This window comes from Acinonyx jubatus, chromosome C1, assembly GCF_027475565.1.
Source record: "Acinonyx jubatus isolate Ajub_Pintada_27869175 chromosome C1, VMU_Ajub_asm_v1.0, whole genome shotgun sequence".
Classification (NCBI taxonomy): Eukaryota; Metazoa; Chordata; class Mammalia; order Carnivora; family Felidae; genus Acinonyx; species Acinonyx jubatus.
In genome coordinates, this window is record NC_069381.1 from 19542951 (window position 1) to 19606741 (window position 63791).

General features: G+C 46.8%; 2 protein-coding genes across 3 annotated transcripts; both read left to right on the top strand.

The window, feature by feature from the left end:
• Positions 1 to 10124: 10124 nt before the first annotated feature.
• Positions 10125 to 22288, top strand: LIN28A (lin-28 homolog A). The gene is made up of 4 exons (XM_027058210.2): positions 10125 to 10257; positions 10349 to 10533; positions 19921 to 20105; positions 20787 to 22288. The coding sequence occupies exons 1-4, from the start codon at positions 10125 to 10127 to the stop codon at positions 21004 to 21006; spliced, it is 723 nt and encodes a 240-aa protein (XP_026914011.1). The 3' UTR covers positions 21007 to 22288.
• A 3102-nt stretch (positions 22289 to 25390) lies between these two features.
• Positions 25391 to 59174, top strand: DHDDS (dehydrodolichyl diphosphate synthase subunit). Of its 2 annotated transcripts, none has more exons than XM_015075131.3 (14): positions 25391 to 25549; positions 26032 to 26149; positions 27836 to 27952; positions 31002 to 31144; positions 34759 to 34875; positions 35793 to 35894; positions 42028 to 42142; positions 44124 to 44231; positions 51645 to 55268; positions 56274 to 56318; positions 56516 to 56545; positions 56909 to 56959; positions 57792 to 57887; positions 58326 to 59174. In XM_015075131.3, exons 2-9 carry the CDS (start codon positions 26087 to 26089, stop codon positions 51882 to 51884), a joined length of 1005 nt encoding a protein of 334 aa, XP_014930617.2. In that variant the 5' UTR covers positions 25391 to 25549; positions 26032 to 26086; the 3' UTR covers positions 51885 to 55268; positions 56274 to 56318; positions 56516 to 56545; positions 56909 to 56959; positions 57792 to 57887; positions 58326 to 59174. The 2 variants fall into 2 exon arrangements, with proteins under 2 accessions (XP_014930617.2, XP_026915781.1); XM_027059980.2 differs by having other exon boundaries at positions 51648 to 55268.
• The last annotated feature ends 4617 nt before the right edge of the window (positions 59175 to 63791 follow it).

The window sequence follows — 63791 nt, forward strand, 5'->3', positions numbered from 1 at the left end:
CATCTTGAAAATGGAGATGATAATTCCCACACCATGGAGTTGTTGAGGGATTATATGAGCTAATGTAGGATCTTGACAGAGTGTCTGGAACATGGTAAACGTTCATACATATTAGCTATTATTTTTTATTGTTACTTGCTGGGATAATTTGAGGAAGTTATTCAAATAGTTTGAGCTCCAGTCTTCTCTTCTGTCAAATGGGGAGATGACACTTCCTCACAGGGTGGCTGGAGGGGGCTATGCCCAGAACTTAGCAGAAGTTAACAAATGTTATTTTCTTCCTTACTCCAAAGGGAGGAAAGTCAAAGACACTTAGACACCTTTTGCCCTATTCTCATTCTGTAATTATCACAAATGCAGGAAGAGACCTTAGAGATCATAAATCTACTCTCCTATTTGATATATGAGGAAACAGGCCCAGAAGAGATTTGCTCAAGGTCGGTCAGTGAATTAGTGATAGAACCCAGAACTTTCTTACCATACCATTCCATCTCTCTTACTGACAAAATCTTGAATGAATGTGTGATTGAAGGTCGAATGGAAGGAGGGCAGGTGTCTCTGTCTGTCTTCACAGGGACATAGAGGACTTGCAATGTGGTAACCAAGCTTTGTAGTTGTTCCCCAAACAAGCTGTTCACCAATCGTCCTGGCTTTCATTTTTGCTGTGCCTTTCCTCTGGAACGCACTGCCCTCTTTGGTTTTCAAATCCTTAGACAAGGTCCAATGCAATGGCACCTTCCCTGTGAAGCTTTCCATAACATATCACATGAGTTAGCTTTCGTTGTTTCCATGGTGCATCATACATGCTTCTACTACACATCCCAGCTACAATCTGATGGGACATAAATCTTTGATATCTGTCCTTTCTAATAGTTTTCTCCCCGCTAAACAACCAGGGAAACCAACTTTCAGAAATGAATCCTGAATTTGAACACTCTTTCCTTGATTGAAAGGGTGATACTAGGAAACCTGGGTTTCTAGTTCTTGTTATTAACTAGTTAAGGGACCTTGAGCAAGTCACTTAGATTTTAGGTCTTGTTTCCACATTTACAAAATGGATGGGAGGAAGACAAAGTCTGAATATACTAATCTCTAAGTCTCCTCCAATGTACGTTACTGAATCTGAACTTGGATTCCAGAGTCAACCTACCTACCAGGGTTTGAATCCTGACTCTATCACTTACTCCATGAGCTTTACCAGGTCACTTAAAGTAACCCTTCAGTGCTCAGTTTCACCTTAAAACTTTTTAAAAATTATTTCTTTATTTTGAGAGAGCGAGAGAGAGAAAGAGAGTGAGCAGGGAGGGCCAGAGAGTAAGGGAGAGACAATCTCAAACAGGCTCCACACTGTCAACATAGAGCCTGACATGGGGCTCGAACTCATGAACGGTGAGATCATGTCCTGAGATGAAATCAAGAATTGGACACTTAATTGACTGAGCCACCCAGGAGCTCCTCAGCTTCATCTTTAAATGGGAACAATAACCATGCTTATTTTTATAAATTTGGTGTGAGGATTAAATGAGATAATTTATGTAAAGCATTCAGCACAATGTCTAGCACATGGTGAACCTTCAAAAAGCATTAACTATAGTAATTTTTATTCCACTGATAACGCTGGGTTCACAACCTCAGAATCTAGAAAAGACATCTCCAACTTCAGTGACCTCAGAGTAAGCCACGTGTCTTTCTTCATTTTGCTAGGGGTCAGCATACCAGAGTGGTAAAAGGTATGGCTTTGTAATCATCAAAAAGCAAGGGTAAAGAAAACAACACACTTAGATTTGTAAGGTCCAGAATATTTCCCTCCCATGCACCCTTTCTTAGGCAGTTACCTGAGGATGTGCTCCTTAAGTGTGAACCAAGGAAGAGATTGACATGGACTTCTAGGAATCAGTGGGTCTAGCCACCGTAGTGAAGGTGACAAGGTGACAACTATGAAGCATGCTCAGAGAACAACCAGGAAGGAAGGCCTCAGGAAAGAGGCTCTGGGAAAAACAAGGGCTAAGTGGCAAAGATAATGTGATGGATCCATTGAAAATAATTGAAGATATTTCAATGGCAAATATTGTAGGAAAGACAGAAAGGTAGGGGTGCCCGGATGGCTCAGGAAGAAGAACATTTGACTTTTGATCTCGGGGTCATGAGTTCAAGCCCTATGCTGGGTGTAGAGGTTACTTAAATAAATAAAACTTAAATGAGAGAAAGAAAGAAAGAAAGAAAGAAAGAAAGAAAGAAAGAAAGAAAGAAAGAAAGAAAAAGGAAGAAAGAAAGGAGGAAATAAAGAGAGAGGAAAAATAAAACATGATAAAGAAAAGAAATTTTGTCCTACTTAGTACACAACTTGGCAATAAGGTGAACATTTCCATAATCCTAACAGTATAAACATTGGTTATCAATTTGGTTGAAAATGGTGATTTAACTGTACTAGGAAGGAAAAGGGGGAGGTAGGTCCTGTAAGAGAGATAAGTCCTCATCCACTGCAACAGGAAATCAATAGATGATATCTAAAATTGATAAATCAAGGAACAGAGGTACATGCATATAATTTAAAGATATGGAAATATCCTACGGAAAAAAATGACCCAAAGAGTCGTTGTCTCACGGGAGCAGAGGGGGTAGGGTAGTCAGAGGACTATTGTTTTTCATTATAATTCTTTCAATACTAATTGATTTTTTAAACCACATGCATTAATTACTTTAACTGTTAAAAAAAAAGTGAAGAAGAAAAATATTGGATTGAGCTAGATTTGGGTTGTACCCTTTGTGATTTGTGAGTCAGAGCAAATCACTTAACTCTACTCACTAAGTCTCAGTTTCCCCTTGAGTAAAATGGGGGTCAGATTAGGATGGTTGGGGACAGAAAGAGACAATACACACAAACACTTGGTACACACCTGGCATAATCAGCTCTCAATAAGCAGTAACTACCGAGTCAGGGAAGGGTAGGTTAAAGGTCGAGGCTGAAGTGGTATTGGGGAAATGACAGCATTTGGTTAGACACCCTGCCTCCATGGTACATGACAATCATTGGACACACACAAATGGACACCAGGTGAATGACAGTTTCATGAGTTGTGACCCATGGGCCAGGCTAGAGTCACAGCGAAGATCACTGAAAGGATCAGCGGTCGCGAAGTAAATTACGGGCATGGCAAGTTCCATGCAACAGGAAATCGGGTGAGGTACAGTCACTGGACAGTGGGCTATGGTGGGCTCATCATTTCCTCTTCTTGCTTGTACCTTGTGGGGGATGTGTCAGAAGGAAAAGATTTAGAGGCTGTCAGGGTGAGGGTCAGAGGTCAGCTGGGGTCAGGAAGTCTATTTCACTGAGGTCACTCTGGTCTCCTTTCAATGTAATGAAGCCATTATTGGTGAAAGCAAGTGCCTGGCGTCCTGCTCTGTGAAGCAAGGCCCGCATGCAGAGCAGGACTGAAAGAAGGAAAGGGACTCCCTTGGCTCATCCTCCTTCTGCCAATTCAACAGGCCTAAGAGGTGAGAGGTACACAATCCCACTTGATGTAGGAAGCCCTAGTCCCTAGAGCGGGATGAACATGACAGCATGGGTGAAAACAGATTGCTTCTCAGCGTAGTTAGGAACGGGGTCTCTCTCCCAGTCTCTGTCTCTGTTTCTCTGTCTCTGTCTGTCTGTCTCTCTTGCACACACACACCCACCCCCCCCACACACACACACTAGAATGTCAGAACTGGAAGAAACATTTGTCTAACAATGAATCCAATTCCCTCATTTTACCCTTAAAGGGTAAAACTGGGTTCCTTTCCTGAGATAACGGAGCAAATTAACAAGCTTGAACTATATATACTATACGTTTTACTTAATTACTTCTTTATTATCTGTCCCTCTCCTCTAGAATGTAAGCTCTACAAGGGTAGGAATTTAATCTGTTTTGTTCACTGACATATCATCAGTGCTTCAAACAGTGCCACCTGACACATAATAGATGCTCAATAAATATGTGTTAGGTGACTGAGTGAATGAACAGATGAATGAATGGAAACCCTGCACACATCAATATGATTCCCTCCCTGATGAATCACAGAGTGCATCACCATACTAGAGGCTTTGAAAAGTCCTGCATAGGAAATCTAGCTAATATACAATTTTCCAAATATTTCACTATAGAAACTTTAAAAAAAAATTTTTTTTACATTTATTTATTTATTTTTGAGAGACAGAGAGAGACAGAGCACAAGTGGGGGATGGGCAGAGAGAGGAGACACAGAATCCGAAGCAGGCTCCAGGCTCCGAGCTGTCAGCACAGAGCTGGACACGGGGCTCGAACCCACAAACCACGAAATCATGACCTGGGCCGAAGTCAGACGCTCGACCGACTGAGCCACCCAGGTGCCCCTAGAAACTTTTCAGTTTAGTAAGATATATTAATCATTCCATGGAACTAGTATACTGAAGGACACATTGTGGGAAATACTTTTCTCAAATGCACACTACCATTCATGTTAGATGGTAAGGGCTTTAACTCCAACCATCCTGGCGGTGTCTGGTTGTCTCAGTTGACAGAGCATGAGACTTTTGATCTCAGGGTTGTAACTTCGAGCCCCACTTTGGGTATAGAGATTACTTATAGAGATTACTTAAAATCTTAAACACACACACACGCACACACACACAACCATCCTGGACCTTACCAGAGAATTCTCAAAACACCTCCGAAGTGGGAGTTGGATGTAGATGATTGCCCTGCTCTGGTCAGCTCTTTGATTTATAAAGCCAAGGAGTTTGGGGGAGGGTGATAACTACAAATGACAGATGAGCTGTGGCTCAGGGACAAGCTTGGGTCCTATTTACTAATCATATTGAATATATAGTTTTGTTTCACAGCCTTTTTGCTTGTACATATCTTGTTCCTTATTGGTAAAATGGGGACAGTACCAGTCACAACTTTCTAGGACTGTGGAAAGAATGTGACTTTTGGAGTCACGTATGTGAATTAAATCTGCTTCTGCCATGTATTAGCTGAGCTACATTAGGCAGGTTATATTGATTCATTGAGCTTCAGTTTCCTCTCCTACAAAGTGGGAATATTAATACCTATTACTCAGAGTTATTGACAGGCTTTAATGAGATAAGAAATGTGCTTTATTCTTTTTAAAAAATATTTTTGGCTTTCCAAGTTTTTATTTTAATTCCAGTTAGTTAACATACACTGTTATATGAGTTTCAGATGTACAATATAGTAAAGAAATGTGCCTGTATTCTTGACAAATAATAGCTCTTGTTATGGTAAGGTGTCAGGATATAAGCTCCACAAAGGCAGCATTTTTGTTTGTATTGTTTACTGATGTATTTCCAACACTTAGAACAATGCCTGCCACATGGGAGTGCTCAATAAATATTTTTAAAATGTTGAATGAGTTATTACTAAGACCTATTTCGGCTCTTCCATTTATGAAGATATGTACCTACACAAGAGGAACTTGGTAAAATATTTTAAAGAGATATTCAAACAACAACAACAACATGTTTTGTGTTAATACTAGACCTTTGTCTAAAGACCCCTTTTTCTTCCCACCTAGATATTATTATTCCCAGAAATACACAAAAAATTGTAATACTTAGCTATATCAGGCCTTGTCTCCCTAACCAGACTGTAACTTTTGAGAAGGCAGGGAATCTTTCTTTCTTTCTTTCTTTCTTTCTTTCTTTCTTTCTTTCTTCTTTCTTTCTTTCTCTCTCTCTTTTTTTTAAGTAAATTCTACCCCCAGCGTGGGGCTCCAACTCATGAACCCAACATCAAGAGCCACATGCTCTACTGACTGAGTCAGCCAAGGCATGCACCTGGACATGTTTCTTCTTTACTTTTTGGGGGTACATTTTCAGTCATCATACTACCTAGTGCATAATACTTACCTGGTTCTTCCACCAAACTTGTGAGCTAACACATTGACTGGTTCGCAGTAGGAAACTAACAAGGTTTCACTGAGACAAGGACCCAGGAGAAGGTTTGGTCAGGAGTCCCCACCTCCCACATAGAATCAACCCACTGGGGATGCAGAGTCAGTTATATTGGGAGCCATATGCCCTTTCCTAAAGCAGCCTCTGTCTCTACATATGCAACTTTATGAGGTCCTGAAACCCTCCTGGGTTTGTATTGTTTAGACCTGAGAGAGGCAGTCAGGAGAATAAATATTAAGACTATTATAACATTTTTATTATTTCAGTTAAAGGTTATTCTGGAGACTCTTCTTGAGTGCCTTCTATGGGCCAGGCACTGTGCTAGGTACTGGTAAGGATGTGGGAAAAGATGCAGAAAGAAACAATACATGAATGGCCCTAGTCCTAAGAAGCAAATGATCCAGCAGGTTCTGGTTCATAGAGACAATCATATTCACAATAGCTATAATAATAGTTATAGTTTACATTATTAAAAACTATTACAGGCACTATTTCAAAGGTTTTAAGTGTGTGATCTAACTTTGTTCATAATAAAACTCTGAGAGTTAAATATCCTCATTATCCCCATTGGACAGAGGAGGAAACTGAGACATAGAGAGGTTAAAGAATTTGCCCCTCCCCGCAAAAAAAGAATGTGCCCCAGATCGCTGTGTAAGTAGACCCAATATTCAAACATGGGCAAGCTGGCTCCAACACCTATGCTCCCATTTTCCCATTAATTAGGAAAATAATTTGAAAACAAAGATTAGTCTCTCTTCTACTCTGGTTTCCTTTGTGGTTTTTGTTTTTGTTGTTGTTATTGTTGTTGTTGGAGGTGGTTGGTTGGTTTGGGTTGTTGTTGTTTTGCTTTGTTTTGTTTTGTTTCTTCTACTCTGGTTTATTTATTTATTTATTTATTTATTTATTTATTTATAAAATTTATTCATTTATTTTGAGGAGGGGGAGAGGCAGAGGGAAAATGTACCAAGCAGACTCTGCCATCAATGCAGAGCCCTACATGAGGATCGATCCCACCATTGTGAGATCATTACTTGAGCCGAAATTAAGAGTTAGAAGCTCAACTGACTGAGCCACCCAGGCGCCCCCACGTTTTTTAAGATTCTATTTTTATTTGTATTTTTTTGATATATTTAAAAATATTTGTTTATTTTTGTGAGGGGGGAGAGAGAGAGAGCGAACAAGTGAGGGAGGGGCAGAGAGGGGGACAGAAGATCTGAAGCAGGCTCTGGGTTGACAGCAGAGAGCCTGATGTGGGGCTCGAACTCACGAACTGTGAGATCATGAACTGAGCTGAAATCGGATGGTGAATTAACTTATCCACTCGGGGGCCCCTAAGATTTTCTTTTTAAGTAATCTCTACACTCAATGTAGGGTTGGAACCCACAACCCCAAGATCAAGAGTCATATGTTCTATCAACTGAGCTAGCCAGGTGCCCCTACCCTGCTTTTCTTTGAATCAGAAAATATTATGTCCTCTTTCCTCACCCTTTGTGGCCAAATGAATTCTTACATACAATTTTCTGAAGGGGAGCTTGAGATACTTGCACTGCTCTCACAGAATCATGTACTGCTGAATATTCCCTCTTTTTTTTTTTCTGGCATTCAAGAGAATCCCTTCACTTGTCTCAAGTGTGTCAGGGTCATTGACGGTTTGAGAAGAGAGGTTTTCTGGGAAGGACTTGGAGGTGGGAAATCAATAAGGCATTCTCAAAGCTGGGAGCTGGGAGCCAGGAGAGAGTGGCTTTATTCAGCACCGTGGACAGGGCTCCTGGAGTTCTCAGGACCCTGGACAGAGAGGCTGGTCACGCCTGCGGAGGGAACAACCCTTATTTGAGAGCGGACCAAGAGAGACCAAACCACTAAATTCCTTTTTCCCTCTCTTCAGCCAGACCTCAGTCACCTGCTCCTGAATCTTAAGAATAGAGATACAGGGAGTGAATATATTTTAAAGGCCCTAATACCGAGGGGAGATAAGACCTAGGTGGGGAGGATTATATAAACAAAAATGGCTTTGGCTGATGTACTTGGAAGAACTCTTGGAAGAACGAAATTAAGGTTCTCAACTGGGAGTGGGACATTACTAATGATATTTGTTTAATGATATGTATTTTTTAGGCTGAGTAGTGAAGGGCCACATTTGTCCTCTTTATCACCCAAAGTCCTACCCCCTATCCCGTACACTCAAGTTTTCGTCTTTTGGAGAGCACTCTCCATGTAGGAAAGAGAGGAAAAAAAATCTCTCCACAACCCCTTGCTCTCCCCTCTTTCCCTTCCCTACCCCCACTCATTCTCTTTCTCTCTTAAATATACACGTGGGCGGGCGGGCGCGCGCGCGCACGCACACACAGACACACACACGCTCAGGGTGAGAAGCGCGAGAGGTTCTACACACTTGGTGGAGAAGACTGAATTCAGAGCAAGCGGATGCCCCCGAAAGCAGGCTCTGTCTCTTTAAATGGGTTGTAGCAGTGGGGGAGGGGAACTGGCCGGAGCTGGCATTGTCCAGTTTGAACTGAGCACCGGAAGTGAAGGGGCAGGGCCAGGGCCGTGCACTGAGCCCCCGGCCATTGTCCATCTCCGACCAGGGCACTAGCCACCCCCCCTGACCAACCCTCTTTATCTCCCAGAAGGAGAGCTACCTCTTCAAGTAAGGAGATCGTCTACTCCAGTTCCCCCACCAACCCCACCATGGGGAGGGAAGCGCACTTTAGGATGGGACTCTGAAAGAAGGAAGGTCTGGCTACCCAAGAGTGTCCGGAGGACTAGAAGAAATGCCTCCACCCACCTACCCACTTCGTCCCTCTCCCAGCAACGGATAGGGATGGGATTGGGATAGGAACAGGATGAGGGCAGCTGGAGGAGAGAGGAACACACTTCAAGCCTCTTAGGTTTCCTTCTGCTCTCCCAGGAAGCACCACGTGGAGTCAATTTTAGACACAGATTTGGAAGGAAAAAAGGAAGGATTTTTTACACAGAATCAATTAGGAGCACTTTGAGAGATCTAAAAAACACTCGGAAACTCAGGGAGGGAGAGACATTCAGTCAGAGACAGCGTCTTGAGAGGCAGCGCCTTGGTCAGGACTGGAGATCAGCCGGGCTGGGTCTCCAGCCACCCCCCCCCCCCCCCCACTTCCCCATCCCAGGCTTCCTAGTGTCCTGAACTCCAGGTCTATCTAAGCACACGGGGGTGGGGGGTGAGAGCGGGTCAGCTCCAAGCAGCCGGGTCAGCTCAGAGGCCTGAAGGGGAAGGGAGGGGGAGGGGCGCTCAAGAGCTGGGGGAGGGGGAGGGCTCATCCATTTCTCCCTTGACAGGTGGTTTGAGTCTCTGATTGGCCAGCGCTGCCAGGCTCACACCTCCCTCCCCCAACTCTCTGGAATGTATAATTATCTGCGCGGGGGGCGGGGGTGGTGTGTGAGTGTGTGTGGGAGCAGTCACATGGTTTTAAAACTACCCCCCCCACAAGCCCCCCACCTGTATGCTGCTTTGGGAACCCCCACTAAGTCCTTAAAGTACAGGATCCCAAATTCCAGGGTCCTCAAGACTTCTAGGGCTGACGTCCCTCATCTCCAGATGTGTGTGTGGGGAGGGGGTGTCAAACCTCAAGGTTCTGAGAAGGGACACCCCAGAGGTGTCAGAGACCACAGCGATGGGGGAGGGCCGGAGCTGGAGCCAGAAGGAAAGGGAGGGGAAAGAAGAGGGAGGGGAGGGGAGGGGAGGGGAGGGGGCTGCCCGCGGGGGGTTGGGTCATTGTCTTTTAGAATTTGGGAGCCTTTGAAAAGCCGTGGGCCCTCCCACCGCTATTGTGCTGGGGAAGATGTAGCAGCCTCTTCTCCGAGCCACCCCTTTGCCTCCGGACTTCTCTGGGGCCAGCAGCCACCCGACCAGGGGCCCGGGGCCGCGGGCTCAGCCGACTACCATGGGCTCTGTGTCAAACCAGCAGTTCGCAGGTTCGAGCTCGGGACTTACTGGGGACACCTTAGGCTTCAGGGGCGCCCAGGATCCACATAAAAGGGAGGTTGGGAAATGTCCCCCAGCCTGGCCGAAGGACCCTAAGTCTGTGCGGCCTCCTGCTTCAGGGGCCATTTCTGGAGCAAGGAACCCTGGTGTCCCAGCGGTGTGCACGCCGAGGCTACGGGGGCGGGCGGACAGAAGAGGAGGGGCCTGTCCGGTCAGCTATCCCCGGGCAACATGTTGTGGGAAGAGGAGCAAAACTTTTGGGGCAACACTGGCTTCAGTGGAAGCTTGGGGAGCGCGGGAGGCGGCCAGGACAGGTCTTTGCTCGCCAGCTTCTTGGTAGCTACAGCCACCTGGGTGCACACCCGTGGGCTGGACACTTGGGTCTCCCTGCTGGGTCTCGAGAGGGCCCTCCCGATTCCGTGGCCCCCCCAGTTGAGCGCCCTCCCAACCTCCAGGTGGCTGCGCCAAGGCGCCGGAGGAGGCGCCGGAGGACGCCGCCCGGGCGGCCGAGGAGCCGCAGCTGCTGCACGGTGCCGGCATCTGTAAGTGGTTCAACGTGCGCATGGGGTTCGGCTTCCTGTCCATGACCGCCCGCGCCGGGGTCGCGCTTGACCCCCCAGTGGATGTCTTTGTGCACCAGGTGAGACCGATTCTGGCAACTTTGCCGGGGGAAGGGGATGTTGGCGCGCATATTCAAGGTTGGGGCGGACGGACTCGGCTGTTGGATTGAGGGAAACCGTGGGATCTCATTGTGCGCTGGCACCCCAGTTCTGAGTGCCCATTAATTCCAACGGGATGGGGGGCGGGCAGAGCCGATTATCAGCACGCCCACCCCCTTCCCGGAACCCCTCTGGCTTACCACGTGTCTGTTACCTCTTTCCCCTGGGAAGGGGGCAGGGGGCAGGGAGGTGACCCCATGTGGCAGAAACTAAGGTTGTATTGTGCTTGCCGGTGGGGGGAGGGCCAGCAGGCCGGCCAGGGAAGCACATGCCGGTTCTGAGCAGGGCCCTGAGCGCCCAGCGTCTTTCACTAACATGTGAATGGAGCTCCCTGGCGGGAGAGAGGCAGGCAAACCACTCTAGGATCAAACAGGGGTAAAGCTGAAAAGTCAGCTAGGTTCCAGCACCCAGGTGGTCACCCAAAACTAAAGCCCTGAGGCCTGAGTGAGTTTGGCAGATCCTTGAAGAATCTGTTTGGGGGCCTGAAACCTCTTCAGAGTACCCGCCTCTGGCACACAGTTCACCTACTGGGCTTTTGCCGTCCACTTCTTCCAGGAAGGAAAACCTAAGGAGCCCAGGCCTTAGACTCCTGGTCCAGGCTGGGAGGGAGTTAGGTCACAACCCCAAGTTCTCAGTTAAAGCAAGGCAGCCCAGTGGGGGTGAAATTCAGTGTCGCAGGGCAGGGGGTGGAGGGAGGCTAGCCTCTGGACCTATTCTCTGCTTGGCATTTATGGCCCCAGACAGCCATTGATTGCTGTCCTAACATTCCGGCCTCGAACAAGGAGCCAGAGACTTCAGGTTTCCCTCCTCCCTGGCTGCCTCTTCCTCTCACCCTCTCCTAAATATCTTAAAAGTGTCCCAGAGGTCCTGGGACACCAGCCACCCATAACAACCACATAAAGGAAGTTGCTGCTGGTGTCCCTTCCACCTTTGGAGGTTTCATGTTGGACCTGGGAAGGAGAAATTGATCTCAGGTCCAGTAGGTTGACACCCAGGCCGGGCAGGGAGGGGTTACTTCGGGGAGGTTGGCTTTAGGAGCTGAGGGGGATGGGAAAGGAGGATGTGGGGATTAAGGGTTGGAGCCTGAGGGATGGTATTCTGGAGGGGGAGGGGTGAAGAAGGGAGATCCTGGGTGGACTGGTCCGAGGCAGCAGGGAAGTCTCCCGAGCATGGCCTTCAATGAGGACACAGAGTGGGGGGAAACAAGGGAGATATGGGATGCAGGGAGGCACTTAATGTTGGGTACCTTGGAGTCACTGGACTACTCGAACATCTGCTGGGAGGGTATACAGCAGGATGCTTAGCCACCTCCTTGCTGTGTCCTCGACCTCCCCCCCAGTCTTAACGCCCCCCCCCCCATCAGACAACTAGTTCTGGCTAGTGGCTTTGCCCCCCTCCCTGTCTCATTTACATATGTGAATGATAACCCTCAGGAAGTAATTGTGGGAGAATGCAGGGAATTGGCCTCTTTAGATCTATTAAATCACTTTATTACAGGAACCAGCTTTGAATGGCCCTCCTCAGCGGGGTAGCCAGCTCTCCCACTCTTCCATTTATCTGATCACAAAGAGATTAAAATCTCTTGGTCTGGAGACGACTGGACAGCTTCCCCAACTTTGGGAGGCTTGGAGTAAAAGAGACCCCAAATTTTGTTGCCTCCCTTCCAAAGGCTGCTGAATAGGATCTGGGAGGAATGTAGCCCCTCATCATCTGGGTTTCCTTGGTGATATCCAAATCCCAAGGAAGGTGTTCCCGAACAAATGAATCTGTGCCTCAGTCCACTTAACCTTAGGATCAAAAGCAAGTGGAAAATATTGGGTGGCATAGAGGAAAGCAGGGACCTTCAGGTTTGGGGGAGGGGAGCCTGCGCCATGCTCCTTCAGATGGGTTAGCTGGGAGATAACCTGGACTTGGGGATCTTGGAATGTCCAAGGACATTCCACAGTGGAATAAGTTATCAAGAGGGAGTGGGGCTGGGATAAGGACTTGAGAATTTAGTCCCCTAACACCCTCCACGAAACAGTTCTAGAAGGACAATGACTGGAAGTTCCCTGAGCCTATGGAGCAAGCGGCCGGAGCTTGGGGTGATCTCAAAACTCTATGGTAGCGGTTAGACTGGTGATTACAATCCCTGCACTTGAGGAATGTGAAATATCTCTTGGGGGCTCTACTGGAGAAGAATTCAGTAGATGAAGGATGATCCCTAAAAATTTTTCTAGGGAAGGAAAATGTTCCTAGTGTGTGCATGGGGGGTAAGGCACTCTCTTCAGCAAGAAAACCTCCCCTCCTTTGGCTGCTGGTGGTGGGTACCTAGGAGCCTGATGTGGTGAGAAGGATAATTGTCCTAAGATAAACATCTGCCAGGAGGGAGGATCGGGAAGCCCCTTTCTAAGAAAAGAGGAAGAAGGGGGGAAAGCAATTTAACATTTTCCTTTCCAAGGCTGGGCTTATTTGGTTCCCGACACACTCTTCTTTCTCAAATGCATTATGCACCCCCAGCAGTGGATAAGTAGGAAAGAAAACTTGCCCTTCGCCTTAAAGGGGAAAAAAAGAAAAAGGTGAAGAGATTTCTCTAAACAATCCTTTTATTCAGACACAGATTTTCAGATCTAGAACTCTCTGCTTGTCCCCAGGGTTAGGTGAGTTTATGAATCCTAATATTGGCAGATGGCCAGCCCTTAAACCAAGGTTTCTCAACCTCAACACTGTTGACATATTCTGAGAAGGATAACTCTTTGTTCAGAGCATCCCTCGGTTGTGACAACCCAAAATGTCTCCAGACATTGCCAAATGCCCCCTGGGAGGCAAAACCCCCTCAATTGAGAAACGCAGTTCTACAGGGAACGGAGGTGCAAGAAAGCACTAAACTATTTTCCTAAGATTCACTAAGAATTTTGAAATCTTAATAGCCATTTTAAGAGTTTTGGTTTAACTCATGTTTCCTGTGGCTCAACTCCCAAACCCCCAAGACTTGTAGAAATTTGAAAACAAGAAAATTCCTCCCTGCTTCTACAGCTGCTCAGAATCCAAATATGTTTAAAATGGCTTTCCAGCTAAAATACTGTATTGGAAGGCCTGGAGGCAAAAGAAGATCCCAAATCTGACCGAGGGACCGAGTTTGGGTCAGGAGAAAAAATTTCAATAGAGAAACTGTGGAAACAGCTGAAGCCACGTGGCTTGCTTTTTCTGAAAAGGATGAGTGGGAGAGAGCGACCTCAGGCAGGATCTGGATTAGGAATTTCTGGATGGGGTGGGGAGGGGAGAATGTAGAGGGAGCTTTCTTCCCACCTGGTTTATAACCTTGTTGGTGCCTCTGATTACTCACCTCATATCTAGTCAGTGATGTGCTGGTCTTATCTCCTCCTCTGACCTATAAGCTCTTTGAAGAAAGGGACTAGCTGTCTAGTTTCCTAGTATGGACTTGGTGGGCAGAAGGAACTAATATGAAGAAGTAAGGAGTTCCTAAATTGGGAGGACAAGTTTAGGGTCCTGGTCAGTAGAGGTCTTCCTCCAGAGAGAAAGACTGGACATAATAAGGGAGGGAATGTTACTGTTCTTTCTCTGAACTGATGTCTAGAATAGGGCTGGGCTCTTCATGCAGCATGAACTGGAGTGAATGTCAAAAGTGTTGAGACCCAGATAGGACTCTCTAATTTTTGCTTATGGACGTGAAGCCACAGGTTTGGTGGTGATTTGTTAGTTTTTCATTTTCACCTTAATAGGAAAGAAATCAGACTAAAGTAAGTGAATCGTTTTGATTTTCAGAAAGTTGGTAGAGTTTGAGCATTATGGAATCTTCTTGGGTCCTTGTCTTTCTGACAAGACATGCTTTCTTGACCGTGGCCCAAGTAAAGGCTGTGCCACCATCCTGAGCAAGTTTTCAATAGAAGAAACTTGGAACCTTTTTAGCTGGTGACACTGCCTTGCCCCGGAAGTGGTTTTTTAGTGACTTTCCCCAGGGCAGGGTTGTTTCTTGAACATTCCTAACCAAACTATCACCAGGTCCTCACCCTACTAGAATTCCCTGTTATATTTGGGGGAAACTGCTCTAGGCAAAACCACCACCCCTCCCTTCTTCCTGCAAGCTGGAGTAACAATTACTATCTATATTAAGTCTGGGGTCAGGAGGTATGGGAGAGGAAGAGAGAATTTTCAGGAACAGTATGAAATTTGTACAGATTCATTTTAAATTATCTCAGCTTGGAGTTAAATTAATTCAGACAGGAAATCAAAGTCCAAGAAGAGTTAGTGGCTTTTGTAAATGGCAGAGAACATAAGAACAATTGGGTTTCTGGCTTTAAAACTCCAGGACGCTTTCTTCTGCACCCTTTGAGTGGGTGGGGACCTGGTGAGAAGTCAGCGCCCTATCCTTGAAAGTTCAGTGCCCTTAACTGCTTCCTGAGGACCGAGGATGCCTGCCCTAAGAAGCTGGGGAGATAAATCTCTGGTTCACAGTTCAAAACCAAGCAACTCCCTCTCCAGTCTCCCTCTGGCTGCCTTTATGCTGACAGCTGATGAGCAGCACCATCTGGTGGAGAACTCCAGGCAGTAACTGGTAGTTCTGGTTGTGTCTGAGCAGAGGTGACTGGTGGGGGTTGTCTCTGCTGGCAGCCTTTGGTTCCAGACAGATCTCTTTCCTCAACCCTCCCTGACATATCATCAAATAAACTGCTTCTGGTAGAACCGGTTGGTTTCCTAGCCCCTACCAAACCCTACCTTCAGGAATGAAGCCCAGGTAGGACTATGGGGACAATTCGGGACTGAGTCATTTCTTCCATCTGCTTCCTTTACTTCTATGTGGCTATCAGAAAGTTTTAATATCTACATCTAACATGTTTATTTACAAATATGACTTGCATTATACTGCATGGCACTGGCTGTAGGGTCAGGCTGATGGCAATCAGTGCACTGAATTTGGAGAACGCTTTACTTCTCTGCTTCCATGACTTCAGCTGTAATATGGGGTCATAATGAGGCCTATCTGACAGACTTGATATGAAGGTTCAATGCATTACAACATGTGATGTGCTTAGAGCTCTCCTTAGCCTATAGTAAGCTTAGATGAATATCAGCAGTTTGGGGCGGTGGACAACTTGGTTTATTCCACAAATATTTGTGTATGGCTAGGCACTTGGAACTGAGTGGATAGACACTCACTCGACAGTCTGGAGCTGGAATGGGCCTGAGTGATGCAGAAAAACCGGGAATGCAACCTTTGATCGCTGGGACCAAAGCAAGTTTCCCCCAAATTCTGCCTGCCACTTCTGTAGAAAGGAGTGATGTGACTAAAACCGGGCAATGTTGGGGCTGGTTATCATGAAGTCTGATCCCCTGCTTTTGCAAATGATTAAAGAACCAGCATGTGTCTGACTTCCACAGAGCAAGTTGTGGGAAACTCGGGTTCCTGTGTGCTTTTCACAACACCATGTTCCCTAAGCTCCTTCGTATCAACTGCTGCTGAAGCCAGCGGTCGATGCTGGATGGAGTATCTGATACGGGAAAGGGTGGTGGAGGCCGTGGTGAGGTATTAAGGAAGCAGAAGGTCGAAGTATTTAACTGGCCTAAGTCCTTCCCTGCCATCCAAAAAAAGAAAGGTCTCCTTGCAACTGTTTTCTGTCTGATTAAATGCCATCCTCCCCTGCGGAGTGGGCTCCTTGTGGGCTGCCTGCCCTCCTGCCTTGAACAAATTGGGTGAGGAAGATAGGAAGGAAACCTGCTTCCCCCACCAACCTTGAAAATAATTTACCTGAATAAATGGCCCTCATTCGGGTTCCCGCATAGAGGATTTGACCGAAGGTAACATAGAGGGGTTCCTGTGTCCTTCTATCCCTGGAAGCCTGGGATGGCAGGGCAGGGAGAAGTGAGGATGCCTGCTGGCGGTGACTTTGGCCGACCCAGCAGGCTTGACTGGAAGAAAGGTGTCTCTATCCATTTCTCTCAGTGACCATAACCCCATTATGGAGAGGAAGGAACTGATGAATGTGGGGTAGGGGGGAGTCGGGGGAGCCGGGGAAGCTACAGCCTCTGGAACTCCAGGAATCTGACCACCAGAACCAACCAGTGTCAACTCTTTGTTTCCTGGGGCTGGGCTCTATTGGGGGAGCTCAAGCTTTGCCCCTCCCCCCCCCCCAGGCCTTTTCTTTTTTGGAGGGGATGGGGAGAGGGGCGGGGCTCTGCTTTGTGTGTGGTTGGGGGTGGGGTGGGGGTGGTAGCAAGAATTTCAGGCTCCTTTCTGATTCTGGCCCTGTGAGGCCAGCTCAGTGGGGCTGCACGGCGATTACCTATCTGATAAGAGAGGAATTCAAACTATGTGTTGTAGAAAGGGGCAGGGTGGGGGGGGCAGGGAGCCACCCCTGCAGACCACCAGTCTAAATCTCTGCGGTAAGGTCCCTGCAGGGTTACATTTTTAAATTTGACAGTCTTAAATAAACCTCAAATCCTCCAGTGATGGAGTGGGTGACCTGAGAGGACCAGTCAGTTTCGTATTGCCCCCACTGGTATTCTCTTGTTCTCACAGTGAGCCTAGGAGGTGTAGATGGGTATAAAAACCCATCTGAGTTTCCACAGTTAGCACTAAAAACCCGAGTTAAAATTTTGAGCCTCTTGACACTCCGTTCTCACTGTTACCCTGCCCTGATCCAGTCTGAAGAGGTTGATGATAATTGCCACTCACTGAGGATTTATGTGTGATAGGCTATGTGTTAACTACTCTTCATGCATAAAACCTCATAGGGCCACCATAAAATTAATACTTGCTCCATTTTATAGGTTAGCACAGAAAGGAGGAAACAGGTCTCAGACTCCAAACCCTTGTTCTTAATCACTTATCTGCTGAATCACAGCTGGAACTAGGAGTGTCCCGGCCTCCGAGTCCACTAGGCAAATGGGAGGACCTGGGATTGTACCTCCTGACAACTGGTTTATCTCAGCTGAATAAGAGACCAGCCATATCTGCCTTCAAATCAAGGTCGATTCTGTGCAACAGGAAAGGGGAAAGGGCCCTTCACCTTTCTGCCGTGTTTTTAGTTCCTGCCTTAATGCTCTGCCCCTTGCCTCACATCAGCATTGGGGGAGGGGAGAGGTCATCACGTCCCCTGGCTGTTCCTGGGGGAATAAAAAGGAAGGGAAAGGATATTCCTATGGTGGAACTGGTGGAAAAAGCTACAGATAATACATGAAATATTTGCTGAGCACATTCCCGATGTTTCCATGCCCACATAATCTTCATTAGAGGCCTAGATGGGTAACTTACTGTTACCCCAATTCTCTGAAGGATCTGAGGTCCAGACCTGCATGATTGACTAAGGTCATGCAGCCAAAAATTGGTACAACCAGCATTTCGTGAACTCTACGGTGTGTCTGGCACTCAGCCCTTTGCTCTTTTATCCAATTACCTCCATGGGATCTTTGTCTTAAGCAATGCCATCTAAATTAAAACAACAATGTCCACGATTGAGAAAGTGGGGATCCAGGCTGGCTAAAGAGCATGTCTCACCTAAGTCCCAGTTTGAAATATTCCTCCTACCAACCACCACCTGCGTAATATAAGAGTGCTACTTATTCATGTTCCCTCACGTCAAGACTAGGTGCACAGTGATCCCTTTTGCTTCTCTGATCCCTATTTTCTACGACTACACCTTGTTGACATTTGACACACTCTTTGGATATTTTACTCTAATGGAGTAAGCTATAATGAAGTCTGTTCTGGGGAGAGGCTTTCACTTCCACTAATGTGTTGCTGTTGATGCATTAAGTGGCAAGGTAGAATGGACTGTGAGCTTTGAATCAGGACCCTGGGTTCTTCTGACCCGTTTATTGCCTCTCCACTAGCTATGTGATAACTCCCTATTTTGGGGAAGGCTGCCAGGCTCTCTGCAAGTGTCGATATTTTTAAATTTTAATATAAACATGTAGTCTATTAATGGGGTTGTTCCAAACATGCTAGATCTTTTTTCCTTCATCAGTATGACCTGGTTGTCTTTCCAAGTCAGACAATTCAGATTTACCTCTTGGTTCATTAATTCATCCAAAAATGTATTAGGCATTATATTCTGTGATTCTTTTTTTCTTACTGATTTATAGTAGCTTTTTATAGTTTTATCAGTCTATCTGTCTTGACTTGTACAGGTTGTTCCATACTTTAACATTTTGATACTTAATTTCTCTGGAATGTAGTTTGCATACAAGTGCTATAAAAGTGTAGAATTCTGGCTTGATAGCTAAAACAGATAGGTAATTTTCTTGACGGTATTGAACTGTTGCCCTTCCCTGTTGATTTCTCTATATATACTTGAACTTCCTAGTGGGCTTTCCCTTATAAACTTACTGATTCATCAGGTTTGGTCATACTGTCTTTTCCCTTTAACTTGCCAGTAACATCGTGTCTAAATCATAGGTTACAGGTATCAAGCACCATTATCACTAAATATTTCAGTGTGTGTTTTTAAAACTCAGGTCATTGTCTTTCACAATCTCAGTGCAAAGATCAAAGTCTGGGGGGGGGCACCTGGGTGGCTCAGTCGGTTGAGCGTCCGGCTTCGGCTCACGTCATGATCTCACGGTTCGTGCATTCCAGCCCCACGCTGGCTCTGTGCTGACAGCTCAGAGCCTGGAGACTGCTTTGGATTCTGTGTTTCCCTCTCTCTCTGCCGCTCCCTGCTCACACGCGCTCTCTCTCTCTCTCTCTCTCTCTCTCTCTCTCTCTCAAAACAAAAACAAAAACAAAAATTAAAAAAGAGAGAGAGAGAGAGGGCGTGAGCAGGGGAGGAACAGAGAGAAGGAGACACAGAATACGAAGCAGGCTCCAGGCTCTGCGCTGTCAGCACAGACCCCGACGCGGGGCTCGAATCCACGATCTGCGAGATCATGACCTGAGCCAAAGTCAGCCGCTCAGCCTTCTGAGCCACCTATCTTTTTTTTTTTTTTTTTTTTTTTAACTCTACACCCAGCATGGGGCTTGAACTCACAACTCTGAGATAAGAGTTTCATCCTCTGCTGACCCAGCCAGCCAGGCGCCACTATTTGTTGATTTCTCATAAATGTTACGTTTAAGAATTTTCCATCTGTTCTACTTTTGTCTAAATGACAAGAGCTACAAAAAAGTTATGGCATCTGTTTATGTAATGATTATTCTTTGTTAATGTAACATGGATCACTTGTTCTTAATTGTGGTAGCTCTTTGAGTGGATAATTTCTTACTGATAACATGGAAATAGTATCACACTTGTACCTTAAAGAACGCGTGTATGCAGTTTTTTGGTGGAAGAATGGAGACTAACATTAAAATCTACCATGTTTCCCTTCCCCAGAGCAAGCTGCACATGGAGGGCTTCCGGAGCCTCAAGGAGGGTGAGGCCGTGGAGTTCACCTTTAAGAAGTCTGCTAAGGGCCTGGAATCTATCCGGGTCACGGGCCCCGGTGGGGTGTTCTGTATTGGGAGTGAGAGGCGGCCCAAAGGGAAGAACATGCAGAAGCGCAGATCAAAGGGAGACAGGTATGGACGAGAAGGTGGCTGGACTAGGGAGAGTTCTCCCAATCTAGCCCCTTTCTTGGACCAGGATGCCAAAGACACAATGAAGCCTGCAGTCCCTGGCAACGTGTGGGTGTTTGGCGTTTCTGCCTTAGGGTATGGGAGATGAGGAAAGGGCTGTAGGTGAGAAGGGCACTTAATTATTTCAGAAGCAAAGAAGATCACAGATGGGAAAGTCTAAGTGATGGGGGCAAGATGGTGGATGTACCTGTTGCTTCTTCACTAGGTCTCTAGTGGCTAGTTTCTTTTGTCTTTGCTCTGTGCTGGAGCAGGTCATATAGTTGCCTGACTCCTTTAATTTTCTCTCTTTTTAGTGAATGACCGGTACAGTTTCTTAAGCGTATGGTAGTGTCTTCCCTATCTCGTGAATTGCGGTTCCCAGTTGGGGTCCATGACTTCCCGTCCTTGATTATTTCAGAATTTTCAAGTGGACATAAATCTGAAGATCCCATCTAGACAATGACAGATTTGGGAAGAATTTAGAGGTATCTAGTCCTAGTCCTAAGTCTTCCTTTTGTAAGTGAGGAAATTGGTTTCCAGGGAGGAGAGTGAGTATAGTAACTGATCAGAGCCCAGGTGTCCTCACTCAGAGGAAGGCTTCTGCTCTCGCTCCTTTCTCAACTTTACCATCCTGCTTTGTACTAGGTGCTACAACTGTGGAGGTCTAGACCACCATGCCAAGGAATGCAAGCTGCCACCCCAGCCTAAGAAGTGCCACTTCTGCCAGAGCATCAGCCACATGGTGGCCTCGTGTCCACTGAAAGCCCAGCAGGCCCCCAGCTCACAGGGAAAGCCAGCCTACTTTCGGGAGGAAGAAGAAGAAGAGATCCATAGCCCTGCCCTGCTCCCAGAGGCCCAGAATTGAGCTACAGTGGGTGGGGGCTATGCTTTTGTGATCAGGAAGTTTTGAGGAGCAGGCATCAATCGGCAGAGTGGAGAAAGTGGGGACAGGGTGGGTAGGGGGCAGCTGGCGCTGCCATGTGTCTCAGGCCGGGGTCCACAGCATCACCCCCTCTTCCTTCTTGGCAGGGTAGGGGGAAGGGGTGAGGCAAATGAACTCCAACCATGCTCTATCCAAATGCTTGTGAGCGTGTTCTGGGGAAAATCTCTCCCCGTGTGCTTTAGCTGAGTCTCCGCCCCCCAGATCTCCAGCTTCTGAAAGTGGTCTGGATAGGGAAGTTGTTTTCCTTTCAAAGAAGGATACGTAGTAATAATTTTTCCCATGCCAGAATGTAAAGATCAAGCATGAGACCAGATTGATGGGCCCAACCCACGGAGCACTACTTTCTGTGGGAGGGAATCTCTCAAGGGTAAGGCAGGGTTTTTTCCACAACTTGTCCCCTACCCCACTCTTGGGATAAGATGCTGAGAACTCTCCCGAGCAATGGGTTGTGACCGCAGGCAAAGGGACTGTTGGGGGAACAGCTGCAGACCTGCTGTTCCTAAGCTTACTCCCACCCCATTCTGGGCCGATAGCATTTTATTTATTTGCTCCCTTGGATGACCGCACCTTGGGCCCCACTTTCTCCAGGATGCCAACTGCACTAGCTGTGTGCGAATGACGTATCTTGTGCATTTTAACTTTTTTTTTTTCGTAATATAAATGTTCTGGTTTTGTACTTTTGTGTATTTTAATCTTAAGGCCCTCGTTCCTGCACTGTGTTCTCAGGTACATGAGCGATCTCAGGGATAAGTCGGCAGCAGCTTCAGGTCTGCATGGCAGGAATACTGTTTTTTATATCATCAGGGAGAACAACTATTTGGAGTGCATAGCCTATTGAACTACCTCATTTTTGCCAAATAGAACTGGCTTTTCTGCCATAGTGTCCTCTTAAAAACCCCTCCGCCTTCAATGTTCCATGGGAGACTAGGTTTTGGCTCAGTTGCCCCCATGACTTGATCTCTTTCTACCGGAAGACTGGAAATTGGTCCGAACAGGAAAAGGTGGTACAGGAAGGTTTGAAGAGGCTGCACCGAGCCAAAAGGTGCAGAGCCAAAGCCAAAGTTAGGAGAGGGCTGTCTATAAGTATAGTAAAGGATTTCTGTTCCAGACTTCTAATCCCAGGGCACGGGACTCACTTTACATACCAGATCCATCCTTCACTGGATTGGGCTAGGCCTACCATGCACAACAGGGTGTGTGTGTGTGTGTGTGTGTGTGTGTGTGAGAGAGAGAGAGAGAGAGTTAAAAAAAAAAATTGGTAAGAATAGCTTTAAGAACAATACCTCTGTACCCATCTTGAGCTGCCCAGGGATGGGTGTATGAAGGAAGCAAAGGCTAAATTTCTCAACTTTTGTAAATTCTGGGCTTTTCTTATTGGCTTCCAGAGAGACCATAAGCCATGGCGTTGTGGTGCCCAGAGCCAGTGTCCTGCCCTGCTGTAGCAGTGATTAATGTCGTGGTAGCTAAAGGAGAAAAGGTTTCGTTTACATGCTGTGAGATCACCACAAACCTACCTCACTGTGTTGAAACGGGGCAAATGCAATAGAACGCATTGGGTGATGTGTGTCTGATCCTGGGTTCTTGTCTCCAATCGCTGCTCCCCCCCCCCCCCCCCCCCGCTAGTTATATTGTATTTGTCTGGGTTTTGTAGGACTTCACGAATAGCTGATTGGGTGATTGCTAGGTGGTCTGGTTTGTGTAAATATAAAGTGTTGGTCTTCTCCATGTTCTTTTGGGGTTTTATTGTTTACAAACTTCTTTTTGTATTGAGAAAAATAGCCAAAGCATCTTTGACAAAAGGTTCTGCACCAGGAAGAGAATCTGGAACATAGCTTGGTGACCCCTCTTAAAGTGTGGTGGTCTTGAACCATCCTTTCTTTTGTGTTTCCTTCCCCTATTTCCTATTTTGGACCAGATCTTCTATTCTAAAAACTTGACTCCTACCCTATCCCCCTCCCCAAAACAGCCCCCCTCCCACATGTACCTTTAAACCCTGAAAAAGCTATAAACACTCCATCCCTTGTTCCTAATATCTTGTGTCAAGACCATTCCTTGATGTGATTCCTACCAATACACTTGTATTTGAATGGATCAACCCTACTTTAATCTCTAATCTTAGGGTAGAGAGAAGCAAAAGCAACGAGGGGGGCCTTCCATGTAGAAATAGGGTCTGGAGACCAAGAAAGGGAAGATGAATGTATAATCCAAGTCACTCAGGAATTTTTATGCAGGTGCAAGAAACTTATGTCAAAGTGGCCACAAGATTGTTTAATAGGAGACGAACGAATGTAACTCCATGTTTACTGCTAGAAACCAAAGCTTTGTGTGAAATCTTGAACTTATGGGGGTGGGTTGGGGTAGGAAAGCTTGTACCTATCTGTTCTTTCCCTGATCCCTTCCCCTCATTTCTTGAACTGCAGGAAACTGAGCCCCCTTGGGCTTTAGTGACTCCATCTCTGGGGGGTGTTTATGTGGTTGATTTTGCTGTGCCGGGTACTTCCTTTCCCCACCTGCTATTGTTTTGTAATACACATGCTGACCCTTTTCCCTTCTCTTTTTACCCTGGGAAAATCCAATGAATAAATAAAAAGTTATTGGTACTGAAACTGTCCTCTTGTTGGATATTTAGGGTGTTTTTCTTCCATAATTCCCACCTTCTTGGATTGGGACTCAGAAGTCACAGAAGAACCATTAAGTTTCCTGTTCAGCCATTTTGTTAGAAATGAATCCTGAAAATTCAGTCCTCTTAGCACCTCATTACAGTGGATTTTTGTTTCTAGTTAAGGCCTCTTGTCCTTTTCCTTGGAAGCTGCCACATTCAAGAGGGGATTAGGAGCTTGGCATGCATAAGAATGGGGTTGCCTGTGCCACTGGCTGGGATGAAAGGATGGGGCCATGGCTTGGGGCATGAGACCCTAATACTTTCTCCCCTGCTCCTCAAAGCCTTTTACAAATCTTAATTAATTAACCCCCTGTAGCACCCCAGGGAGGGGAATATGTGGAACTAGGGAAATTGAGGCCAGAGGAAGTAACACTGATTAGCTATACAAAAACGTTAACATTTTATTGGAGTGCAAGTGTGCTAGCCTTCTAATGAACATTGTATTTTAAAACATCTAGTTCCCCCACCCCCAAGGGAAGGATTTAAGAAGAAAAAAACTTGCTTGGAGGCATGCCATTTATTACACAAAGTGCACAGAAACAGCAGAACAAGGCCAAGAAATTACATACCCACTCCAGAGATTTCACGCCCAAAAGTCAAAGCTGACCATGGAAGCTGCTAAAAGTAGCAAACTATTACAGGGCTTCAGTAAATGGTCTTCTGCAAAACTGAAGTAATCAGCTAGGCTGAAACTTAGCTCCCAGGATGCAAAGCAGGAAGGATGGAAAAGCTTAAGACTATTCATGGGTGGGTTACTCATCTCTAGGGCTTTCTTTGATCATGTGTGTTAAAAGTAACCCTTTCATCAGACACATGATGAACTGGGAGTTACCAGTGCAGCAACTCTTCCTTACCTTGTTCCTCGGATGAGATTACAAAGTGAGAAACTACAAGGTTCTTTGGAAATTGTAAAGTTGGGGTTTTTTTTCCCCTGCTTTTCTAATTTTCAGAAAATTGAACTCAGTTCCTTTTGTGAGTGCTCAAATTCCTGCAACAGTTTTCCTTAAAGGTTTGGTACAGAGCTTAATGCCTATGATTTTTCTATCAAGCTTAATCGATGGCCTCTCAGTTATTTTATTAGTCATTCTTAGAGCAGAGCTTTCTGGCCTCAACCCCATTTTGAGTTCCTCTGGGAAGGTCCTGAGAATCTGAAAATCTTAAAATATGAGTGCACAAATCAGCACAAAATGGATTGATAGTAAGTGGGTCTGTGAGACTGACTAGAGCTAGGAATTTACCAAATGATTAAAATCCACTAAACAAAACTGCAAACAGTAAATACAGGATTTGAAAGACTTGGGCCAGGTCTCTAGGCCTTCCAGCGTGCAGGACACCGCCCAAACTCATTTCTCAGCAGTCCTAAACTGCCACCAGCGGCTGTAACGCCCTTGCGCTTCGGCATGGGGATCCCCGAATTCTCGCTCTTTAGGGGCGCCCGCCCGAGGCCTCCCGATCTGCGGAGAGATACAGACCTCTCCGCTCCCCGAGGCGATCTCGGCCCCGCCTTTCCCGGCCGGGTCCCCAAGCACGTGGCCCGGAACCCGCCCGCCCCACTCGGTCACGTGAGCGCAGCTCTTCCCTGCCCCGCCTCCGGGAGTGCGACTTTTGGCCGGAACTTTAGCACCGCCCCTCCTCCAAGCCCGCAGGCGCAGGGCCCGACGCCGCCCATTGGGTGGCGGGAGGGGGCGTGTTCCAGCGCCCGGCGATGACATATTCTTCCAGCGCCACGTCGTGAGGAAGTGCCGAGCCACTGGAGCAGCCGGAAGGTTCCGGGTGGAGTGGAGCAGGTGCTGGGTTTAAGCGGTGAGCGAGAGAGGAGAGAGGTGACTGGGCGGGATGGGGGGCGGCTGTGGGAGAAACAAAGGGGCTAGTGGAGGAGATGAATGAGGGAATGATAATGGGGAGACCTCTGAGGTTGGAGGTGTTGGGTGCAACCCCTGAAGGGGTTGGTGTGTTGGAACGCAGAATGAGAAACGGTCTCTGGGAGGATGGAGAAGAAGCGGGGAAGGATCAGGATGCACGCACTGTGGTGTGGCAGGAAGGCGACTTGGATGTCCAAGAAAAGTCGGTGCAGTTTCCAAGGAAAAGAGGATAGCAGCAACGTCCACCAAGCCAGAACTAGAGAAAGGCCTCTACCCCAAAGGTCTCATTCGCTATAAACTCTGGGTGGTGAAGAGTTATAGGCTTAGACCAGTGTCTTTGGATCCTAATGCTGGCTACTCTGCACAGTCATCTGAAGCTGTTTGCAAGCTTTGGTGATTTGTTCTCTTTCTTGTTTATCCAAGGTTACCGGGCTGGTGTCTTCTTGTTCTGGGCTCATCCTCTGCCAGGGCAGGAGCTATGTCATGGATCAAGGAAGGAGAGTTGTCACTTTGGGAGCGGTTCTGTGCCAACATCATAAAGGTGAGTACCAGTTGGCCTGCTGGTTAGTTGGGTAATCTTGTGTCAAAACCTGTTATTAACATGGAGTAGTAATCCATGATGTTAAGTGGAATTTAGCAATGGAACCGAAGAGTCTGAATTGCAAGGTAACTTCCAGGTCTGTGTTTCTGGCAGGTAATTGTCCTAATTTTCATGCTTTCAAGAACCCCGGGACCTCCCAATATCATAGACTGTTAGGTCTTCCTTACAGTTCGAAGTTTGTTACTTGGAACTTTGATCTATTTTTCCTTGTACTGTTCTCTGGATTTAGATAGAATAATCTTTCCTTGATGTGGCAGTAGAGAATGATGGTTAAGAGTTTGGGCTCTAGAGACAGACAAACAGACCAAAAGTCCCAGTGTATCATGTATTAATCCTGTGACTTTATATAGTTGTTTTTGGATGAGAGGAAACATAACACCAAAAATAGTACTCTGTCTAGCAGTTCTTAATTACTGCTATTACTGGGGCTGTTTTCAGCCATTTGAGGACTATGATCATTCCAGTTTCTACACCCCCTTACTTCCCCAAATCTTGCCTCTGCTTCTTCTCTAGGAATCGCAGCAATTTATATTTTGTCCATATAACAGGTTTGAGATTTAAGCCAGCCAGCCTGATTTTTGTCTTTCAACCACAGACTGTCAAGCACTGGGTAGCAGTGAATTTAGGAGTCAGCAAAGCCTTATACTAACCTCCCCCCACTCCCCTCCCCCCCACATACACACTCACACACATATGCCAAATGATCTCAAGCAGGCAAGCAAGTAGAAAGTATCTTTTTGGGGAACTACTGCAGTCATGTGTTGGGAAGAACAAACTACATGATTTGACTGGAAATTCTTATTTTTTTTATTTTTTATTCTACAACTTGAGGACAAAAGTCAAAACTGTTAGAGAGGTGCAAAGGAAGCAGTCAGTGAAGAGGCCCTAAGGCCAGTGAAATTAGGCTAAGGAGTGAATTTTTGCTGTGATAGACAACTAAAGGCTGCTATACGCCAGATGAGAAGTTTTGTTGGCCCCCAAAATGTCTTTTTTGTTTGCTTTGAAATGGCTCCTGACATTTACATTTTGATACAAGTCCTGATGCTTGGCTTCTCTTATGTAATTGGAAGATCAGTGACGTCGGGCCCCCATTCCTGTGTGGCAGCGATTGGATCGAGTGGATTCCTCTTTTCTGTGGAGGATACCCTTGCACTGGACCACAGCCATCAATATCGTTCCTGTGCCTGCCAGGTGGAGACACGAAACCAAAGTGGTGGTCAGCAGCATGTGGTTAAAAATGAGTTCTAAAAGCATACAGACCTCAATGTGAATTCCCACTTTGCCTTTTCTTAGCTGTGTGACTTGTGGAAGTCACTTGACCTCTCTGAGACTTTTTTTTCCCACCTGTGAAATGAAGACACTGCTATTTACTTTATAGGTTTATATGAAGAAAAAAAAAAAAAAACTTAGATGAAGTATAAAAAGCCTAGCATAGTACTTGGCGTATAGTAAGTGCTCCATATAAATAAATACATACATAAGTAAAAGTGCTTAATACCCATTTATTGAGCCAAAGCACAGAATACCCAGTTCCCTTCCTCAGGGGGCTTTTATCATAGAACTCAAGCCTATCAGCTTGGGGTTTCGTGGCTCTCTATGCCGATCATTTGTCTTCTCACTTCCCAGGCAGGCCCAGTGCCCAAACACGTTGCCTTTATAATGGATGGAAACCGTCGCTACGCCAAGAAGTGCCAAGTAGAGCGGCAGGAAGGCCACTCACAGGGCTTCAACAAGCTGGCTGAGGTGAGTGTGGGTGGCAGGGAATGGTCTGTGGAGAACTGGACTGTAGCTAGAAAATCAGGTGCTGAGTTTGCTGTGGTTTGAGAGTATTTTTTTTATAGCTCTTTATCACTTGCTTGCTTGTTATGGGTCTCATATCAACATTAACAGAAATCAAATTGCAGAGTGAATCATCACAAAATATTAGAAACAAGAACAAAATTGACTTCCCTTACACCTTAGTGTATCAATAGCTTATAGTTTTCTGGGCCTCATCCCAGTCCTTGTAATATGTTCTAACATGACTTAACATTTATAAAAATGACATCTGTGGGGCGCCTGGGTGGCGCAGTCGGTTAGGCGTCCGACTTCAGCCAGGTCACGATCTCGCGGTCCGTGAGTTCGAGCCCCGCGTCAGGCTCTGGGCTGATGGCTCAGAGCCTGGAGCCTGTTTCTGATTCTGTGTCTCCCTCTCTCTCTGCCCCTCCCCCGTTCATGCTCTGTCTCTCTCTGTCCCAAAAATAAATAAACGTTGCAAAAAAAAATTAAAAAAAAAAATGACATCTGTATCTTCAGTAACCTTGTTTTACACGAGATTTTGGCAAGTCCTTTTCTAGGTGTATATACATAGGTTTTCTACCTATATGTTTTAATGCCTGTGGAATATTTTATCATAAGGATCTGACATAACTTGTTTAGCTGCTCCACTATTACCAGACATTATAACAGTTCATTTTTTTTAATATATTTTTTTTTAAGCTTACTTGTTTTGACAGAGAGAGGAGAGAGAGAGAATCCCAAACAGGCTCCACGCTGTCAGCACAGAGCCCGATGTGGGGCTCGAACTCACGAACTGTGAGATCATGACTTGAGCTAAAACCAAGAGTCAGATGCTTAACTGACAGAGCCACCCAGGCGTCCCTTGAACAGTTCAGTTTTAGAATAAATTTTTTGAAGTGACATTTCTGGAACAAAGGTAGGGTGACTATACCTTTCCTGATTTGCCTGAGGCCTTTTAGTGCTTACACTGGGAAAAGTGCCAGACAGCCCGAGTCATCACTCTAAGCAAAGGTCATGGGCATTTTACAGTTATGTTTGTTTTTTGTTTTTGAGCAAGCACAGCAGGAGAAGGGTAGAGAGAGAGGGAGAGAGGATCCTAAGTGGGCTCTGTGCTGACAGCAGCAAGCCCGATGTGGAGCTTGAACTCATGAACCGTGAGATCATGACCTGGACGGAAGTCGGTCGCTCAACCGACTGAGCCACGCACGTGCCCCGTTTTACAGTTTTAATACCTGTTGTAAATTGGAAAACGTTAAATTTAACAAGAAGAATGGAATATTGTCTGTTGTTGTGAAGCTGACTTTAAGAAGAATGGAAATATGGTCTGGACAGACCTCAGCTTCCCAGCACAAGAACATGGCCTGATGCCAGAGCATTGATATTTTTGCCTTGAGTGAGTGGCTGTGGGGCTCCCTAACACGCTGAGGTGGTCTTCTGGTTTGTTGACCCCAGCTTCTCTTTTGTGACTAAGTAAGAGGCAGATTTGCCTAGCGCCGAGGAGCTTACGGTCTGGAGTCGCTCAGAACTTATTGTAACCCTTGCTCTGCCGCTTCTGGGCGCTGCGGCCTGCAGCAGGTTACACAGCTTCCCTTTGCCTCAGTTTCTTCGTCAGTAAAATGAGAACAGCAATAATCTCTACCTCCAGAGATGATGCGAGGAATAAACAAAATGGCACAGTGAAAAGCACGTAGCACAGGACTTAGCACAAAGGAAGCGCTCAAAAAGTTGAAGTTGTGATTATTAACAGCTATATTGACTCCAGTCAGTGGTAGGTTCTGATCCAGATGTGCCAGCCGAAGGGTGGCTTCCCTGTAAGGTGTGTAGAGCCTGAGCCTGTTCCGGTGTGAAGCTCTCACAGGTAATTTTCCCAAGGTGGCAACGATTTTTCATGTATGTGTGTTAAGGGATTAGAAAGGCAGCTCTTCTGCTTTGTTTCTTCAAGTTCAGTTCTGATTGAATGTCTGTGTCCCCTGTGGAGACAGGCTCCCTGTCTCAACACTGCCGTTCTCAGCTCTAGTCCGCTCTCTGCCCTTAGTGGCTCTGAATTAGAGCAGCCCCAGGGGCCCGGCTTTACATAGGAGGTTCACTTCTCTTTTCACTGAAGTATAATTTCATGCGGTGAAATGCACAGAATGGGGGGGTGGGGGTGTGGTTGACAGTTGCATTTACCTGTCTAATCTGTACCCCTGTCAAGACAGAACATTTCCACCTCTCCAGAAAGTTCCCTTGTGCCCCTCCCTTCCCAGTCAAACCCTGTCCCACTTCCTTTTCCCCTCTTCAGGCAACCACTGTTCTGATTTCTGTCACTAGAGTTGAGGTCTTGCTGTTCTAGAACTTCACAGAACGGACTCGTATAGTAGAGCTGTGGCCTTCTGACACATTTCATCTACTGTCTGAGCCTCAGGTTTTCTCATCTATAAAGTAAGCATGAAAACAGTAATGACATTCTCAAGGGGCTGTTGGGAGAATCGAATGAAATAATGAATGCAAAAACCCTTTGCAGACTTCACTGCTACACGGCTGTGCACTTGATGCCTGTATTCTTAGAACTCATCAGCCTCTCAGTCTAACGGAATAATGAAGTTGTGCTGAGAATAATAAAACCTTGTGTTTTATATTGGTCTTCAGCCACCTTGCAAGGGATGGACTGTGCTCCTGTTTTACAGATAAGGAGACTGAGGCCCACAGAGGTTAAATGATTTGCCTACGGTCACAAAGCAAGCGCATGGTGGAGTCTGAGACTAGAACCTAGAACTCTCTCAGTGAAGAGTTCTTTCCAGTAAACCAACAATACCAGCATAGCACTCCTCACTAAGTTCACATTTTTCATATTCTCAAGTGGTGGCTTTCTACTTACTTGGTTTGCTATTCTGACAGAAACACTGGTGTTGTCCTAGCTTTACCTGGTTTGGGGAGGAGAAGAGTCTGCCTCTCACCTCCAACACTGAGTCGGGGCGGAGGCATCTCTTATTTCCCTTCCTTGTATCCTAGCTCCTTGCCTTCTCCCTCTCAGACTCTGCGCTGGTGTTTGAACCTGGGCATCCTAGAGGTGACGGTCTACGCGTTCAGCATTGAGAACTTCAAACGCTCCAAGAGTGAGGTAGACGGGTTAATGGATCTGGCCCGGCAGAAGTTCAGCCGCTTGATGGAAGAACAGTAAGACGCCATGGGATGGGGGAGTGTGTTCCTACACCACCTCCAGCCCCACACTGACCCTCAACGCTCTTACCTGAGGCTTATTTAGGGACCTCTAAACCCTTTTAATGTTGGTCAGGTCTCTCTGTCTCTCTCTCTTTTTTTTTATGTTCATTTATTTTATTTTGAGAGAGAAAGAGTGTGTAGAGGAGAGGCAGAGAGAGAGAGAGGGAGAGAGAATCTCAAACATCTTCATGCTGTCAATGCAGAGCCTGATGTGGGGCTCGATCTCACAAACTACAAGATCAAGACCTAAGCTGAAACAAAGAGTCAGACGCTTAACTGACTGAGCCACCCAGGCACCCCAGTCAGGTCTCTTTGACGGCAAGCTAGTTTTTCTCCACCACCACCACCACCCCCTTTTTTAAAGGGGGCATTTAATTATCTGAGGATGTAGAGGTATTTCACAGAATGCAAGGATGAGTATAGCCAGCCTCAGGCAAAACTGAAACCAGGAATTGAAATCCATTAGATAGCGCCTCTTCCTTCTCTCTGCATTCCACCTTTCTCTGCTTCAAGACAGCAGCCCAGAATGAACTAAAGCCCTTAATTAATAGCCCACTTGCATCAGATTTCTACCCCATGACCGATAAACCGTGATCAGGGAGTAGCATGAGAGAAACATTGAAAAAGTCCTTTTCTGCCACGTAGTCATCCCTGAAAAGTTACTATATTGCTCTGCATGTTCTCTTGGAAGGGACAGATGATGTCTAAGAGGCCTTTATGGGGAAGAGTCAGTACGATTCTTAGCTGTCATGAAGTTTAAGCTTACGTAGGGAGCAATGCCAGACAGGGGCAGAGAAGAAGTTTGATGGAGATTATCTGCTTGAAAGCGTGGAAGCCTTTCCAGCCAGGACTGTCCCAGAGTCTTCATAACAGCCCTTTTCTGCCCAGCTCCTCCCATACCGAGACCAGGGAGAGAATAGAGAGAATAGAGAGCCTAGAAGACCAGTGGAGCTGGGCCTAGAACAGTTTTGTCATCTCTGTCCCTGTCTGGGTCTGGTAGTGGGAGGGTGGCCAGGCTTCTCTGTCCATATTGGATAATGAGACTCAGCCAGAGACATTGCTTCCTGGTCCCCAGCAGAGTCCGTGTGGCTCAGAGTTCCTACCCAAGGGGCTGGAGGTGGTTCAGATTCTTCTGTTATTCACACTAATTTCACCTTTAAAAAAATTTTTTTTAAGTTTATTCATTTTTGAGGGGGGAGAGAACAGAGCGCGAGCAGGGGAGGGGCAGAGAGAGAGGGAGACACAGAATCCAAAGCAGACTCCAGGCTCTGAGCTGTCAGTACAGAGCCTGGTGTAGGGCTCGATCTCATGGATCGTGAGATCATGACCTGAGCCGAAGTTGGACACGTAGCCTACTGAGCCACACGGAATTAGGTGTCCCTAATTTCACCTTTTTAAAGTGCTTATACTACGTGCCAGGTCCGGAGCCTAACATGTATTCTCATTTCATATTCACATTATCCTATGAGACAAATATTATCATCCCAACTGTAGCGAGGAGGAAAGTAAAACCCAGAGAAGCTCAGGTTTGCCTGCTGGGTCACACAGCTATTGGATAGGCGGAGCCAAGACAGACAAGATCTTTCCAGCTCCAGAGCTGAGCTGTGGTCTACTACGCTGACGTCCGAAACACAGGAAGTAATCTTACAGTTCCTGAAAGATCAAAATACACGGAGGTAGAGGAGTTACTGAGATTGCTGTCTTCATTCAGCAGTAGAGGAAACAGTCTTAGGTTCTAAAGTCCTGGACAGAACAAGAAGAAATTTTAACAGTGGCTTTCCAACAATGTGCCCCAGAACCTCAGAGTTCTGAGCAGTGGGTATACAAAGAAGCCAGAGGGAATAGGGCACAGGGTGCCGGTTGGCATTTTACTTGTCGTATATATTGGGCTTCTGAGTAATACTTATTATGAAGAAAGAGCTCTTAGCGAAAAGAAGGTTGGGAAAACCACTGACCTAATTCAGTTTCATCAGTTGGGAAACAACCCTAGAATGAACAGAAGTGAAAGACTTGCCCATGGTCACACAGCAAGCTCATGGCAGAACTGGGTTGGGAACCCAGATCTCCTGGCTCCTTGCCAGGGCTTTTGCCTCTCCTTCCCTATAGATGTCACTCAAGTCACCTGTCTGTGTCTGAGAACGAGCATTTTCACATACTTTATCTTACTCAGCACAAGCCAGTGTGGAGAGTATGGCAGGGATGGTTATCACCGCCCCCCCAGTTCAAGGGGTAGGGGAAACTGAGGTTCAGAGAGGCTAATTGGTTATACAAGGTCTGCTTGTAAGTGCTGGCTCTAGGCCTGAATCTATCTGTTTTCATTCTGGTTTTGCTTTGATCTGAGTATACATTTGTCTACCGTGGCCGCTTCAGTGGATTCTCAAAAATAGGTGGTTAGATCTTGCTTCACCCTCGAAGAAAAGTGATGAGGGTTATAGAGTGGATAAGCTGTTAAGGTGTGGCCTTGCACTCTGGATCAGGGTTCTCCAGGACGTGCCTGATACCCCACCTTACAGTATACTTCTTGCTATTAAGTTCCCATTTTCCAAACGCTAGTCATTGAGTTTCTCCATAGCATCCCCAGGTGAGGGAAGCTGGTTGGGTAACTGAATTCATGCTCACTGTGCAGAGTTTGGGAATTACGGTATGGAGGCAGTGAAATGCCATGGTGAAGAGGACAGGCCCTGGAACCAGACTCCCTAGGTTCAAATTCAGCTTTCCACCCACCAGCTGTCTGGGGTTGAGCAAATAACCTAACCTCCCTGTGCCTCAGTTTCCTCATCAATAAAAGGGGAATGATAGTGGTCTCTGCCTCAAAGGTTGATGTAAGGGTGGGATGTGTTGATCCGTGTGAAGCACTTAGACCAACATCTGGCACTTAGTAAACATAAACTTAATGTTAGATGTTGCTGTTATTAACATATTTCACCAGAAGGTACAGAAGTAATGAATAATACAGCTCCTCCCCTTGAGTTTATTCTCCTGTCAAAATGGGACTAAGTACATAAAATGCAACTTGCCCACAAGGACACATGAAGCGGTGTAACGTGTGGTAAAGAATTTGGGTTCGGGTTCCCAAATCAGACAGACCTGGGTTTCTCTTCCAATTATTTTTTTAAGTTTATTTATATTTGTTTTGAGAGAGAGGGGCTGGGGGGAGAGAGAGACTCCCAAGCAGGCTCCTCACTGTCAGCGCAGAGCCTGACGCGGGGCTCGGATTCACAAAATGGGAGATTATGACCTGAGCCGAAATGGAGTCAGACGCTTAACCGACTGAGCCACCTGGGCACCCCAGACAGACTCAGTTCTTTCTGATACCGCGCTTGATGGCCGTTTGACCTTGGGCAGTCTCTGACTATCGTGCCTGAGCCTCAGTTTCCTGCTGGAGAATGGGGAATGTGCTGAACTCCTGTCAGAGTCGTGGAGGGGATGCAGTGAAATACTGCACAGAATACTGCATAGAACAGTGCTTGACACACACAGGAAAGCACTTAGAAACCGGGAGGTGAGTGTCATCAGTTTTCCAGCTCCACAGGCTCTCTGTTCCAACCCCGCCTCCTTTTCCTGACCAGGGACAAACTGCAGAAGCATGGGGTGTGCATCCGGGTCCTGGGCGATCTGCATTTGTTGCCCTTGGATCTCCAGGAGCTGATTGCACAGGCGGTACAGGCCACCAAGAACTACAACAAGTAAGTATTCAGATTTCCCCTGAGGGACCTGTATCAATCTTGGACTCCCTGCTAGCTTTAAGGAGACGTGCTGGGTCTTTCTGGGTGTGCATTTGGTACAAGAGGCAAAGAGGGGTTTGAGATGCTTAGAGACTTCCTGCATCTGCTGCACAGCCCAGAGATGGTCCTTAATACCACGTTAAATGTGCACATACTTACAGTTTTTCATTCTCTTCCTTCATGTATCTATCCCCCCGCAAGATATACATATACGTGTATGTTTACATATGCACATGTACATAATAATAATTATTATTTTATTTGTCAGAGGACAGGGCAGAAATGAGGGCTATAGGGTGGATGAGCTGTGGATATGGCCTTGAGCTCTGGATCAGGGTTCTTGAGGACCGGCCCGGACTTGCCAGGACCTGATACCCCACCTTTGTCTACACTGTATCTCTGTCTCTGAAGACAGATCCTTGAAGAAATTTTTTTCCTGTTCCACTCCTTTAACCCATGAATAGGTTGATATTGGGAGGTCACGCAGGTGCAGAGGCAAAGAGAGTTCAATAATCCAGACTTCATTATGTGTGCCTTTGGATTATAATATGTGTTTGGCAGTGGATTAGTTTGCATGAGATTTGCCTCGTATTCTACTTTGCTTGTGCTAATATCACAGTAGATTATATCCTCTGAAAGCTGGTTGGCAGTAGGAGGGAGGCTCGTATGTGTCATTTAGTGTTCACCTTGTTACAAAACTAATGACATGGTCATTCTAAGAAAACTTGGAAAACACAATTCATCATCTCACCTTTCAGTGATAGCCATGATTGCCATTTGGTATTTTTTGCTCTTGTGGGGAAGCAGTGCCCTGCAAGCAGTGACTCCAGTCCTTAGTCCCTGTCCTCTGCTAAATTATTCTCCTCTTCCTTTCTCAGGTGTTTCCTCAATGTCTGCTTTGCATACACGTCCCGTCATGAGATCAGTAATGCTGTGAGAGAGATGGCCTGGGGAGTGGAGCAAGGCCTGCTGGACCCCAGGTACCCTTAGTTGTTTAGCGTGGTAACTGGTAGGGAAACCAGGCGTGTACTTCCCGCACCATGTACTTGGGCCAGGAGTCAAATCGGGGATACATGTGGACAGATTTGGGGCATGATTCCCCTGCCCCCCTGCCCCCCCCCCCCCCCGCCATAGAGTTTAGGATTGGCTTGTTATAGCCCACTTCAGAATTTCTGTGTTCACCAAACACTAAGAAGCCCCAGAAAAATGGTATAATGGATAGCACGTCCGAGACATTCACTAAAAAATGATGTTCTTACACCTGAAGCTAATATAACAGTGTGTTTACTGGAATTAAAAAAAAAAAAAAAAATAGGCCTCCATGGGGCGCCTGGCTGGCTGACTTCGTAGAGCATGAGACTCTTGATCTCAGGGTCATGAGTTCAAGCCCCACATGGGTGTAGATATTACTTAAAAATAAAATCTTTAGAAAAAAAAAAAAAGAAGAAAAGAAGAAAAAGATGTCCTCCTGGCCCTTTGGCAGTGTTTTTCCTAGAATGATTTTTCAGGAACACAGCTTGTTGGGGGGTATAGTCCTTAGGTCTCTTCATATTACAGTTTCACGCAAGACTCAGGTATTTTTCGAAAAGAAAATTGTTCCTTATAAATAACATGTGAGATCTTAATTTCTAGAGCTGGAAGTCATCTAGCCACTTGGTCCCTCTCATGTTATTATTAGTGTAACCTTTGGTAATAATATTAATAAACTGATAAGAGCAAGAATAAAATAACAGCAGAAAGAACCCAGGCAGTGTGTAATGTGCTGTATTTCATTCAGTCATTAATCCCCTGTGTGAGAGCTTTGAGTGTTTGACTCCATTTTATAGATGAGAAAACTGAGCCGAGCATTAGAGTGACCTTCCCCCAGGCTAGTCTGCCGGTCAGCGCCAGAGGTGACTCCTTTCTAATGCTGTCTGATTCCAGAGTTCTTGTCCTTTACCTCTAGCATCTGGGATCTTGGGACCCAGGAATTTTTTGGATTCCCTTCTTGGGAATAATTTGATTTACCTGGGAAACTTAATTAAAAATCAAAAAGTTGCTCAGGGAGAATAGAATTAGAAGAAAAGGAGATAGGGTTTTTGTGGGGGCTTTTTGGTGTTTTTCTGTTTCTTGGTTTTTTTTTTAAATGTTTGTTTGCTTGTTTTGAGCAAGAGAGAGAGAGAGAATGAATGTGTGCAAGAGAGCAGGGAAGGGGCAGAGAGAGCAGGAGAGAGAGAATCCCAAGCAGGATCTGCACTGTCAAGCACAGAGCCCGACTCAGGGCTTGATCTCATGAACCCATGAGATCATGACTTGAGCAAAAATCAAGTCAGGCACTTAATAGACTGAGCCACCCAGGCGCCCCATAAGGAGACAGATTTTAACATTATTCTATAAATCCTTTTCCTTTCCAACAGCTGGGTGGTCTTTCTGTGCCACATAGTTCATTCATTCAATCAGTCATTTATTCACTCAACAAACATTTTAAAAGTGCCACATAAAGGCCGAGCACATTGTTGTACAGAGGGAGTACAGTGGTAAGAATAAAAATACATATTTCCTGTTCTCAAGGAACAGGAACTGTTCCTCTGGTAAAGGAAACAGACAATAATCTATTTTGCACATTCATATACAATTATAATGTGATAAATGCTATGAGCATTGGCGTATAGTACAAAAAGAATTTATAGCAAGAGGAATAGACCTGGTAGGAAAGGCTTTGCCAAGGAAATAAGTCACGAAAGAAGGAAGGAAAAGCAGTAACTGGGGACAGAAGAGGTAATGTGAGGAGTTTGTCAGTTGCAGAAAGGCTGTTAGAATAATTCGGGTATAGATTACCCAGAATGGAACTGGGGGTGGGGGGGGGGTGGAGGAGGAAGAGGAGGAGGAGGAAGAGGTCGAATCGACTGCATGAAGTGTTACAGATAAAATCGAGAGGCCTTAATGGACCGGGTCTGGGGAAAGGATGTGTTATGAGTGACTGCAGGGTTTTTGACTTCTGGAACAGTGCAGAGTGGTGCCCTTCCTGTGCCACAGACCCCTGAGGGCAGATCCAGTATGAGGAGGAAGGTCAGGAGTGTGATTTGGGATATATGGTAGATGTAGAACATAGCTCTCAGATCGACAGTTGTGAGGAGGGATGGGGACTGGACATATCAGTGTGGAGGTCATCTGTGAGCAGTTGGTAACCGAAGCAAAGAGGGCATGAGTACATTGAGGAGAGTCTAGAGTGAGAAGGAGAGAGGGCTGAGAATGCAGTTTCAAGAAACTCTAAGCTCTGCTGTCTGGGTAGAGGAGAATGAGCCTTGAGGAGAAAAGAAGATGAGCCGCCAGAAAGGCAGGAAGAAAACCAGGCAGTCAGTATTACGGAAGCCAAGAGAAGAGGGAATTGGTTGGTGCAGGTTGGGAGGGTGGGAGCATTGGTGGGAGCAACAGGGTCGAATCCTACAGGATTCCTACAGGTCAATTAGGTCGTGGATTGAAAATGAACTGTTGGGGGGAAAAAATGAAAATGCTGGTTAAGTTGGCAGAGGGCAGGCAGGAAGATGAGATCTGTAAGAAGAAGGATGTGTGAGTAGATGCACGCTTCTTGACTTGTGGGGTGATTTCAAAGTTGTTCACAGTATTATTGTGTTTTATAGTGAATGTTTCATTTAAAGAGACAAATGTTGGGGCACCTGGGTGTCTCAGTCAGTTAAGCATCCGACTCTTGGTTTTGGCTCAGGTCATGATCTCATAGTTCGTGAGTTCAAACCCCACTTTGGACTTTGTGCTGACAGCGCAGAGCCTGCTTGGGATTTTCTCTCTCTTTCTCTCTCTTCCCCTCCCCTGCTCGCTTGCATAGTCTCTCTCTCTCTCTCTCTCTCTCTCTCTCTCTCTCTCTCTCAAAATAAATAAACTTAAAAAATAAATAAGGAGACAAACGTTTACGCTGCAAAGAAAGAATGCTATTTAGCAAGTAGATTTGTATGTGTTCATGCCCCGAACTAGAGCCTGATCTTGCCTCCTAGTTCAGTGTATTGATACTCAGAACACATTGCTATAATCGCTGACCTTTATCTTCTTCTTCTTGCTCCGTAAGTTTTCCCGTATTTGTTTTCTTTGCCCTGCATGGCTTAGTAACTTACCTACATGGGATTAGTCAAGCAGACATGGCATGGGCTGGGCAGGGTCACCAGGGTAAGGAGGCTACAACCTTAGAAAGCTTGGTGTTCTACTCACACTGGGCCGATCAGAGCCCCGGTACACACATACTTTTATAAAGGCCATACATGTTCAGAGATTTGCAAACTACTGGATATATAAAGGTGAAAATTTAGATCTTCCAGGATCCCACCCCAATGTTCCTGGCAATACTTTGATTTTAAATATGTCTTTCTAGCTCTTCCTGTATGCTTAAGTATTTGTGTGTGAGTTTAATCAACGGAGTTGATTTTTCCCATCAAACTGTGACAATGTCTACTACTTGTGAGGGGTTCTGGGGTGTTTGCAGGTACGTCGTAAAAAAAAAAAAAAAGTTATTTTTAGTCTCTACTTTTAAAAATTTGTTTGATTTAAGTTTATTTACTTATTATTGAGAGAGACAGGAAGTGCACAAGCTGAGGAGGGGCAGAGAGCGAGGAAGACCCAGAATCCAAAGCAGGCTCCAGGCTCTGAGCTGTCAGCACAGGCCCCGACGCGGGGCTCGAACTCCCCAGCTGTGAGATCATGACCTGAGCTGAAGTAAGAGGCTTAACTGACAGAGCCACCCAGGCGCCCGTCAAAAACTTTTTTAGCCTATAAGCTCCTCACATTCCGAAAACCAGCATGTATTTATTTCTGAGATCTGTTTTCAGTGATTCATTCATTCATTTATTCAAACACATATGGAGTCTCTGTCCCAAGAGGGTCCTATGCTAGAAGAGCAAGAATACAGAGATGAGTGTGTCAAGGGGCTTGCCCTCAAGCAGCTCCACAGTGTGGTTCGTGTATACAAATGAGTAATCCACGGTGCTGTGTACCACAGTAATGGATGCACAAAAGTAGTGATCAGCTATGGTTGGAGGTTAAGCCAGAGTCATCTTTTTAAAACACAAATCTAGTAATGACATAAGTATTTATAACCAAAGAAATCACACTGAACACTTTGCAACCCGAATCATGCTTTGTTCACTTGATGTTGTAATATGAGCCCTTTTCCATGCCTGTTTGTTTTTTTAATGTTTATTTTTGAGAGGGATAGAGCATGAGCGGGGGAGGGGCAGAGGGAGAGGGAGACACAGAATCCCAAGAGGCTCCAGGCTCTGAGCTGTCAGCACAGAACTCGACGCGGGGCTTGAACCTACAAGCCATGAGATCATGACCTGAGCCTAAGCTGGTCACTTAACTGACTAAGCCACCCAGGCGCCCCACGTGCCTCATGTTTTCAATAATTTTTCAAGTTGTTTTTAATGGCCGCAGAATATATCTTGCTTTAATTTACTTAATCATTCTAGTTGTTGGTTATGTAGGATGTTTTTAATTTCTCCTTATTACAAATAAGGCTCCAACGAAATCTATAAACTTAACTCTTGTCAGCATTTTAGATGGCTTCTTCCAGATTTGGGTCTGGATGTGTCCATTTCGCCTTATTCTTGTCAAGCTTTTTTTTTTTTTTTAATGTGAACTGCTCTAATTTTATAGGTCAAAGTTGGTATTTTACTTTATTTAGTAGAGATGACTTCTCGGGGAACCTGGCTAGCTCAGTCAGTTGAGCATGTGACTTGGGGTCGTGGGCTTGAGCCCCACATTGAGTCTAGAGATCACTTTTTAAAAAAATGTATTTCATTTCATTTGACCCTTAAAACAACCTATAAGTAGGTAGGACAGATTTGCCCATTTCAAAGATAAGGGAGTCGAGAAATTACATGGATTATACAGCGTCTCAAATTTCTTAATTAGAGGATTAAGACCATGCTGCTAAGACAGGACTATCAGATTATCAGGGAAATCTGAATTAGAGCCCTTCGTTTTGCAAGTCATAAGTGAGTATCGTTTCCCATATGATGTTACCAAAAAAAAAAAAAAAGCTCCCTCTGATTTGCCGCACTCTCTCTGAGAGATGAAATGACTTACCCAAAGGCACACTGCTGGTAGGTGTAGAGTTTTGTTTTACATACTCCTCCCAGATCTCTCTTTTTCACCCTGCTCCTGGAAGAATCTTCCCACTAAGAATTTTTACTTGCTAGACCCTTCCCAAGATACAAGTCTTACCACTTAGAGATTCCAAATTCTGCCTCTTGGTGCTTGGCAAGGACCAGTAAACAGTGTTCTTGGACCCAGCAGACACCAGCCTTGCAAATACCCTCTTTCCGTAGTGGCGGTCCCCATTCTGTCTCCATTCCATCACCTTTCTAAATGTCTGTCTGCTTGAGAAAGTAGCTCTTAACAAACACAGGAGGGGTGGGCGTATTGCTGTTCTTTTAAACCCTGAGTAGTGTGGATTTTTTGCAGTGTTTCAGGGCCCATATGACTTAAAAGTTTTAAAAGATGTTCTTTATAATAAATTCCAACAATAACAAAAGTATATAAAGATAGTCTTTCCTTCTTATCCAACCTTCCAGAAGTGATCACTATTAATAATATGGTGTGTGTCTTTCTAAACTTTTTCTTTGTAGATACGTAGATTCATATATGTGAGTATTTGAGTGTGTGCATATGTTTTCTGCATTGTGTATTTTCTGAGGCTTGCTTTTTTCAACGTTAGATCTGAGACATCTTTCCCAATCAGTGCATTTAGATTCATACTTATTAAAAATAGTTGTGTTAGTATTGCATCAAATTGCAGGATCAGATATGTGCATTTTAAAAAACAAGACGTTTTAAGTGAAGGACGTAGTCTCATAGGTGCATCCGATTTTAGGCCTGTAGTGAAATAACCTTGAGCAAGTTATTTATTTTTTCTTAGCCTCAGTTTCCCTATCTATAAAATGAAGATAGAAATACGTTGTGTAGTTGTGAGGATTCAAATCATGCATTCATTTGGATGTTAGGGTCCTTCTGCTTGTATTGGCTAATGGTGTTCTATAAACTGGGAAGCCTTTAGTATGAGTTCACCACGAGAATAATCCAGAAAGAGATGTGTGCTTATCTTTGTCTCTTCCTCACTCACCTTAGTGATATTTCTGAGTCTCTGCTTGATAAGTGCCTCTATACCAACCACTCCCCTCACCCTGACATCTTGATCCGGACTTCTGGGGAAGTGAGGCTCAGCGACTTCTTGCTCTGGCAGGTAAGTCGTTTGCAACCACCTTTGTGTTTATGTCAGCCTGAAAGCCATGACTGTGCCCACAGGGCGGATTAAGTGGGGCTCATCCCCACCCCAAGCTGTGCTAATACCAGAGAACCGGGATTGTGGGGTTGGGGGAATCTGGAGAAGTGTATCCAGACTGTGCCTGGGAACATTTGCTGTCCCTTCCTCATCTGTCCCTGGCTTTGCCAGCCTGGGTGGTTCTTGCTGTCTAAAGTGCCTAGAGGAAAATCAAGGCTATCCAGCTGTGGTGCAGACCTCACTTGTGCCCCTGTTCAAAGCACTGGACTTCTGCCCTGTCCCTGAGCATAAGCTGCTGCCCTGGCAATCTAGCAGTTACTTCAGCGCCTCTGAGCTGGAACCTTGCGTTGGGTTCGAGCAGTTACTCATCTGTCTCCTTCAGACTAATGTCCGCGTCTATGCAAGCACAGTCCACAAGGAATATAAACTCTATGCAGACTCTTTCTTAGGGGCCTGCTGTTGCCTCTCAGCTCCATTACCCCAGTGTAAGTGGTCCCCCTAAAGCTCACAGCCGAATCAGTTTGCGTTTGCTAGAAAATCCCCGTCATCTGTTAACTTGGCCCCTAAGTGGCACATGACTGTAGGAAGTCCTTGTTCAAGGAGAGGTCGGAGGGACTCCACTTAGAAGCAAGTTCCAGAAATTTTAATGGACTATAGTCTTAAATGATTTAGCTACTGAAGATACTTTCAGCCTTTGGCTATATTGAAAGAAAGCATGTGCAGCTTACGTTTCTGTGGTCTACTCTGCTGGTCAGATCATGTCTGGAAAGTTTACTTCTGGGCACTGAGTTTTAAAAGACTACTTTGGTAAACTGGAGGACTTAACAGAGCCTGTCAACCTGGATGCCAAGGAATCTGGAACTCATGTCATATATAAGGAATGAGTGAAGGATAGTGGTCTGAAAAAGGGAGGCATGGTGACAGTTTATTCCCTCGGAAAAAAATAGAGTTCCTCCTTTGTGCTGGGAATATGGCAATGGCCACGTCAGAAATAATCCCTGCTGTCTTCAAATTTATAGTTGGCAAAGGCAAACTGAGCAAGTCATTACAACCTTGAGGACAAATAACAGGCAGCTATAATCTAGCCTTCAAATATTTGAAAGAATGTCGCTTTGAAGAAGAAACAAACTTGTTCCAGAGTAAAGACCGGAGACCTTGGTAGAAGTTCCAAGGAAGGTGACATTGGTTTTGCATAACAAGCTGTCTGACAACTCAAGTTGTCCCTCTTGAGGCACTGAATTCCTCACTACTGAGAGGATCAAGCAGTGGCTGTCAAGATGTTCCAAAAGGGATTCGTATATCAGTGATTATTATTAAAGTTCACCCAGCTCTGTAGTCTGTTTTACGTACATGATCTCGTTTAAGTTTCACAGTACTGTAAAAACCAGGTATTCTTATTACCCAGTCTTACAGTCAAGGAGACTGAGGCCCAGAGAGGTTAAGTAACTTGCCTCAGGTCAAATGGATGGTAAATGGTGGAGCTAGGATCCAAAGCCGGGCAGTCTGGCCCCAGAGCCCGTGATCTTAACCACTGTGCCCTGCTCTGCTACTTAAAAATAACAACAGCAGCTACCATTTGTTCGTTGCTGACTTTTATCAGACAACATGTCTCCCAGATGACCTCTAAGGGCCAAGAGCCAATAACATAATCCAGATGTTATTTCATCGTCCTAAAATTGGCTCTTAGAAAAATCCTGGTGGGAATGTTGATCTAGTCTTGCTTTAGTTCTGCCTCGCCGCGGGCAGGTGCCTCAGATGACCCCTCCCCACGAGTGAGGTAAATTGGGGCTGGCAGCGGAGGCAGCGGCAGCTCAAGGTGCCTGTGTCAGCTCATCTCCGGGCTCCTGGGTCATGCTCAGCCCGCTCCTTTGGAAGCCTGACCCAGAGGGTGTTCCAGCAACCTGCTACTAAACTATACTGTCTTCCTTCCCCCGCTTACCAGACCTCCCACTCCTGCTTGGTGTTCCAACCCGTTCTGTGGCCGGAATACACATTTTGGAACCTCTGTGAGGCCCTCCTGCAGTACCAGATGAACCATAGCATGCTCCAGGTAAGAGCTCAGGGCTGGTCTGACTGGATGTGAGAGAAGAAAAGGTTAGCATTGATTGACCACCTACTACTTACACAAGGCACTTGCTACTAAGCATGTTAGTGATGATAGTAGCTACAACTTATTTACTGTGGTCAGGCACTGTGAACATTTTATAGGTACCATCTTGTTGAATGCCCCCAAGATCCCAATGACGTAAGTATTATCAGCCCCACTCGTGCAAGTGAATACATCGAAATTATTTTGTTAAGGACACATAACCAATAAGAGACGGAACTGGGGTTCAACTTACACATCTTTAGTCTCTTTGCCACAGAAACCCAGGAAAGGCTTCTCGGTGAGCTTGTCCGTTATTTCCTGACGGTATTAAGCTAATCAAAGATTATAGAAGTGGGAGTATGCGAGATTCAAGCCTCTTCCAGAAGGGATTAAGGACAAGATAGCACTGTCTTTCTATTATACAAAATTGTGTTCTGCCAAGAGTTGAAGTTCAGCTTTGATCACCAGATCTTGAAACAGGTTTTGTTCGGAGGCAGAGTCGCCGGCATCTGATGAGCATTCTTAATAATCATAATGGGAGTGTGTGTGATGATGGCAGCTAACTTTGAGGGTCTCCTGAGGCACTTCCTTGTTTTCGCGGAAGTTTTCTCATTGAACCCTTCCAGCAATCCCACAGGTTTGGTGTCTTCATTTTCCAAGTATGGAAAGAGAGGGGCAGAGTAACTGTCTCCAGGCCACAGATTTTGGAACCCTTAGCTGGTGCTGGTGCTTGAGTCTAGAGAGATAATGGCCAGGAGGAAACAATGATGTTAAGTTAAGGCTTCTTAATCCTCTTGGAGAATCTGATGAAAACCGTAGACCATCTCCCTAGAAAAGTTGCATAGATCACACCCAACATGTGGCATTTTGCGTAGGATCCTACCTATCACTGAAACACTTAGTTCACATAACCCCTAGAACCTGTCCGTGAATCCCAAGTCCAGAATTCCTGGAATAAGTCCATCAAACCATGAAGCTTTGGTCATATGCTTCGTCAATTTTCTCAGAATATGAGGAATTGAAAGAGGAAGTTCTGTTGAAGTAAAGGGAAAAACAACAGTCTCAATTATCCACCCTCAGTGGGGAAGGAGTATCAGAATTTTCTACATGGCCAAAGCTCCTTTAAGAACCAAAACTTTTGTCTATCCTTTTTCTTTTGTTCTATCCTTTTTTGATGGGAAACTTTCTGAAATGTGTCTTGTACATAATACTTGACACCTATATACCAGGCCCTTGCTAACGATGATGATGATTAGAATAATCACATTCTAGTGATGCTAATAATGATAATGGCAACTGCCGTCTTGAAGCACTTCCTTGGACAGCGATGCCCTTGAAGGGGGGACTGTTTGCCCAAGCTAGATGGTCCCCAAATACTTGGCTTTGGGATTTCTTGTATGCTTTTGTACATCTTCCATCTCCTTTTTTTTTTTACCAGTCAAGAAGCTAATTTTGGCAGCATCCCACCTTCTCTTCCTAGTTACTGATTTAAATCCGCTATAGGCAAGGAAACCAGTCAGTCAAGCTTGTTAGAAATATGTCTATGAAGTAAGAGTAAACGGTCTCTGAAGCCCAGAGAATTCTTGGTGCCTGAGCTTTTGTGTATGGGTATTCTTATCTCTGGTTTGGCTGTTGAGAAGCCTTTTATAGTAATTTCGGGTTTCTGAGATGCTTTCCCACATGGCTGTCAGAGGACTCAATTTCATTCATTGCATTCTTCTCTAGTGCCTAGTATAAGTCAGGTACTAGAGAGTCCCTACCTTCGTGGAGCTTATAATCTTACTTGAGGAAGATAATAACCTAGTCAACAAATATGTAAGATTATTTCAGATTGTGATAAAGCCACAAAGAGAGTGGTGTGCTAGTAATGAAGAAAGCAAGAGATACTGAATGGAGCAGCCAAGGAAGTCCTTTCTGAGGAGGTGGTTTTTATGCCATAATATAAAAGACGAGAAGTAGCCAAACGTGTGAAAACCTGGGGGTAAGGAATTATTCTCTGCAAAAGGAACAGCAGTGCGAGGATACGGAGGTTATCAAGTTTGGGTCGCGGAAGAACAGACAGGCCAGCATGCGTGAGAGAGAAGGGTGTGGGGCAGGCTGGGAGGGAGTCAGGCCTCTGGTTATATAGAGCCTGTGGGCAATGGCACCACATCTGAAGAATTTCGATCAAAGGACTGACAGGATCTGATTTACATTTTGCAAAAATCACTCAGGATTTTCAGGGAGGCAGGAGTCAATGACCAAGCTCCTACAGTAGTCCAGGTGAGAGAATGTGCTTCGAGGCGGGGGGTGGGGGTGGGGGGGGAGTGATGTAGGGAGGGGGAGGGCTGAGTAGACCGAGATGGGGAAAAGAAATGTGAAAACAGAAACAAATGAAAGTAACTCTAAGTCAAAAATAGAACCCATAGAGAAAATAATTCAAGTTACCCAAACATAGCTCTCTACCGTACATCTTTAGGGGGATGTATTCTAAGGATAGTACAAACCAAAAGGAAATTTAAACATTATTTAAGAGGTTTTTGTTAGTGATCATGTTGATGATGTAAGTCTGAAACTCTTACGTATCCTGGAGGATAAAACAAATGAGTACAAATATGAATGTTACCAGGAACCAAGACATTTAGGCTTTGGCCTGGGCAGCTGGGGGGGACAGTTCTGCTGTTTTCTGGGGTGAGGGGGGACATGTCCGAGGACGACTATTAAGAGTTCTGTCATATACCTGTGAATCATAACCGCAAACATTTATTGAGTTCTTACCACGTCAGGCATCCTTGACATAGATTCTATGTAGTAGAAGAAGGTAAGATACTAACGTTACTGGTGAAGTTTTTAAAGTGAGGAAACCAAAGTTCTAGCAGAAGTACTGACTGTCTTGACTCTTTAGCAGCCCCTTTGGGGATCCTGGCCAGGCTTTCTCTACCCAGGAGTCCTCAGAGCTCTGTTCCTAGAAATCTTAGCACCTCAGCAGAAGCTGAGGGTAGATTCCAAACTAACAACATCCTCGCCAGTCTGGCCTCAGACCAGGTTGCTGATCTTTCCAGTGTCTCCCTTCTGTGTACCCTGTATTGTGTGACCAAACTGGATTCTTCTTCCCGGTTCCTTGTTCAGTTTTCCGCCTCCATGTCTGTGCTCCCGTCCCATCTCCCAAATTCCCACTGTTAAAATCTGAGCCGCCGAAGCTCTAAGCCCAGCACGGTGTGTCTTTCTTCCTGCAGGAAGCCAGGGCAGAGGGCAGGAAAGTGGCTTCTAGACCTAGAGCAGCTCACTGGGATGAGCGTACCTGGTGCGTGTTAAGGGACGCAGGGACTCAGCTACAAGTTGTTTGGGGCCAGACCTTGGTATCTGAGGGGACCTTGGCAGTCTCCAGGTTATCCCCCATCGGCCCTAGAGAATGGGGGCTGGCAGAAGGAGCAAATCTTGATTCAGATGCAGTAGGACAGGGAAAACATCAGCAGGGGAGGGGGGCTGGCAGTGCAGAGCCTCTGATCCTCAGTTACAAGCTGCATGGTTGGAAGGTCCATAAGGGGTCACTGAAGTGTTTGTTTCACCTAGTCTGTAAGAATGGTGTTGCAGAAGATACATGTTCCCACTAAACTTCCTTTTTTTTGTTTTAAGTTTATTCATTTTTGAAAGGGGGAAGGGGCAGAGGGAGAAGGAAGCACAGAAATCTGAAGCAGGCTCCAGGCTCTGAGCTGTCAGCACAGAGCCCGATATGGGGCTTGAACCCACGAACCACAAGATCATGACCTGAGCCAAAGTTGGATGCTTAACCAACTGAGCCACCCAGGCATCCCTTCCACTGAACTTCCTTTGATGCATTTGTCAGAGATTAAACACAAGGCTGAATCAGTCAACTATTTTATTTCTATTTCTATTTTATTTTATTTTATTTTATTTACTCAGGTAGTCACTATCTTCTTCTTAGGAAAAGTTAAAAGCTTGAACTATCGTCTCAGGCATTCCTGTCTTTGAATCATGGCGCTGCCTACTAGTTCTGTGACTGACTGTCACCCTTCAGAGTATCATTTTCCTCCTCTGTAAAACGAGAGGAGTAATGTTAATAATAATACCTGCCTCACTGGTTTGTGATAGGGTTCAGTAAGCTAATACACCTAAAGTACTGAGAGCAGAGCTGGAAAGGAGTTCCTTTTCAGAGAACGGTGGCCAACATCATTCCCCACGTGTGTCTCCGAGCTCTTCATCAGAGTTCTCCTGTCTCCAGAAAAGCCATAGACTCAGGGCACCCTGCTCATCCTGTCCCTGGTACAGTTCCCTAGGCAGGGAGCCCCTGGGGGTGCTTCAGTATATTGTATTTCTGGCAGGGGTAGCTGTCTCAGGCAGCCCTCAGTAATGCATCCCCCGTGCTACTGACCTGGGCATGTTGACTGCGGCAAGTGAGGACTTATGGGAGGACTTGTCATTGGCTAATGAATGTTTTGAAACCAAATGCCTGCAGCCCAGGCCCAGGCAATGTAGTGGAGGACTGAAGGATTTATGTGCTGGGGGGCTATTACATCTTGTTCCCTCACTCTGCTGAGGAGAAAACAAGAGCAGAGAGGCTTAATGCCCAGGAGAGATTTAGATGAATAGGTTAGAACCCCATTTCTCAAAGCAAGCTCCATGGAGCTCTTGCACCAAGACCGCATAAGGTCTGTACAAAAAGTCTCTAAGGAAATTATTAATGCCCTGACTGGCCATTATACAGGGACAGTGGGCAGTACGGTCAGGGAGAGAGAAATTGACTATTAGGACTTCTTGATCCTGGATTTTCTGACACTGAGTACCTGAGAAGACTTAGAACACCTCTGAATTGTGCAGGTAGATCCAGAGCATTTGGAGGCTGGACAGACAGGCATCCATATGCAGGCCGCTGGTTCTCCACTCCACCCCTAGAAAGTGCAGCTTATCCAGAGGCACAACACACGTTTCCCATAGACCTCTCAAGAAGCTCCCGTAATGGAGAAACCAATAGAGGGAACTTTATCCCTCTGTGTAACCTAGGCCAAGTCCCTCCCCACTTTGGCCTCAGTGTCCTTGTCTGTACAGTGGGGAGGTGGGACAGAATGTCTTAAGGATCTCCCCTGGCTGTGTCATCTTAACAGTGAATCACTGATTCCTGGCAGTTAGGGGCCAGGCTCTCCCTTGACTGCAGTCTCTTCCTTCCCAGCGCTCAGTCTGGAGCTTGCGTTCAGAAGAAGCCTGTGCCTCACACTGACTTTGCACACAGCATGTTTTCCTCCCTCTGTGGCCGGGTACTCCCCTCCTTTCTGGCCTGCCAGAACTTACCTACTTAGCTCTGGCTGCGAGCAGTGATAATGGAAGAGCAGCTAACCATCAATGCCAGCCGTGGGTCAGGTGTTCATTTCCTCATCCTTCCTCAGATTGCCCATTGTGCAGAGGACTCACTCTGGCCTGGTCAAGCTCTTCAATCCATTCCGTGTGTCTTTGCCACTATTCTCACTGACCGATGCCCAACCCCCCCCCCCGGCCCCTGCGCCCCGGCACCATGCACCCCACCTTTACCCAAATCCTCCGCGTTGGTTCATGTCCAGCTCAGATTCTGTCTGTCCATGAGGCGTCACTGTTCCTTGACCTCCATCAGCCACAGTGTCTCTCTTTGAGCTACATCGCCCTTTTTCTTGCTTCTCTGATGACCCTTACACATTCTACCTAGTATTATGGGACTTTGTATATAGATCTGTGTCCTCATCGGCCCACAGGCACGTGGATTGCTGAGACCGTATCTTGTACGTCACACACTAGTAAGGTCCTGTATGCAGGACCCAGGTTTCCTCCTGACCAAGGCCAGGAAGAAGCCCTTCCAGCAAGACGGGAGGCATTCACAGCGACTTCTCAAACCCATTTTAGTCTTTGTAGCTCCACGTGTGAGTTCGTCACCCTAACAGAAGAGTACCCTTGGATGCCTGGGTTCATGCAGGACCCTAGGGAGGGATTTTCCAGAATTTCCACTTGTCATCTTTATTCATGCAGTAAATCTTTATTGCTGAGAGACTCTAGCAAATCACTTCTCCACTCTGAACTTCCAGGTCCATCTCCAGCAGATAAAAAGTAGCTCCCGTGTGAGGGTCAAGTGCTTGTGCACATGTAAGATATTCTTTAAAGGGGGAAGACAGAGCAATCCAGGTTTACTGGCTGAGCAGGACACAGACAGGTACACAAATACTGTAATACAAGGTAGACTGTGGTAAGGGTCATCAGGGTATGAAATGCCAGGTCAGCAGCAAAGTCTAGTTTCTCACACATGGAATAGGTCTGGCAGAAGGAGCTCTGGTGCAAAGGCGCTGCGGCTGGTTAGGACAGCAGGAGCAGAGCCCATCAGTGAGGCACAGCAAGGCCTTGGTTCTGCTCCAAAGAGATTTTCCCCTCTCCGGGAGCATCTCCCCTGCCGTCCGGGGATCATATGGTCGGCCGATTAAGTATTTCACAAGTACAGGGCACCCAAGTGCCGGAGAGGAAAAGCCACACAGTCTCTGCCTTTTAGGAGTTTGTCTGAAGATACATAAACATATGAGAAATGCTGCCACGATCACCTGTGTGAGAGTTGGTTCCAGGAGTCCAGGGTGCTCTGCCGAGCCTTCAAGTGCTGAGTTTCTAACAAAAAAAATGGACTATGGACACTAAAACCTATTCTACTAGGCAGAAAACAGCAAGTGGCTTAAGAGAGCTGAACCCGTTTCCCACAGTGTTGATAGGAGGATCATTTGCTGTAAGAGTCAGGCCAGTCTCTATACAGGAGGTAAGTTTGGAGCCAAACTCTGAAAAACAGCTTAGGGAGCTGGGAGGACGGCACCTTTAGAGTGACCTGGGAAGCCAAAGGAAATGACCCAGCGGACCTGCCCCAGGCAGGAATAGAGCCTTCCCAGCAGCAGAGAATAGACAATAACTTGTGAAATTGCTGTTTCTGTTTGAGAGCCTGCTAATATGCTAGAGAGGGTTTTGCATATATTATCGCTAATCCTTAAAACTCTTCAAGGTAGGCACATCCCCCACTTTATAGATGAAGAAATGAGGTTAGGAGAGGATTTGCCCAAAGCCACAAAGCTAGTTTGTGGGGGAACCAGAAGTCAGACTCATATTTGCCTGGTTCCCTTCCAAGTGTGAACCTGAGAAGAATTTCAGGAAATACAGAGGCTCCCACCCAAAACAAACCAAGATGGACCCAGAACCCCAACTGCCGTGCTTATACATCATGGGCACCACCTCTGCACACCTACTCCCAAGCTTTTCCAAATCTGGTACAAACTCCCCATTGTTCCACTTAGCTTGGCCCGCCTGGTGCCCCACCCCCTACCTCCTGCATCCCAGTTCACTCACACCTAAAAAATGATCTCCCAATCCCTGCTTTTCCTCTAGCAGAAGGCCCGAGACATGTATGCAGAGGAGCGGAAGAGGCAGCAGCTGGAGAGGGACCAGGCCGCAGTGACAGAGCAGCTGCTGCAAGAGGGGCTCCAGGCCAGTGGGGACGCCCAGCTCCGACGGACACGCTTGCACAAACTCTCAGCCAGACGGGAAGAGCGGGTCCAAGGCTTCCTGCAGGCCTTGGAACTCAAGCGGGCTGACTGGCTGGCACGTCTGGGCACTGCATCAGCCTGAGCGGGGCTGGCCTCCTGCCACTTTGCCCTGCCCTCTGCCTCCAGGGCCCCACTCCCCTTTCTTTTCTTGGTGAAAGGCACCTCCTTCCTAAGGATGAACTGTGTTTCCTTTACTTTGCAAGGGAGCCCCAGAGGCCAGGTCTGCTGGCCAGAGATACACCTTTTGGGCCGCCCGGGACAGTGGCCCCTGGGGAGGACTGAGGGGATGGCCTCCCACAAGTACACTAAACCCAGCTCTGGTCACCTGTAGCTTTGGAGAGCAGGGAGCCCCAGTTCTTCGCTGCCCTCTCCTTCTGCCTCTGCCACCTCTACCACCTCTACCTGTGTTCTAGATGCATTTCACTTTTCCACCAGCACATCCTTCAACATAACAGAATTTCAGGGAGGAGGTCTCCCCAGAACCCTGGCCCTTTACCCATCCATCTTAGCCTTCCACCCGACTTTCACAAAAGATTTGGCCCCACCTTGGATCTGCTGGTAAATAGCTAATAGGCAGCCAGCGTTATTTGGGCAAGGGAGGGGAGGGAGAGACAGAAAATTTGCCCATCTGCTGCTCCTCCCCCTGGGCTCTCCACCTGGGATTTGCTATTGAATCTCTACCCCCTCCCACCACACAGTGCTGATTGCTCACTGAAAGGCTCAGCGCCCCCAATGGCGCGCAGAAGCCAGGCGGGTGATTACAATCCAATTACCTATTGTCGACTCAGCCCACACAAGCTTTTCTCCTCCTCTTGCAGGGCACGGGGCCAGGCTCCACGCCCCTGTGCGTCCAGCCCCCTTCATGGCCACAGGGTAACAGGAGGGCCTCTAGGCCCTGGTGAATCTAATCCACCACAGGCCTCCTTCCCCGGAACACCTCACAGGACCCGGAGCAAAGGAACAAGCACTTCCCCCAATTGACTGACGCCTGTCCTCACCATCCCAGACTCTGCTTCCCACCGCCTCAGCCTTTGAGGCTTCTCTGTTTTGGACCTGGCCCCTTAAGTCCCCCCAAGACGATTTATCCTCCGCATGGCAGAGTCTCAGCTTGTTAGGGCCAGGGCTGCCCAGCAGGGAGAAGGCCAAGTCAAGGGCTGTGTCCTCTCCCTGCCAGGCCTTGCTTCGGAGCTGCTGAGAGGATTAGTGCCTTTGAAGAGCTGTCTGCCTGAGCAACTCTGCTTCAGGTGCCTGGAGCAGCAAGCACCAGCCTTTAACACCGACCAAACACCACTCCGTTTAGCCTTCCCATTTCACTTTCTGCGAACTGTTTCCCCAGCACCTCCCTCTAGGGGAGAGGTGGGGTCTTGCAAGCAGTGCTCAGAGCATAGTCTTTAACCCCCCACTGCCCTGTATTCCAGTCTCCTCTTCCCCTTCCTGTGCCAGTATACCTGGCACAAGAGACCCCTTGGCCATCATCCCTGCTCCCAGAATCGAACAAATGCCAGACACTGCGATTGAGAAGCCAATCAATGCACCCTTTGGCAAGGCCCCCACACACACCTGGCATTCCCCACAACCAATCCCTGGCACAGGGTTCCCAGAGAGCAGGTGCTGTACATTTTCCAGCTTTACAATGGGGCTGTTGACAGCCTTAATTAGGGAGGCATGAATTATGCGGCTATAATGCAGAGCCCTACAATTAAGGCGGGAATGAGGGGCTGGAGGCAACAAACGGAATCTGCCCAGTGAGCGTGGCTATTGAGTCCTGTCTCCGTTCTGTGTCTGACTTGCCCCAATATGAATGGGGTACAGATGATTAACGGAGCTGGTATCTCTTTGGCCTGAGGTCCTGTATTCTGAGAAAGATACACAGAGTGGGATGGGTAGGGGTGGAGGGATCACCACTGCCAAGGAGCAGGGGCTGCAAACAGTTGATATGAACTCATTGTGATTGTTTTCTACCGGTAGGATTTGTACAAACCGGCTCATCCTTTGCCTCAAGAAACTAAGTGGGACCTATTTAAATGTCTCACCTGTGAGCCAATCCCCCACTTGAGGATATTTATTGTGTTCTCGTGTTCTCCTGGGTTTCAAATAGAATTTTAAAAATTCTTAGATGTATAACTTGTTTAGAAATAGTACAGCAGAGGGAACACCTTGTTTTGCGGCTGCAATGGCCTGCCCTCTCGCAGGTGCGCTTGGCGACCTCCAGAATCCTCAGCTTTGGGGGCGCGTGGGGTGGGGGAGCCAGTGGTAGAGCCCTTTGCCATCGCAACACCTGTTCCTCTACTTGTTTCCTAATCCCCGGACTCTCTCCTCCACCCTCCTTGTCCTCGCGCAAGTGAGAGGAAGCCAGCCTGCCAGTGTGGAAGGAGGGATTTCGCCAGCTGCGTTTGCAGCGCCCAGGCTTGGTGGCCGCGTCGGGTGGGGGCAGCTGAGCTTGATGTCTCCAGAGCGGGTGGAGCATAGGGGGAGGGGAGTGCTGGTAGGCCTAGGCGGCTGCTTTCCGTCATTCTGTGGCGGGGTCTTGAGGTCCGCGAACACAGGGACCTAAGGGAGCCACCCGACAGGCTTCGGGGTGGGGGGGCTTCCTTGGCATTTGGGGAGGCGGCTGAGAAACGGGTGCTGAAAGGACAGCTCCTACCTGCCCCACTGCGCCCGAAAGGGACCTCGGCGTGTCAAGTCTCCCCCTCGGACCCCCACCCCACCTCGAGTGGACCGCCTTCCAGGTGAGGAGCACGAAGGGATTCCTTGGAGTGGCAGCTTGGAAGGATGCACGTCCGGCTGCGCCAAGCTGGCTTCCCCGCTCTTTCCCCACTTCAGCGTCAGCCTTGGCCCTGGGAATTGCAGCCTGTGCCTCCAAGCCGCGCGCTTCCTCCCGCCTCCGGCGGAGAAGGGTGGTGCGGCCAGGCCTCGAAAACCCTTCTTCTGGGGCCCCCAGCGGGAACAGGAAGGAAAACGGCCGAGATGCGCCCTAAGTGTCGCATGGCTTGGAGAAGTGGGTAGCTTGGTTGCATAAGGTGGAAGGAACTTGGTAGTTTGCAAGAGCCAGCTCTTGGCGGGAGCCGAAACGCAGAGCCCGCCGACTCGCACACACTCCCCCCCTCCTCGTTTATTGCCTTCGACGCGCGCCTCCCCCACTGCGCCCCCACCCCCTAGGCGCGCCGCCGTCTCGCGCGCCCTCCCCCCCCCGTACCCCCCTCCTCACTCCCTCCAGAGGAGGTGAGTTTAAACCCCGCCCACGTGACCCCAGCTGGGCCAATGAGCGGCGGCGGGAGGTGAAATCCGGTTCTAACCGGTCCGGGGCTCCCAGCGCTATAAAAACTTTATAAACCCCCCGGAGCCCGAGCAGTGTGAAGAAGAGGAGGCGAGAACGACCCCCGGACCGGCCAAAGCCCGCGCGCCGCTGCATCCCCGCGTCCAGCGCCTACGTCCCGCCGCCGTCGCCACCATGCCCAAGAGAAAGGTACGTGGCGCGAGGGCCCTCAGGCGCTGGGCCGCCACTGCCGCCGCCACCACCGCTGCTGCCGCCGCTGCCGCTTCCCCGGCTTTGGGGCGCGAGGATCGGCACCGGGCCGGGACAGGCTCAGGCGCCCTACACAGGAGCTCGAGACGGTGTCAGGCTGCCCCGGGCTAACCCTGCGCGGCTCGGCTGCCCGCGGGCGCCAGAGGCCATATTGGAGGAGCGGCGGCCGCGGCGGGAGGAGCCATGTTGGCGGCTGTTTATCCCACTCCCCTCGGGCTCGACGTGCCCGCCCCGCGCCCCCTCCCCCATCGCCATGCCCCCTCCCCTCCCCGCGGGCGGGCAATTCAAACCCGAAAGGGCGGGAAGGCGGCGCTCGGGTTTGGCGGGCGGGGGAGCGCGCTGCCGCCAAAAAACCGCCGCCGTGAGGGGGCGGGGCCCATGTCCCTTGGGGCGGGGCTTCGCAGTGTGGCCCCGCCTCCGCCCACGGCCCCGGCGCACGAGACTCGCGCCGGTGCGCGCCGCTGCCGCCCACGAGTTCCCCCGGCTGCGCGCGCCTCCAGTCTCCCGCCCTCGACGGCTGCTATGGTAACGGCGCCCGGGCCCCGCCTCCGGAGGGGTTTGTTTGCACCATCTGCAGCTGTTGCTTCTCCCTGGCGCGGCGGCGCGGGCCGCGCTGGTCCGCGCTTCTCGCTCCAGTTTAGCGCGCGCCGCCCGGGGCGGCTCGACGGAGACTCTGGGCAGGCTGGGGCCCGGGGACCCGCTGTCCCTGCGCTCTCTGGGCCACTTCGGGCGCGACGCTTACACAGAAGAGCAGTCCGCTCTCCGAGCACTTCGGGCATCGTCACGGGACTGGGGATGCTAAAACCGGAAGATTTGCGTGTCCTAGAGAAGTTGTGCGCAAGGCTTTCCCTTCAGTTCTTTCCCTTGGGATAATTAAGCTTAGTGAGTCCTTTAAGAATGGCCTCAGAAGCTACAACTTTCTTAGGTCTTGTTTGTTTTTTATAGGCTGAAGGGGATGCTAAAGGAGATAAAGCCAAGGTGAAGGATGAGGTAAGTCTTCGTCTCTCTTCTGGAGTCTTAACAAAGCCTTTGGGCTCCTTTGCTTAACCATACCCCTAGTGCTGAATTACCCTAAGCTCCCTCCGCTTCTGTCATCTAGAACAAACGGATTTTTTAATTTTAATAATTTTTCTTGAGTGGTTCAACTGCCCTATTTCTAATTTTTTTTATTTTCGTTATCTTAATAGCCACAGAGAAGATCTGCAAGGTTATCTGCTGTAAGTGTCTGCTGTTAAATTATCGTGTTTATCCCTGAAACTAAAAAAGTACTAAGAACAATCTCCTTTTGTGTCCCATGGGTTTGGGTCAGTGGCTGGTTGTGAATGATCCGCTCTATTGTGGACGCTCACCCATTTGATACATTTGCTGGTTCTGAAATGCTGATGGCTGTAGCGAGAGTGGGACACCTGCGTGTGTTAGTTAAGTGGGTTTCTGAAGACCGGATAGTCCAACTGAAAGCCAGCCTGAAAAACTTTACGAAATAAGAGAAACTTCTGTGCCAGTGGTACCGTGGTTTGGGGATGGGTTGTCTCTTTGGTCCACCATACTAATAGTGTCGTCTTCTTTTTCCAAAATAAAAGAAACCTGCTCCTCCAAAGCCAGAGCCCAAACCTAAAAAGGCCCCTGCAAAGGTGAGTGGAGCGGAGACACCAGATGCTTCTAGGTGTTGCAGAACGCAGTGCAGTTTCCCATGTTGCTGACCGGAGTACTGCTGTAGGACAGCGTCCCCTTTGGCACAGACCGGAGCTGTGAGAAAGTTAATTTAGACTGGGCATTAAAGTTATGTTGGGGGGCGGTCTCGGTGGCTCAGTCGGTTCAGCGCCTGACTCTTGATCTCGGCTCAGGTCACTATCTCACAGTCAGGAGATGGAGCCCCGTGTCAGGCTCTGCGCTGACAGTGTGGAGCCTGCTTGGGATTCTGTCTGTCTCTCTCTCCCCACTCTCCCCTTCTCGTGATCTCTTCCGCTCTCAAAATATTTTTTTTTAATAAAAAACGTTGGAATTGATCATTTTCACCAAGTGAGGTCTGTCCTTCAGTGTCTTAATTCAGCATCATGGTGACACCCCATTAATGGATCTTCTAAATTGTTTGGCTAGCTTGCCTTATTCCTGACATTTGTAATGTTTTCTAATCAAGACCTCTTATCAGAATAAAAATACGTAAACAAGAGTCAGGGAGAATGTCCTCCATTTAGAGGAAATTGTACATTTGAAACCCAAGTATTTTTATTTGCTTAGTTATCTTTTACATCCACATAAAGACACATATACTTAAAGATCACAATAAGTGATAGATAATTTGGCCTTCCCAGTGCGGAGGGGTTTATAGGGTGTGTGTGTGTGTGTGTGTTTTATCTTTTGATAAATAATCCTACTTCTTAACAGAACTTTACAGACAATACCCTGCTAATATGAAGTTAGAAGAAACTGCTTTTTTTTTTTTTTTCTCCCTCCCCTTTTTAGAAGGGAGAGAAGGTACCCAAAGGGAAAAAGGGGAAAGCTGATGCTGGCAAGGATGGGAATAACCCAGCAGAGAATGGAGATGCCAAAACAGACCAGGTATGACTGCCGTTTCACTTTTTGTTAAGTCCGCTCTGAATCTGTTAGTGATCCCAAAAGCTCTTATTGCCTTTCTTCTGTGTCTCTCACTTGAAGTATGCTTTTCAGTCCAGAGTTCGCTTGTGGTTTTTCTCTTAACTTAAAGTCTGGACTCTTAAAACCTTTGCGGTCCAATAAAGGGCACTGTAGTGTGAGATCCTTGTCCTAAGCTCCTGCTACACCGTAGAGTTTTCAAGCTGGGAATAAACTCCAGTCTTCTAATGTGCCCCCTTTCCCAATTTTACAGTAAGGTCCAGAAGGAAAGTTACCTACCAAGGTAACCAAGGATCTAGACCCCAAACTTGGGCCTGGGAGCAAAGTGATGCTAGGGATGGAATGTGAACGCAACTAGTTTTGCAATCTACAGGTGGTAATGTTGTATTAATCTTTTTCTTCCAGGCACAGAAAGCTGAAGGTGCCGGAGACGCCAAGTGAAGTGTGTGCATTTTTGATAACTGTGTACTTCTGGTGACTGTACAGTTTGAAATACTATTTTTTATCAAGTTTTATAAAAATGCAGAATTTTGTTTTACTTTTTTTTTAAGCTATGTTGTTAGCACACAGAACACTTCATTGTTGTTTTGGGGGAAGGGCATATGTCACTAATAGAATATCTCCGAAGCTAGATTGATTCAAGGGGAAAAACACCATTCCCTTCTAGTTCTGAGAAACTTCCTCTTGGTTCCCAGGAGGAGCAATTCCTTGATGTTGACACACATTAGCCACCTTGGCACAAACGCCTTGTAGGGTGGAAAATCTAAAATTCATTTTTTATGTCCTTTTCTCCCTCTGCCTTCAACATAGACTTGACTCCCTTACACCCAGAGACCTGTTGGAACCTGACCCCAAGAAATGGTTCCCAGTATGTCAGGCAATCTGGACTTTACAGTGTCACCATGGAGATGGCATCCCTCAAAAGAGTTCCTTTTTTAGCTTGTGGAGCTTCAGATTGATAATTCTGCCATTTTCATTTCATTTCCTGAAAGTCAGGGTCGGCTTGTGAAAAGTTGTTAAACAACATGCTAAATGTGAAATGTCAACCCTCACTCTAAACTTTCCCTGTTCAGAGCATCAAATGAAGATTTCATTGGGTTTTATAGTGGCTTTCTGATTTTGGTAGTCCATTGAAGAAGGGAGTTTGAAAGTTGTTGTATACTGTTAACGATTGTCTGCCCATGTCCTGCCTGAAATACCATGATTGTTTATGAAAAGTATCTTTAATAAAGCTGGATACAGTTTGGCTTGGAATGCTGCCTCTAATCTTTTCCCAGGAGTGGGGGAGCCTGGTTTCTCCAGGTCTCTCGGGACAGGATGCATTCTGGTGTGAGGTGTGGAGGTTTCAGGGATGGCCATTTCTGGTTTTGAGTCCGTCGGTAGGTGGAGAGCACAGTGTTAGGTGGAGTTAGGAAAACTCCCTGCAGTGGACTGGGGGTGAGTGGCTGGGAGCAGAGGAGTGATTTCTGTACTTGCTTCTGAAGCGTATTTTTAAAGGCAGAGTTTTGGATAGGGCGGAGGTTGTGGCCTGGTAGCTGACAGCAGAAGAGCCTTTCCACTTCATTCACATTTAAAGTCTCTAGAATGAGAAAACGAATAGGTCCGGCTCTAGTCCTTGTGTCAGGGAAAAGTGCTTCTGTGTCTATACACAGCTGGCCATTGGGTGTGTAAGACCGATCATGACACTCTGTTCGTAAACGGACCTGCAGGTCTTCTGGGACTTCTTAAATTCGTGTCCTTGCTGGTGAACTGCTCTAGCTCCAAAAACAGATGTTAATGAGGACTTTTCTGATTGCTTCAGCTTAGCGACCCTGCAGAGAACCCCTTTCCTCTTGGTGACCTAGCAAGAAGATAAATTGTTGCTTGCAGTTTGAATTCACTTTCACAGGTCACCTCTATCGTTTGGGGGAAATAAAGTAAATTGGAGACTGTAAAAAAATATCTTAGATTGCTTTGTGTATCCCCTTAGTCAAAAGAGTAGAGCTATCCTATTAAGCTCTTCCTTGGTGAATTTTTTGTGTATTACCTCCAGTCGTCGGTCTCGGGATGCTTGTGTAATGCAAGTGTTAACACTCCTTTTATGAGTGAGGAAATGAGCTCGGGTGAAGAAACTTGTTCAGGGTTCTGTGTACATAGAGCGAGTAGCCAAAATCTGGATTCAACCCCCAGCTTTATTTAAAAATAACTTCTGACTTCTTTTTGGAGGCATCTTTTGGATAAAGTAAAATTTGTCCACCTGGGCAATTTGCAGCCACTTGCTTTCTTTATTGCTGAAATAGTTCTAGGTTATAGATTCCTAATTCTTACTCGGGAGGTGTTGTCTTCCAGGGTGGAACGTGACTACTGTTAGGGGTACAACAGCTTGGTCTTTGAGTAGAAGTTGCAGAATTTGAGAAAGCCACAATTGGGGTTCCTGTAATCAATATTTGTAGGATTTCATATGCAATAAAATGTGTTGAGCTATAGACCATGCTAGGAACTCAGTCAGATACTCTTAACAGTCTTTGTGTTAATCTTGTATAGGTCTTAACCCCCATCTTCTAGTTAAAACAGATGTGGAGTGACTGGCTGAAGTTAAACCCAGTAGTAACCCTCTATTTTTGCTACCTAGAAATTAGGATGAGTAGAGCGAGCTTGAGCTTTATTTTTCCTTCATGGGATACACTTGGCTGACTCGACTCGACTAGTTATGGACCGTGAGAGTACTTGGGCTTAGAAACCAAGACACCAGGCTTGGAAACATGGTAAGGGTATTTTAGACCGCCACAATACCATGCTCAGTGCCAGCCTTGACCTGAACTAAGTTTGATCATAGTGCGATAATAAGATGGCCACATCTCCCTCTGGCCCCATCCCCAAGCTTTGATCCCATCCGTGGGGAACAGTCACCATAACCTGTATTAGGATAGATGCTTTGGACTTTTAAGTAAAATAAAATGACTTCCAACTGGAGGAAGATCTGTCTCCCTATGAGAAGTCCTGAGGTGGGGTGGTTCTAAGGACCCAGCTGGTTATTTCCAATTTTTCTGCCCTGTTGCCCTCAGTACGTTGTCCAACCACCTCACCTCCCAAGGCAGCTGCTCTGGGCCTCAACTTGACACTCCAGTATCCAGAGGCGGAAGACCTGTTTGTCCTGAAAATCCTGAATTATTTCCCAGAAGCCCCTCGGCAACCTGAGTTTCTTTGGGCAGAACTGGATGGCCTGCCTACTCCCAAACCAATCATGGCAAGAAAGGTGAAGCCACAATCTGTTAAGGATGCAGCCAGTCCCTGGACTTAAATAGGGGAGGGGTAGATGATGGAAGAGGGCAGGTGCAGTGAGTGAGTGGACAGCCGCTGCTGTGCTGGGGTCCCACGGTCTCCAAGCACCCCCTGGCCTGGCTTCACTGCAGCATCTGCTGAGTACAAGTCCAAAGTGGAGATAGAATCCACATTAAAAACTCACCACTTTAAAGCACACAATTCAGTGGTTTTTAGGATATTCACAAGGCTGTGCAACAATCAGCACTAATTCCAGAATATTCATCACTCGAAAAAGAAACCCCGTGCTTCACAGTCACTCCCCATTCCCCCCTTCTGGACCTTTCTCCTACAGGGAATCCTAGAATGTGTCATCCTGTGACAGGTGCCCTAGCATGGGGTAGTTAAGGTTCATCTGAGCTACAGAGTGCTCTTCGTTCTACTTGTCAGATAACCTTACTTTACGGATCTATCTCCCACTTTTTAAAAGTTCACAGTGTGCCACTTTGCTTTCACAAAAAGACCTAAAAAGAAAGGCAAAACGGAAATACAGTGTTCACTGTTGGTTTTGTCATGAGCACATCTCCAGGCAGCACTCACCCGGAGCAGCCGGGGTGGCCCTGCAAGGCCCCTTCCCCAGGAATTACACTCTGCATCAAACCACTGTACTAAGCTTTAAACTGTGTGTGTATCTCTGCTTTACCTCCATTTATCCTGTGTTTTCCATTACCGAGAGTATCCTAAGGTCTCAGGAGAGCCTGACATTTTTTGGGTCTGGGAAAGCTCAAAAATGTTTCCCTAATAATTAATGGTAATTGCTTCACTTTGTACCATTTGGCTTAGGAAAGGTTTCACTGGAATGCTCTACTTTTGGGTAGCGGGGAAAACCTGTCCCATATTTCATACATTCGTTGATCAGTTGAGAGACATTTGGGTTGTTTCCACATTAGGGCTATTATGAATACTACTGTATTGTGTACAGATTTTTGTGTGGACATGTGTTTTCAGTTCTTTCAGGCTTATACCTTGGAGTAGAAATGCTGGGTTGAATCTCTAATTTTTTGAGGAATGGCCAGACCACTTTCGCATAGCAGCTTCACCATTTTACATTCCCACCGGCAATGTAGGAGGGTTCCAATTTCTCCACATCCTCATCACATATTTTCCCATCTTTTTTTAATTATAGGCATCAGGGTGGGTATGAAGTGATATTTTGGTGTGGCATTGATTTGCATTTTCCTTTTTTTTTAAAAAAAAGTTTATTCCATGAAAGATAGAGATATGGTACAAGTAGGGGAGGGAGATACAATCCCAAGCGGACTCTGTGCTGCCAGAGCAGAGCCCAATGTGGGGCTCAAACTCCCAAAACTGTGAGATCATAACCCGAGCTGAAACCCAAGAGTCAGATGCTTAACTGAGCCACCCAGGCACCTCTTGATTTTTATCTTCCTAATCGTAAGATGTTGGGCATTTTCCCATGTTTATTGGACATTTGTTAACTTAAATGTTCAAATCCTCTGCCTTTTTTTTTTTTTCCCTAAATGTGTATTTATGTTGAGAGAGCATGTGCACATGAGCTGGGGAGAGGCAGAGAGGGAGGGAGAATCCCAAGCAAGTTCTGTGCTGTCAGTGCAGAGCCCAGCATGGGGCTCGATCTCATGAACTGTAGCCAAGAAATCATGACCTGAACCGAGATCAAGAGTCAGACACTTAACCAACTGAGCCACCCAGGTGCCCATGCCCCCCACCCCCACCTTTTTTTTAAGTAAACTTTACGCCCAGCATGGGGCTTGAACTCATGATCCCATGATTGAGAGGCACACGCTCTACGAATTGAGCCAGCCAGGAGCCCCTTTATATACTCTGGATACTAGATTCTTACCAGAGTCACAATTTACAAGTGTTTTCTCCCATTCTGTGCGTTTTCTTCACTTACTTGATAGTGTTATTTGACACAAAGCAGTTTTTACTTTTGGTGAAGTCCAGTTTACTTAAATTTTTATTGCTTGTGCTTTGATGTGCTATCTAAATCTGTTGCCCAGTCCAGGGTCATAAAGACTATTTAAACCTGTGTCTTCTAAGAGTTTTAAATAATTTTAGCTCTTCTATTGAAGTCTTAAAACATTTTGAGTTCATTTTTGTATACAGCGTGAGGTAAGACTCTATTCCCTTCTTTTAAAAGCTGTTCAACTTGAGAAACTTAACAGAAGACCATGGGAGAAGGGAAGGGGAAAAAAAATAGAAACAGAGAGGGAGGGAGGCAAACCATAGAGACTCTTAAATACAGAGAACAAATTGAGGGTTGATGGGAGGGTGGAGGAGAGGGGAAAATGGGTGATGGGCATTGAGGAGGGCACTTAGGATGAGCACTGGGTGTTGTATGTAAGTGGTGAACCATGGGAATCTACCCCCAAAACCAAGAGCACACTGTACACACTGAATGTTAGCCAACTTGACAATAAATTATATTAAAATAGTCAACTTAAAAAAAACTGTCCTAGGGGGGCCTGGGTGGCTCAGTTAAGCGTATGACTTGATTTCAGTTCAGGTCCTGATCTCGTGACTTGCCAGATTGAGCGCTGCATCCAGCTCTGTGCTGCAGCGCAGAGCCTGCTTGGGATTCTCTCTCCC

What these genes read in the sequence shown, in the direction of transcription:
- LIN28A (XM_027058210.2), top strand. Translation starts at nt 10,125, where the DNA reads ATGTTGTGGGAAGAGGAGCAAAACTTTTGGGGCAACACTGGCTTCAGT. An exon ending in AGCCACCTGGGTGCACACCC is followed by an intron (nt 10,258 to 10,348) that starts GTGGGCTGGACA and finishes CCCAACCTCCAG; the next exon opens with GTGGCTGCGCCAAGGCGCCG. An exon ending in TGGATGTCTTTGTGCACCAG is followed by an intron (nt 10,534 to 19,920) that starts GTGAGACCGATT and finishes TCCCTTCCCCAG; the next exon opens with AGCAAGCTGCACATGGAGGG.
- DHDDS (XM_015075131.3), top strand. Translation starts at nt 26,087, where the DNA reads ATGTCATGGATCAAGGAAGGAGAGTTGTCACTTTGGGAGCGGTTCTGT. An exon ending in AGCCGCTTGATGGAAGAACA is followed by an intron (nt 31,145 to 34,758) that starts GTAAGACGCCAT and finishes TTTCCTGACCAG; the next exon opens with GGACAAACTGCAGAAGCATG. An exon ending in TGAACCATAGCATGCTCCAG is followed by an intron (nt 44,232 to 51,644) that starts GTAAGAGCTCAG and finishes CTTTTCCTCTAG; the next exon opens with CAGAAGGCCCGAGACATGTA.